Source organism: Galeopterus variegatus, unplaced genomic scaffold, assembly GCF_000696425.1.
Source record: "Galeopterus variegatus unplaced genomic scaffold, G_variegatus-3.0.2 Scaffold5037, whole genome shotgun sequence".
Lineage (NCBI taxonomy): Eukaryota > Metazoa > Chordata > Mammalia > Dermoptera > Cynocephalidae > Galeopterus > Galeopterus variegatus.
In genome coordinates this window covers 78,766-134,907 of record NW_007731148.1, presented here as the reverse complement: position 1 = coordinate 134,907, position 56,142 = coordinate 78,766, and the positions used below count along the sequence as shown (strand labels likewise).

Below are 56,142 nucleotides of genomic sequence, written 5' to 3'. Positions count from 1 at the left end.
CACACACACACACACACACACACACACACACACACACACACACACACACGTCTCAGAGCTAGGCAGTCCAAAAAGAAACTCAGAAACTCAACAAAGTCGAAAGAAAAACTGAGTGGCTGCCAGCAAAATAAACATGCTCTCTTTTTAGACTTGAGCCCTCTGCAGACCAGCAGTTCAGGGTCACTGCTCCACATACCCTCTAACGCACACTAGCAACAAAACTAAAAAGATACATTGGCATGCATGTGCACTAACTCCACCCCCACATGCAATTTGTTTACAAAGAATGTGCTGAACCACCCCTAACCAGCCCTGAGGTGAGGGGGCCTGAGCAAACTATTCTATTTTCCCAACACCTAAACAAGGCAATTTATTGGTAGACTGTATATTAAATCATTTAAAATTTAGATACTAAAGTAAAATCACCCATCCACTGGTAAACAACACTAAACTATGCATTATATAGCTTTCAAATTCCATTTGTGACTACTCATTTTTATCTGGAACCACATATCACAAAAACATTTTACAGAGAAATGTGCTTTAGAGGGGCGTATTTTTAAAAAATTACACTGAAGGGTGCTCTTTTCTTTATGAGAGTGAAGCAAGTTTCCATTTTACTGATTTACTCTGGTTTAATTGCTTTCTATACGTTGGTGCCCCAGGCAGCTGCTTACATCTGACTCAGCCTTTTTCAAGGGGTACAGATTCAAAGCCTGTGGAAGTCAGACAGGCAATGTAGTGTGAAGAAAGTGAGGTGTAAGAAAAATGAAATACCAGAATGCAATAAAATTTAGTTATTTTCACTGAACTATTAGATATGTGCATAACGTAACACAAACACTTATTGGAGATTGTATTTCAAATCCAAATTTGAAAAATATAAACAAATGCAGAAATAATTAATAATTTTTCTTCATTGTTCATTATTTCTTAATTGGGAACTAGAAACTTGGCATTTCTTCTGCATAAAGAAATCAGGGTCAGAATTTACATTTCACATTGTCTGTGCAACATAGGATTCAAATTTGCATTCTTTAAATGGTTGCAATATTTAGTAGTATTCTTTTATAAAGGCAAACAGCTATTTGCAAATGTAGGCAATTCTGACCACGGGTAGAAACTTTGCACAATAGTTTTTATATTCAGGATAACTTCTGAGATATTTGTAGAATTCTGGCACTTCTACATTGCTTTTCAGTGTTTTTACATTGTTTTTCAGTGTTGTCTTGCCTTACTCTTCAATTATTTCTATTTGTAACTCTTCAGCCTCACTATTGATATTAATTGAAAGAAGCCAATTCAACTATGCTGGTTTATTTTCAGATTTTTATTTTTCTAATTCACTTTTCAAATTCACAATTTAGAATATGTAGTTCAATCCATTTCTTTTATTTCTGGAAACTGGTTTCAGTGAATAGGATCATAATTTAGGATAATTACTCATGAATGCTTATCTGAGAAATGGAGTGTTTAAATGGGTTGTATTATCTACTAAAAAGGCCAAGTATTTGACACAATCTTTGGTGAGGAGCCAAAGCCAAGATTGTTCAGTAGATGATGTGAGCAAGTTACTGTCTTTCAATTTACCATGCCACAAGTAAGCCACCTAAAATTCACGTGCAGTTTATCACCATACTCGGCATCTCATTCATCAAGGAGAGTGTTAATCTCTCTGTGCTTCTAACCTCAGGAACATATCTAGCTCATGGTTTTAATTACTGAGTTTGAAATATGTTCTATCTCTAACTTTTTAGCACAGAGCAATTGTTGGTGAATGATGTAATGATGGATTCCAGTCTCATGTCATTGTAAAACATTGCCATCTTAAATTTAAATTTTATAAATTCAGTGTAAGCACAGATCACAGTACGGGCACATCCATATTCTCTTTACTAATTTGTCCAGGCAATATTCAACTTTTCAAGACTTGTGGTAGATTGCAAAAATGGCCACAAATTCTTTTTCTCCCTTCATCCATATTCTTACAATGTGACTTTGCAGCTCCTCCCATAAAGAGGTAAAATTTATTTTTCTAGTTTTTGAATATGATTTGACCTTGTGTCTTTGTGATGAGGTAAGAAATATATCTTTGGTCTGCCCGTAGTTTCTGACACAGAGTTTCTAAAACTGTTGTAATTTCCTGAATGATAGGAATGCTAAGGGCATCTTGTGCCCTAATATTTGGTCTTTGACCCTAGTTCCTGACAAAGAGCTCCTAAATCCCTTGGAATTTCCTGGGTGATAGCAGTGTCTTTTATTCTAATGATGCAGTTCTTGGTGGGCTCCCCAATAGCTTCAGGATGGGGCTGGTTAGAAGCCATGAAAGACTAAGCTATGAGTAGGAGCTTGGAACTTTCAACCTTACTCCTCATTCTCTAGGGAGGGGAAAGGGAGTGGAGATTAAGTCAATAATGAATCATGTCTCTGTGATGAAGCCTCCATTAAAATCCCTCATACAGAGAGTTTCAAGGTTCCTGAACATATCCATGTGCTGGAAGAGTAGTGGACTCCAACTCCATAAGGACAGAAGCTCTTGTGCTCTGGACCTTTACAGACCTTGCCCTAAGTACTGTTTCATCTGGCTGTTCAACTGTATCCTTTATCATTTCCTTTATATAAACTGGTAAAGGTAAGTAAAATGTTTCTCTCCATTTTGTGAGCTGTTATAACAAATGACCAAACCTGAGGAGGGGGTTGTGAAAACCCCCAGTTTGTAGCCATGTTGGGCAGAAATGTGGGTATGCTGAATACCCAATACTTATGACTGGCATCTGAGATGGAGAGCAGTCTTCTGGGGACTGAACCCTTAACTCATGGGGTCTGCCCTAACTGAGTAGTTAGTGTCGGAAGTGAATTAAATTGCAGGACACCCAGATGGTGTCTGTAGAGAACTGGAAACTTGTTTGCTGTGGAAAACCCACGCATTTGCTGTCATAAGTGTTGTGGGTCGATGAACTGTTTCTCTTTAATCTTGCTTTGGCCAGTAGATGTGGCGAAGCAATGCTATGCAAGTTTTGAATGAGGGTCTCAAGACGCTGTGCATAACTGCCTTCGCTGCTTGGAAGATTATAACTGCCATGTGGACAAACCTGGAATAGGTTGCTGAAGGATGAAAGACCATGAACAGAGGACTCAGTCATCCCAGCCAATCTAAATGAGGCAACCCAGACCAAGTTGCCAAGCTTCAGAATCGTGAGATAAATAAATGGCTGTTGTTTTAAGTCACTAAGTTTTGAGATGGTTTGTTATACGCAATTATCTTAATACCCTGTTGTCAACATGACCAAGGTTTTTAGTCCCATCTTAATTCTTAATGATATTGAAATTAATATTGTTAACTCAAATGGTATTATTTATATTTATATTCTTATAAATGGCTATAGAAAAATGTCATGCATTAGTTAAATTTTTCACACACTTAGCCTTTCAGTTCTAAAGCCATATTTTCACTTCCTGAACATCAGCCAATGCTAATTTCTCTTAAGGAAACATAATTTCATTGCCCTCAGTAGACACTCTTCAGTATAGCCATTATGGAAAAAAGTATGGAGGCTCCTCAAAAAATTAAAAATAGAACTACCATATAATCCAGCAATCCCACTTCTGGGTGTATATCCAGAGGATATAAAGTCAGTCGATATCTGCACTCCCATGTTCATTGCAGCATTATATTCACAACAGCCAAGATATGGAACAAACTTACGTGTCTGTCAGTGGATAAATGGATAAAGAAAATGCAGTATAAATACACAATGGAATACTATTCAGCCTTTTAAAAAAACTGAAATCTCGTTATTAGTGACAATGTGGATGAATCTGAAGGACCTTATGTTAGGTGAACAGAAAGGCACAGAAAGACAAAAACTGCATGATCTCACTCATATGAGGAATCTAAAAAAGTCAAAAACTCATGGAAGCAGAGACTGAAATGCTGATTACCAGAGGCTGTGGGGTGAGAGGGTTGAGGAGATGTTGGTCAAAAGATACAAACTTTCAGTTAGGAGGAATAAGTGCAAGAGATCATGGTGACTACAGTTAATATATTATATACTTGAAAATTGCTAAGAGAGTAGATTCTTAAGTGTTCTTATTACAAAAAAATGATAAGTATATGAGGTAATGCATATGTTAATTAGCTTGATTTATTTAACTAGTCCACAATGTATACATACATCAAAACATCATATTGTATACATAAATTAATGCAATTTTTATTTGCCACTGAAAATTTTTTTTAAAAATAGACATTCTTTTAAAGATTTGACCTCTGTGGAAGCTTTTGTGCATGGAAAACTTCTTCTAATACATACTACATTTTAAAGTGGTACTATTTAATTTATGAACTCTAAAAGGAAACCCAGTTTAAAGTTCAGTTCTTTATTTTTCAGTTTATTATGTTCTTCAACATGCATCTTTCTCTAGCCTGTTGTAATTCTTATTATAACTTATTTATAAGGATACCTTTATTTGTATTTAATCAACAAAGACCCATTTTATTTGCATATATATTTAGAAACATTTTCTACTTTCACAAAGAAACCATCTCTTCCTTTTTTCTTAAAACCGCAAGTTCTTTTACTCTATTTTGTTTTTCCCATTTTTAGTAGAGACAGGGGTAAAAAGTCACTCTCTTCTTAAATCCACGGTAAGTAAGACAATTGGAAATTTGAGAGACTGAACGGTAGCTGTCACTTGGCTTCAGTGTCAGGAAGACGACAGGGAGTGGTAGAGACTGTAGTCGACTGGAGAACACACACTCCATTTGAAGGTAGCAGCAGCTATTCAACTTCTGAGTATTGTAACCAGGTCTAAAGATCTGGTATTACCTGATTTTCCAACTTTTTAAGAGAAGTCCAAAATACATATTTTTATGTGAAATCTCCTGATTTCTAATTGCAACTAACTTATTTAACAACATTATATGAAACAACAATGTGTTCATTTGTAAATATGTGTGTATTAGGATTTTTATATTTCCTACAGAGTCAATACATAGTATTAAGCAAAGTGGCCTAAATGCAGTCTAGTTGAATTAATGCTTGAATGAACAGTATACTTAATAGGGACACAGAATAGGGAGGGGAAAAACCTATTCACTATCCTGTCTTTGCTTCTGGTTCAGGATTTGGTAGAGTAAGTCAGGGGCAAAAAAAGAGACGATAAAAATGTCAGGAGGCCAGTGAGAGAGGCGTTCTCAAGGAGACTTTGCCTCAAGAAAGAAGCTTTCCCACAGCTCTCTCAACTCAGCAGGATGATCCACTCCTCTTTAACAGAGAAGTTCTTCTGTATGGGACCCTAAAGTTTTGAACCCGTTTTGGAGTAACCCCTCTTGCATCATCTCCACATCATGGAATAACTTATGGCTGAAAAAAAAAGTTGGGTGTAGCAAAGGGATGAAGAACACTGAACCATCAACTATCCAGAAAAGAATTCTGCCTGAAAGAGGAGGACTGGACCTAAGGTCTCTTCCTTTTCTCCCTTCCTCACCCAGTGGTTACTTCTGAATATAGTGCTCTCTCAAGTTCAGGAAGACATTTCTTAGGTTCAGATATTTGGAGGATTTTCTAAACTTGTCTCCTGGTCCATTTCTTGGCAATTGGGTGGAGTTCCTATCTCAGCACAAGTTTTGTTGGTTACCAGAGCCAGATTGGAGTTATTGGTTTGTAGGAAGTAAGAATGGCATAAATTAAGGAAGTAAACAGAAATTGATTAGGTATTGGGGGTAAGTCACACCAGCAAGTGTAGTTTTTAAATAAGGATCACAAAACACATCAAATCAAAAATTCTCCTATTTCAGAGTAAAAAGTAGGGAGTAAAGAAAATGTTTTAAAATACCCTTGCAATTTTTTTTTTGGTTTGTTTTATTTTTTTCATTTCATTGATTTCCTTTTAGGTCAACTCCCCCGATGTATGGTATTGGTGGAGAATAATGCAGCCTCTCATCGTAAAAGTGCAAGTAACAAGATTCTTCCATTCCTTTCCCCTATGCTGTCCAAAGATAGACCTAGGCCAGACAGTCAGATTTCTATCCCAGGACTTTGCAGCTTGAGCTGGTGGCACTAGGGTGTGAAGACACTGCTGTGGATGGATCAATATGTGGATCACAACATTTCTGTAGCATGACATTTGCAGTGGTTCCTGCTGCTTGAGCCACCAGCTCTCTCTTTTTTCCACTCATTTTCTAAGCTTACTTAGCCCTCCAATTTTCTGAGTCGCTGACATCCTTCCAGTAAAGTATCCTCTTTTTTGAAAAGAAAGCTGGAATTGGTTTCTGTTGCTTGAACCAAGAACTCTGACTAAAATATTCTCTGAAGATTGGAAGAAGAAACTTGTGCTTTCTGCAGAGTCACTTCCATGCTTAGGATGTACAAATGTGTCAAGGAGTCTACATATGGGCCTGTATTTGGAGATCCAGTACGGAAAAAGATGGTGGCAGCAACATGGTAAAAGTCACTAGAGATCTCCTAATAAGTTGCTTTTGGAATGTCCATAAGGGACAATATTTTCCAGAATAACAACAATGATCTGAATTACCATTTACCATTTAGAGTTACCATTTATTATATACCTTTTTTGCAATTGGCATTTCTTAGAAGCTCTCGTTCAATCTTTCAACAACCCTATGATATAGGAGCACTTGCTTCCATTTTATAGATAAGATAACTGAGGTTTAGAAAGGGTAATAAGATCCAAAGGTTGGACAACTGGCAAGCTGCAGTCAGCATTTCCCATTGGTCCAAATCTTATTCTCTTTTTGCCCTGCTGTGTCTCCTTTCTTCATAAAACAGAAAGAATCAATCCCTAAATATACCTCACACAGTACTCACATTGTTATTAAGTCTCTGCAGAATCTTTCCTAACCACTATGCCAACTGGATATTCTCAGATCCTCATCTTCTTTTTATATCTTACTGGTTTATAACTTACTGTTGGGTGTAGGTCAGATTGCTAGGCCCAAAGCACAGAGGCAAACTCTGCTGGGTGGAGGGCAGATGCTCTTATTCCAAATATGTCCTCTTTTTTGTGTACCTTGTCCTTTGTGCCTCTATTTCACCATATGTCAGTTTCTTTTCTTCTTTAATTTTTTTTCCATCATGCCTTTGTCTATAACATTTTTATTATTTCTGCAGCAATCAGAGGCTATTTTGACCCATCATTGCTTTTTTCTTAGGATTTTCCCCCCCTTTTACAGAAACATACCTCTTGCCTACTTTGCCTAAACAAGTTTTTGGAAGCAATTCAAGAATTTAAATTTTTCCTGCCATCAAGAGTAAAGAGGCTGATGAATGGTATATGGTGGGGAGTGAAGGGGGGGACAAAGTAGACAGGAGAGACAGTCTGTGGTATTTGAGGGACCAGAGACTGTAAAATTTGTCATAAAGAAAGGAGAGAGATAGGTCTGTGCTTCCAGAGACTGTTGCATTAAACTTCCTATAAAGGCAGATTCATATTTGCCTCAATTATTTCATATTTCTTGTTATGAAAGCTTTATTTCATAATTATCTGAAATTTCTAGGACTAAGGATTGAATGGATATGAAATTAAGGCTGTTAGTATATCTAAAAAACTATAGAAAGAATGTTCATGCTCAAATTGCCTAAGAAAGTCAATTTTTTTTCTTTCAAATTGATGTCAAGTTGAAAGTTGATCTAGAAACTGTACTGAGAATTAATTGTTTTAAAGATAGGAAGTAGAGTGAGGGAGGGAACCTGTTAGCTAGGAACTTAATGGTTTGGAGGTAGTTTTTCATATAATTAAGCTACATAAATGTAGCATAAGGTAGTATGACTTTATCACTGTAGTATAAGCAGATGGATATATAAGTATATGGCTGATGCAAAGAGTGATCTCAGCAGTTTGTTTCTTATGACTAGTTTTCTTATTTCAATGAGAAACTACTTACACTACATCATACTGAACATATTTATTTACACTGACCTCATGAGGCAGATGATAAAAATATATATGATAATCAAGATTTAAACGTCCATGGAGAAGTAAAGTGTGAAGGAAACAGGGTGAACTAATAAAAATAAAATAAATAAAAAAAACCCAAAATAGAGTTAGAACATAACATGTTTGCCAGAAAGTCCTACCCAGTTGTTAAATGGGTTTAAAATTTGGGTTTTGGTCTTCTTGTGATGAAAGCAAAGAGGGCAAGACAGGCAAGTGACGGGATCGTTATTCAGGTTTTTAGGGAGAACTTTCAGGTTTTTCGCTGTTTTTAAGGAGAACCGAATCTTGTTGTGGCAGGAAGATTCTCTGGGTGGCTGAATCGTAACGTCTGACAGGGACACATATTTTGTGGTGTGGTGATGGGATTTACATCTCTGCACATTGCTTAACAAATTAAGAGCCTTCTGTCACAGCTGAACCCAAGGATCATGGCAGAGTTTCCCCCGAGGGCCCTGAAGATGTGCTGCTGTGGCCTGACCCAAGGTTCCTGCTTGTGTGCACTGGTCTGGCTCCACACAGCTCGGGTAGCTCCTGCTCACACGGGCCCCTTTGCTTGTGTCCACTCTGTGGCCCTGGCTCTCCTGGCTCACCACTGAGGGGAATGGTGGAGTTTGGGGGAATTGGGGTGCGGGGAGGGATGCGCACTGGTAAAGAGAACTGGAAAGATGGCTCCAAGGGGCAACCTCTGGTCTCTGAAGAAAAGGCAGAGTCTGGGTCATGAGCAGGTCATGAGAACTGTATGTTCTCACAACCTTCTACAGCATCCTCAGGGACGCTGTCTTAGCCACTGATCTTTCCTGTTGAGTTGCTGGCAGATCATTCTCATTTTCCTTGAAACTGATGGCTGAGGCCTTCTGGGAGAGAAGCCCAGGTGCCCTGGTTGGCCCTTCCAGGCCCTGAGAATCTGAGTCAAGGTCAAGACATGCCCACAGGACATCTTACTGGGGCCCCCTCATGCCTTGGCCTGCTCAGCTGAGGCTCCTGGGAGCTGCTGCTGCTTCACCTTGGAATAGACAATGGAGGAATCCTGAGGAGGAAAAAGCTCAAGAGGAGACAGGAAGCTAATGTTCTCTGAGGGCCCACTTGTCCAATGCACTGAATTAGCAACTTTGTTTAGGGAGAGCGAGTCCCGGAGAAAGAAAAGCTGGGAACTCAGACCTACCTTGCCTTCTGGAGGTGTTCCCGGGTGCTCTGCCGGGGAGAAAATAGAAAATAATGAGCCGTGAAAAAGAATGGGTTTCATACAACCCAGTCCTTAAACTTCATCCCACAGGACATCAGCCTGTCTTCTGAGACCAGGAAACAGGTGCCAATTGCAGCAGGCTCTGAAAGAGACAATTGTCAGCAGAGACCCACGTTCTCTTCTGGTGTGTAATGCCAATGGGGCAGCAGCCACTGCTCTGAAGGGCTCTGCCAAGCCAGCAGCAGGCCTCCCCCCCAGCTCTGGCAAAGACATCATCAGAATCAGATGCACTACCCCAAAGCTCACCTGCACTCTCCTGTCCCTGATGGACAATCCAGACCTGGGAATAAATCACATCCAAACACACTGGATTCACTGAAAGAGGGATGAGGTTAGAGGGGACAAGTTTAAACAGGGGTTGTGGGCAAAGAGCTCACACAGGCACTTTTCACAACCACCTGCTCCACACCTACTTTGGCACCCCCTAAATGAGTCTCAGCAGTACCTGGGGTGTCAAACATATCCCTACAAGCTTCACCTCTTGGACCCTAACTCTATACCTTTCTTCTCCTGGAGCTCTTACCTGACAGGAGTACTCACCATTACTGTACACAGGGTCCAGTCCCTGCACCAGGGAAGGTGAGTTGGAGTTGATCTTCTCCTGGACCTCTGGGCTGGAAAGCACAAAAATATGTGTCAGTCTCTGGGACAGTGAATCAGAAAGAAGGGGAGAAGGGCTGGCAAAGGGGCTATGGGGTAGACAGGGTTTGGGGAATCCAGTACTTAGGAAGACACAGTCTTGCAAGGTTGGTAGCCTGATGCCTGGTCCACTTGTGCCTGGCAGCATGGATGAAGCCTATCGGGGGCCATACCTGTGGCTTGGTAAGGCCAAGAGGAATCTATGCTGGGAATGTCTGAGTCAAGTTCAGAGGAAAGGAATCTCCTGGTTGGAAATTTTAGCATTACTCATTATCATTTTCTTCAAAGGTGTAGATTGTGTTGAGTATCTTTTTATCACATTGGGGGTCAATGTCCCAGAAAAGATGCTTAACTTTCAGTAATATGAGATTTACTCAAGGAAAAAAAATGAAACTGAGTCTTTAAACAAACAAGAAAGCTTTGTACTCTTTGACATGCCTCAAATTTTTACATATCATCAAATCTAAAGGTGTCAATCTGCTGTTAGACAAGTGGTTCAGAAGAAGATTCAAACTCTGATTGAGAAAGTCTTAGGCACAAAGGTTCAATGTGATATTCAGGAAGAAAATGGAATGTAATTATGTAAATACATATCAATTATCTTCAATGTGAGGTTTTAGTATACATTTAAAGTAGTACTTTCTTTTTTGTATTCCAAAATATGTCATAAGATATTTTCTTAAATCTATGGCATTTTTGTACAGATTCTGGAACAAGGCTGCTTCCTTTACAACTAGGCTTTGTCATTTAACTAGTTGTGTGACCTCTCAGTGCATAGTTCCTCAGTACAATACTTAAGATATGTAAGGCACTTAGAGAACAGTTGACATATGTAAGGCACTTAGAAGAGTGCCTGGCATACCATAGGTGTTATGCTAAGGATTAGCTATTATTATTATTATTAGGAATTGTGATAGTTCTGAAAGTGGAGTTTGGGGGAGCCGTCAGTGGAGACTTCTCAGAGACAAGGACATTTGAATTGAAATTTGAAGAAGTAGGAGTTAGACAAGGATAGAGGATAGAGTGACAGAAGGGTTTTTTACAGGAGAAAATAGCATGTGCTCAGTTCCAGAAAATGGGAGGGGCATGAACATGGCACATTCAAGTTTCTATTCTGAGCCATTTCCCAAGTTCTCTATTCTAAGTGCTAAATAAATCTGAAGGAGAACCCCAGTGTTCTTAGCACATAGTACATGCAAAAAAATGTTAAATAAATGAACCAACAAATAAATGCGGACTCTCCACAGATGCCTCACCTGTGAGGGTTGGTACCAGCACCCACCCTCTCAAAGCAGAGAAGAATTAGTGTCAGCCAAGAAGGAAGCTCTCTTTTTAGGCTGGATTGGGCATGAAAGGGGTCCACTCATTCTGGTGTCAGTGGATGATGTGTGCTGCACCTTGCTGAGAGGCTTACAGCCAGGATAAGCATTCCACATTTCACATGACCACCTGTATGAGTATTCCTGGGTGTTAATTCTCATGGTGTCTCTTGCCCCTAGCACAGTGCCTGACACGTTTAGTGCTCAATCTATGTTCATGGAACAAATAAAAAATGTGGAATGCCTGTCTTCCCAAGGGCAGATGGTGAGTGCTTTACACTTGGAAAATTTAGTGATCTGGATATTGACTGTATAACTTAAGCAAGCCACTTAGCTTCTCTAGAACCTGGTTTATTCTTTATGACTACAGAGTGACACATTAGAGTGTAAGTTCAGGGCCAGCTACTAGCTGGGCAACTTTAGGTAACAACCTCCCTGTGTCTATTTCTATATCTGTAAAATAGGGATAACGGTAATAATAATACCTCTCAAACAAAAATTAAATTAGTTAATGCATGCTAAGTGATATTCATAGTATTTGGTACATGATAACCACCCAATATTTCCTTTTATTATTTTACCATTATTATTATTATTATTAATCATAGTTTTACTAATTAGCTCAAACTAGCCCAAACCTGGCTGTGCATTTGGTTTACCAAGGGAACTTAAATCAGTACAGATTCTTGGGCCTCATTTCCAGAAATTCAGATTCCGTAAGTCCAGGGTGAGATTTTTTTCCTAGTTCTGTTGTGCTGCCAGATTTATTAAGTGGTGACATAATCCTGGGCCATGTTGCATAACTTTGTAGGGTGCTATCTATATAGACTCTAATGTGACTGTGTCCCCTGGATAGTGTGGTGACCCTGACATGATTTCTATGGTTTCTTCCAGTTTTAAGAGTCTGAGACTTTGTCCTGTATCCCAAACAGGCACAACTCAGTGCAATTCTATGACATAAATTTAGAACATACTAGCTGTTTTGAAATTAAGGGACCAACACTTTTGAATTCTTGAGGATTGTAATTATTTGATCATCGCTGATTTTCTTTGCACAGGTAATGTATAGTCCCACCTGGAAGGTTTAAAAGGTGAATATTTAAATGGAATTGTTATGAACTATAACAGGTACTCTCCCTGCTGAGAGTACCCGCTACCCTGCTGGAGTCTGTATTCTTTCCTTTGTCCTCCAATGAGGGCACTTTATAGCTCTCTAAAACCCCTTGTTACTTCAGGGCTATGGAGCTCTAAAATGTGTCTCACTTGTTTGGTGTGCTTGGGGCTCTCTTTTGTCCCTGTGGTTAGTATCTGGTGGATGACACTTGGCTCTGGAGGCCTTGTGCAATCTCTTTTGGTATGGGGCATTTTAACAGCCTCCTTTGTGACTGGGGGGAAAATTAGTAAAGGCTGAGGTCCTTTTCCTTTTCCCTATGTGTTATGTAGGATTTAACCTAATTTTTGGCACTTGTTCCAATGTGAGCTTGCTGGATATCCAGAAGGCACCTAAAAGATGTAAGTGCTGTCACTGGCACCAATATGTTGGAGGCTCCCTAATTCATCTACTAAGCACGGTATGTCATGATATTACAAGAGCCTTTAAGAAGGTGAAAGAATCAGACAGAGTCCCCAAAGAAAAACATCGAAAGCCTCTCTTAGGATTAACAACTTTTCTTTTATGTAAGTACTGAAAAAGTGATGGGGGGAGGCTGAGTTTGGAGAGGAATAGTCATTATTTCATCGTGGTTAAAGGACCTAGCCTATATAAATTTGGGGACGAGTGAACTTCGTAAAGTTCCAGTAGTGATATCTGATTGCCTATTCCCAAGCTACTAACGGGCCTTACTTGCCCAATAAAATGTTCTTTCCTTGGGGAAGGACCCCCGACCTATTAGCTGATGATTGTGCTTATTCATGAGGTTTGGGTGGAGTTGACTCCTCCAACCACATTCCTGCAAAGGATGGGACATGTGCCATTCCTACCCCAGGCTGGCTCAGCTGAGGCCCTCTTCAAGACTTCTGTGGAAGCCTCTGATCCTAACCTAAGCATTGAGGAAGAGGCAGACTTGAGGCAGCCTGCACTATTCTTCTACCCAGAGAGAGAGCCTGTGACCTGTGTATGAGTACAAAATGAAGCAAGCAAGCTTGTGGCTGACTTTGTTTTTCAATGGCCTGATTCTCTATTTGTACTTCATTGTTCTCTAATTCTTAGTGTTTTTGTCAAAACATTCTCAGCAAGTGACCGAACTGCAGCTAGAACTCATCTCCTTAATTCCAGTCCAAAGCTCTATTAATATTATATATTATTACATGTAATTATGCATGTTTGTTTTTATATTATGTTTATTATGCATTATATTATAATATATTATACTTAATATGCTTACATTATGCTTAATATACACATTGTATTATGTTATGTAATACTTAGAATCCTCAGAATATTTCTTTTTAAAATTTAGCTGCATGTTGTAGTTCTCTTTCTTATGCATCTTTTATGGGGATTACATTTCTAATTGATAGCTATTTTGTTAAAGAGTTCTATTGAAGAAAAACATTTAAATATGTAAGTGTAGGTTAAACACTTTCAGCCTCACTTGACCCCATGTACGTTGAATGCTTTATTAGAGGGTTGACTTACTTTAACTGACAGCCCCATCCACAGGGCAACAGCTTCCCCAACACATGTATGCTCTCTGCCGCACAGAAGCAGCACTTTTGGTGGTGATAAATGATGGAGCAATAGATAGTAAAAGCAGAAGTTACAGACCTGACTTCCTCTGGAGCCTTAAGTAAAAGAACAAAGCAGCAGTCAGCAGGACACAGAGCAGCACCACCGTCAACACAGCTGGAAGGAAGCACTTGTCCTTTGTTGGCTCTGGGAAGAGAGGCCTGTGTATGAGCCTCAGCGGGAAGGGATTTAGGCTGGAATCTTACAGACACTGTAGAGGGAGGGGATGCCAGTGACTTTTAACCTAGTTAGAAATGGCTAAGTGGATGTTCAGTTATTTGCTCAGTGACCTGGAGTGCAGTCCACTCCTTTCAGGCTAATGTGAGGAGGAGAAAAGCATCCAACCACTAATGTTATTTCACAATCTCCAATCTCCATTTCCATTATAAGTCACTGAGAAAATTCCATCTTAAACTGTCCATAGACAAATACTCCTTTTCACAGACTGGCACTCTTGGAGTCTGTCCTCTGGAGGGAGACATAAGTCTGCCTATGGCCCATAGCCCAGTCTCAACCGACCCACCTGTGACACTGAGTGTCTCCACCTCACTGCGCTTGGCCCCCAGGCCATTGGCAGCCTCACAGGAGTAGCTTCCAGAATGTTCTGTGGTCAGGGAGAGGTTGAAGGACACCCCTCCTCCAGAGGGGGCCGAGCTGTTCCCCAGGGTAACAGGCGTGTGATAAAACCAGTACAGGATTGGGGGAGAGCCTCTCAGGGACTCACAGTGAAGCTCCACCACATCCCCTACCACAGCCTGGGGCCCTGGGGGCCCTGAAGGTGAGGACAGAGTAAGACACTGGAACTCAGGAAGACAAAAGGGCTGTCAGAAAGGGTCTCTTCTGCTTAACAATTCACAACCTCCTCCTGTATCCACTCAGCATAATAACACATCCCCCATCACTCTCAAATTTCACTGTCCCACATCCAAATTTAATCCTTACTTAGATCAGTACTGTCCAACAGAACTTTCTCAGATGGTGAAAATGTTCTACATCTGTGCTGTTTGTTGAGGTAGCGACAAGTCATTGTGGCTCTTGTGACCTTGAAAAGTGGCTCGTGTGAAGGAAGAAGAGGATTTTTAATTTTAATTCATTTAAATTTAAATAGCTACATGTGGCTAGAGGTTACTATATTGGACCGTACAGCTTCAGAAGCTTTTATATAAGGACTGTGAGGATGAATTCTAAGATTTTCTCTGACCTGCTGGATGCAATCACGTTCTTTTGTCTTTTTCATCTTATTATTTTTTATTTTCTCTATCTCAACCAAACTTGTAGTTTTTTTTAAAGCAGCTATTTATTTTTGGAAGCTTGCCTTTGCCAGAAAGGAAATAGCTCTTCATAGCTCTGCTCCCTGTGATCAACTTAAAATGTCCTCGTGACCCTATAATAATCTCTGAGCCCAGTGTGAGAACCTCTGGCTAAGCTGTGGGAGGGTGGGACTCACCTCTCACAGTGATATTCACCACCTCGCTCTGCACGGGGTCGTGGCTGTTGTCAGCTGTACAGTAGTATCCCCCAGCATGGCTCTCCCTAATGACAGGGACCTTCAGTTCTGCTCTCTGGGAATGCTGAGTTTTCCTCCCCAGACTCTCCTTTTTGTTTTCTCTGCACCAGGAGAATGTGGTGTTTCCTGTTCCTTCAGCCACAGAACAGACAAGGAACAGAGTCTCCCCTTCAACCACCTGGGTCCCTGGGGGCTGGGTCTCCATGAGCACTCTAGACACAGGGATCCCTGCATGAACAGGAGACAGCAAATGGGGACTGACTGTGGGGAACACTAGGGGTGAAGTGGTTGTTGTCACTGTAAGTGATGGCAGATGGAGCTGAAAAAGTTTGGAGCAAAACCAAAACACAGAGATCTTTGCAGAGTAAGAATTGAGGCTGGTGGGTGTCAGCTCTGAATTTAGTTCAGCGAGGAGGCGAGATCTCCACCTCTCAGCCTTCAGTTACACGAACTTCTTCATCTCGTCTGTGTGCTTAGGGGATCTGTTTCCCCCACGGGGCCAGGTGGGCAACTCCAGGGAAAGGTATTTGGGCATGAGTCTGGTGACTCAGTGGGTGGAGGTCTTGCATTGAGGGCTAGGAAGGATACTGGGAAATATTAGCCATCCTCTGATGTGACATCACACAAGATGGTAAATTGCCCACTCCCCCATCTTTTCAGCACTAGCTCAAGGCCTCCTGCTTCAACACTGTCTTCTCTGATTCCTCCAATCCATATAGGTCTCCTTGTTCTCTTAATCTCATGTGTTAGATTTGTTAATAGGCTGTTACCTAGCCGACTTTCAGCTTCCTGTCTATAGAAGTTAGGCCTCATATGACATTGTGTCCTCCACAGCTTCTGTAGTGTAACTATGGACACCTGCTAAATATGTGATTATTTTGCAATAGGAAATATCGAGTTTAGAAGGATGTGGCAAACATCCTGAAGGGTTGGGATTTGGGGAGTCTCTTGATAACCTCTTAAGGCACTAGCAGAAAGCAGAGGAAATCAAGACAACATCAGAATCTCTCTGGAACAGATCCCTGTTACCTACATATAGGAAAAAAGGAACTAAGGTCTGAACAATGCCCCTGCTCTACCCTCTTTTGCCTGGCCCCAATCTCCCTTTTTTACCAAAACTCACTCTGCACAAACATCTGGAATCTTTGACTCTGTTTCTGAACATGAGAAGTCATGGACTCTGCCTCACACCAGTAGGACCCTGAGTCTTCACTCCACATGGTGGGGATCTGGAGCTCCGAGGAGCTGCTCCAGCCTGACCCCAGTGCCTGGACTTCCCTGAAGAAGCGGAACTGGAGCTGGACATCTGATCTCTGTGGAGAGAGCCGGGTCTCACAGGTCAGGGTCGCGAGGCTCCCCTCCGTGGGCCTAGCGGTGCTGACTGACAGTACAGGAAGTAAAAACAGCTCTAGAAAGAAGAAAAAACACAGTCCCTAGGGCATTGAGGCTCGGGGCTCCTGGAGAGATGCATCTGTGTTCTCAGCACCAGCAAACAGGTGTTATAGAACCAAGTCCACAGAATTGCCACCCACTCCCTGACACAACTGAATTGTCAGTTTCCACCCTTGGCTTCCCACAGGCCTTTGATGAACACACTGTCTGTAGTCCCAGCCCTTGACAGGCCTTGTTTGCATCCGACTCTATTACTCCTGGAGTGTAGCCATCACCTTTGATCCTTACAAGATTTGAAGTTTTTTTCCATACATAACCTTTCTGAGAAGCAGTGCACTTATACAAGCCATTGTCGCTAGAGATGGCTCTTGGTATGGAGAAAGTTGAGTTTCTTGTAAAAACACCAACTTTTCTTTCATTTTTGTGGTAAATCGTTTCTGATTTCTTTTCCTGCCTTCCCCGGCATCTCGAAATTACTTTATCGCCTTCAAAGATAGAGTGTGGGGCCTGGAGAATCAGCCAGTCTGCAACAGAGAGAGGACACTCAATTCATTCCTTAATTTTTCTCCACATGTAACAATATCTTGCATCCACTTTTCCCTCAAACTCCACCTGCTCATAGCTTCCCCAGTGACAGTTATACCTGTTCCTGCCTGTGTTCACCCTTCACTGAGGAGCAGGTGATTTCTGAAGACTGACCAAATGAATCACATTTGAATGGAGATTTCTAGTCCAACTTCCCTCTTAGAACCACCATGCTTTCTCTGTTTGGGGATAGGAGGATCCTTTGCACATCATTGTCACCACCTCACCTTGGAAGATTGTGGTCCATGGAGGATGGAGGAGCAGTACAGCTTGTGGTTGGACCACTGGTGGAAAAAATCTGACACGAAATAAGCCTCCACTTATCTCACCAGACACAAAGCTCTTTATTCAATGAGGTCATTGAATCCTCGGGAATACCCAGGGGATCATTATCATCATGCTTTCTTTTTAAATAATCAATTGAGGTGCAGGTCATTTTGCCCATGGCCACAGAGCTAGAAAGTAATAGAACAAGATAAAACTCATTGAATCTGAATTTTAAGACCACACTCTTTCTATTAAACTGTGTTCTTTGATTGAGCAAGACAGGGAAAAAAACCCCTATGTTTGAATAGTCTAGCAAAAATCTTATCCCTTGCTTGGGTGTGGCCAGGAAACCAGGGAGTGCATATACTCTGAGATAGTTATGGGATTTTCTTAACATGATTTTTTTGTGAGATTGAGGGCCTGAAATGGATCAGAACAAGTGAGCAAATATCTGGGACAGAATGTTACTCCTTCTGTATCCAAAGTAGCTTCTGATTCGTTCAGACTAAGGGTTAAGATGTTGAAACAGAGTCAGTATCAAATGTGAGTTTGTAGGTAAAAAAGTAGCTAATGACAGGATTTTGTTCTGAGCCTGGACCAAAGATTTGGATGTTAGTTTCTGTGAGTATTTTTTTTCAGAGCTACCTCTCTGTTTCTAGTATGGAATTCCAGCTGTGGATCCCACAGGATCCTTAATGCACCATGCCTGGGTGAACAGACTGTCTTGGTGCCTGCCTTTCCTTTGTCAGGCATGCCCTCCTTCCTTTGCAGAAGGGGTCAGAAATTGCAGTCTGGATCAGGGCAGAGGAGGAAGGTGTCACAGGGATGTAGACAGGACTGCAGTGACTGGGTTTGGTGGAAGGGAGTACAATTCCCTGTAGCTGTTGGGGACGAGGACTGCCACATGCTTCCCAGGCTCCTGTGCTGGGCACCATTACTCCAAAGCCACATAGAAAAAAAAGATAGGAACTTACTGGACTCTCCTCTGTCAGGAACTGCAAGAGAGAGAGAGGCATAAGAAATTAGCACAGCACAGAGACTCCTCTCTTATCTCCACTCTCACACTTTCCCTTTTCTTCTGTGCTTTCTCCATGTCACTCTGCCCCAACACAAACAGCTGATGGACATTTCTCCAATTCATCAGAACCTTTGGATTCTAGCAGTTCTCTTTTTTGGTCCCGGCCACTCATGTGGAATAGCACAGAAGCAGGAAGGACAGTGGAGAGTGATGTCTAGCCCTTCCCTTTCTCAGCAGCTCATCTTCCCCAGTTGCTCTCTGGTATGGCTTTAGTGTCCAAAGATAGGTTTAGCAGATACCTGATCTCACCAGGATCTTACTTGGGGGACAGTGTCTTTGCAAGAGCACTCAGTAAAGGCAACTTCCTTGTTTATTCCTTTTTTCATTCATTCAGCAAATGTTTAGTGAGTACTTACTGTACAGATGTGGGCCTAAATACTGTAGTTACCATGAAGAATGAAACACTTGCCCCTATCCTCAGGAAACTTACAGTCTAAAGGAGAAGATATTAGGTAAATAAGCTGTTATAATACAGTGTGGTAGGCCTATAATAGTAAAAAACAGAGAGGACAGTAAGCGTCAAAGAGTACACTCAACTTCTCCCTTTTACTGAATAAGAAAAGACCATTTATGTAGTTTGTGATATGACAGGAATAAGTCAGAGACAAAATGTTGAGCCTATTTAATGAAGTTTGAGACTGTTTTTCCTTTAACATTTTTCACGTACTTTAAATATTAATTATATTTTTAAAAGTAAAACAGTTTATGCATACTCTCATTTCTGTAGCTTTTCTGGTTTCACTATTCATTTACTTCCAGATATTTTTCCTGTTGCATAAGATCTTAACCTAGTTTTAACGCGTGTTATGTTACAGTTTAGTAGTCGTCTTTTGTTTCCTCAGTATTATAAAAAATACATTGAGTGTCATTGTGTGTATTATCTTCACCACTCTTACCCCTTTACTTTAGACTGCTGGACTCAAATTACTGAGTCCAAATGCACGTCATTTTCTCATAACTGGCTTTCCAAATGAGCTTTACCATTTCCACATCCAGCAGCGATGTGTGACTGTGCCAGTCTCTTCCTATCTCCCCACACTGGTTAATTACCATTTAGCCTTTTCAGGCTGTTGTGTTACAAATTTAATGACTGTAAATTTTACCTCTACCTGCACTTCTTGAATGCATTTACTCATTCATATAAGAAATACTTATTGTCAGTTATGTGCCAGGCACTCTGCTGGGTTTGGCGGATAAACAATGGTTTTTGTGAAGCTTGTGGTAGAGTAAGCAGCTGCTAGAGGGAGTGTTTGTGTGTTACATAATCATGATTTGCATCCGTTTACCCAAAAATGTTTTCAAATTTTTCTTGCCAGTTTTTATGAATCCTTTACATCATATCTCAACTTTTTGCCTTACTTGCTTCAAATGTTTTCCAAATTCAACATTGGTTTTTGTTATAGTTGTGTTACTATTATAATATATACATTTTTAATTTTTAGATTATAAAACTCTAATTTTTCTACTATTTCAATATTCAACATGACATAATCTATATAAAAAATAGACTTAATTTCATTTTCCATCATGTTTTAGAGAATTAAAAAATACACCTATCTCTTAATTATCTGAAATTTATTATTCAATTTATAGTGTAATCTGTGAGTATCTATTGTTTGATGATTTCTACTTGTCATGTATCAAGTAATATGTAGTCAGATATATTCCTAGGCTGCTATTATTTTCCATTGATTTGTGTTTATATCTTAAACGTTTAATACTATCTTTTCTATATTTCTGTGGAATCTATTTTTTAAATATATGAATAAACATATGAGTTACATTTCCAATATTGTTCTTTAAAATAAAAAAAAACCTATCCTTTGATATTCTCACCACTACATTTTTCCAGATACTCTTTTAAACATGTTGTTGCCTTCTAAGGACAATTCCACAGTTGGAATTCATAGTTTGATTGAAATTGTAGAGAATCTATAAATCAACTGGAGAAGAAATGAGATTTTTATAACATTTCTACTCTAGTGTTCCTATCCAGACTAATGATATATCCTCATTCAGTGAAGTTTTCTTAGTACAGTTTTGCATATTTCTTTTAATAGAATAAAAAACCCTCTTATTCTTATTTTTTCACTGCCTTTGCAGTTTTGGATAGAATTTCTTCATTATAATTTCAAACTGGTAAATGATAATATTCAAGGATTTCGCTACGTTGGACATTTGTCTTGAATCTCCCTAATTAATTCATATTCATGCATTTATAATTATAGCATATAGATGATAGGATCAAGAGCAGAGGCCGTTTAGTTCATAGCGACCATAGCAAACAAGCAAGTGCTAATCAAATGTGGTGAGGGTAAAGAATAATTTTTAAAATCTTTCCTTCCAATGTGTATGCCTTTTAATTTTGCTAGTAATTTAGTGTGTTGCCAGGATTTTAAACTATTGCAAATGATGATGATTGTAAGCATCTTGGTTCTAGCTCCAATTTGAATGGCAATTTTAGACCCGATCTATTATGTATAATACTGGCTGTTAATCTAGAACACATATTCTTTATCATGTTATGGAAGTATTCTTCTGATTTAAATTATACTTATTATAGAAATAGATGTTGATTTTTTAATACCCATTCTAATACTTTTGGTAACTGTTGTGTTTATATTATTTCTCTTATTCAAAATTTTGACGTTTGGGTTTTTAAAATATAATGAGTTAATTTCCTTATAGTCTTCAATTCTGACACAAATCCTGCACAATAGGAGTCAGTGTAAAGATTAAAATGATTAACATATGTAGATTACCAGTGAGTACTCAATGAATATTAGCAATTCTACTACTATCATTTTTATTTTGATGTGCTGCTAAATTCTTATTTAAGAGGCTAGTGGCCTATATTCCAAGGAAAGCTTGCCCAGTTCCCTCTAAGCCTAGAGACTCCCTGAAGGTAGTCTGAAGAAAGCTTTTATGAGCATCTGTGACTACTGTTCTGGGAAAGGCTGAGGATCCATCCTTTCCAGGTCTTGCTCCATGGTGTCCACTTACCTAGAACCAGCAGCAAAGGCCACAGCGGCATGGAGTCCTGCTCCAGGAGACTCAGAGGAAGGCCCTCTTGACCTACAGCTCAGGTCTGAAAAGAGAGGCTGTCCACAGTGGCTCCAATGAGCACTGCCTAGAAGATTTTGAAAAGGGGAAGCCAAAGACACTGCTATTTGCTAATTGCTGTTTCCTCTGCTGTGGGTCCTAAGGAAACAAAATTGTTCCCTCGTTTATAGATCTGCACACAGGATGACATTATGGCTAAACCAGAGGAGGCTTTAAGACTTGCCATCCATATTATAATAGTTTAGATCTCCTTAGCTTCTGTGTTTGGGGGACTTCATTCACTCATTCATTCAACAATTATATATTGAGTATTTACTGTGTCTCATGTTCTGAGCTCTATCTCACTGGTATATAGTGTTGAACAAAGCCAACATGATCCCCGCCTATGTAATTTCCAGTCTAGTGAGGGGAGAAAGACTTTTTAGAGAATGGCATGCCCTCTATAGTCCTGCTATGATCCCAAACTTACTTGATATCTTCTTATCTACCACTTGTCTGTACTCCATGTGGTCTCCTAACAAAAAGCATCCCAGGACCAGAAGTCTTCACTGCTGAATTCTACCAAACCTTTAAAGAGAATTAATACCAATTGAGTTAGTTTTTTTTTTTTTTACTGTTAAGTTGTTATGAGTTCCTTGTATATTCTAGGTATTAATCCTTTGTTGTATGCATAGTTCACAAATATTTTCTCCCATGCTGTAGGTTGTCTTTCACTCTGTTGTTTCTTTTGCTGTGCAGAAGCTTTTTAGTTTCATACAATCCCATTTGTTTATTTTTTCTTTTGTTACCTGTGCTTTTGAGCTTGTATTCATAAAGTCTTTGCCCAGTCCCACTTCTTGAAATGTTTTCCTTATGTTTTCTTTTAAAAGTTTTTACAATGTCAGGATGTATATTTAATTCTTTAATCCATTTTGAGTTGATTCTGATATGTGGTGAGAGATATGGGTCTAGTTTCATTCTTCTACATATGCATGTCCAGTTTTCCCAGCATCATTTATCAAAGAGACAGTTTTTTCTCCAATGTGTGTTCTTGGTGCCTTTGTTGAAGATCAGTTTGCTGTAAGTATGTGGGTTGATTTCTGGGTTCTCTATTCTGTTCTACTGGTCTGTGTGTCTTTTTTTATGCCAGTAACTTGCTGCTTTGGTTACTATAATTTTGGAGTATAATTTGAAGTCAGACAGCATTATGCCTCCAGCTTTATTTTTTTTCTTTTGCTCAGGATTGCTTTGGCTTTTTGGGATCTTTTGTTGTTCTTATATGAATGTTAGGATTGTTTTCTCTATTTCTGTTGAGAATGGCATTGGTGTTTTGATGGAGATTGCATTGAATCTGTAGATTGCTTTGGGTAGTGTGGGCAAATAACCCAATTAAAAAATGGGCAAACAAGCTGAATAGGCATTTCTCAAAGGAAGATGCACTAATGGCCAACAGACACATGAAAAAATGCTCAACATCACTAAGCATCAGGGAAATGAAAATCAAAGCCTCTTTGAGATATCTTTTCACCCCAGTTAGACTGGCTATTATCAAAAAGACAAAGAATAACAAATACTAGCAAGGAAGGAGAGAAAGGAGAACCCTTCTACACTGTTAGTGGGACTGTAAATTGGTGCAGCCATTATAGAGAACGGTATGGAGGTTCCTCGAACAACTATAGGTAGAACTACCATACAATCTAGCAATCCCACTGCTGGGAATATACCCAAAGGAATGGAAATCATCATGTTAAAGGAATAACTATTCACCCATTTTTATCACAGCTCTATTTACAATAGCTGAGGTATGGTATCAACCTAAATGTCCATCAACAGATGACTAGATAAGGAAAACGTGGTATATATACCCAATGTAATGCTACTCTGCTGTAAAAAAGAATGAAAGTCTGCCATTTGCAACAACATGGATGAACTTGGAGAAAATTATGGTAAGTGAAACAAGCCAGGCACAGAAAGAGAAACACTGCATGTTCTCACATATAAGTGGTAGCAAAAGAAAGAATAATCACAATATTGTTTTTAACTTTCAGATGGAGATATCAGAACTGTGGTTACTAGAGGTGGAAATGGGGGAGGGGAGGGGATTAGTGAGAAATTGGTTAATGAATACAAGGAATGATTACATTTAGTAGTGATGAACATGCTAATTATCCTGGTTTGATCATCCCACATTGTACACAGGTACTGCTATTCAACTCCATACCCCACAAATGTGTATAACCAATTATTTTCCAATACAAAAGAACAAAACAACAACAAAAATATATAAACTTAATTTAATTTAAAAAATAAAATATATCAATAAAAATTATTCAATTTGAAAAGTAGAAAGTTTGGCAAAAATGAACAGAAATGTAGAGACATGTGGGACAACATCAAGTGCTATAACGTACAGTATTTGAAATCTCAGCAGGAAATAGAGAGACAATTGAGCATAAAATGGTATCTGAAGAAATTGCAGCTGAAATATTTTTAACCTTAGTGAAAAACACGTATTTACAGATTCAAGAAATTCAGTGAACCCTAAATGGGATAAATTTAAAGACAATCATGTCAAGAACATAATGATCAGACTGCTGAAAACCAAAGATTCAAAATTTTGAAAGTATACAGAGAGAAATGCCACATTATTTATAGAACAATGATGTTAAAGACTACAGACTTCTCTTAGAAACTATGGACTAAATAAGACAATGGAAAAAAAATCTCTAAAATATTGGGGAAAAAATATCATCAAAGCAATTTTCTGTATCCAGCAAAAATATCCTTCAAAAATAAATGCAGAAGCAAGGGAACATGCCAGGGGTCCTGAAGCAGGGGATGTGGGCTGCCTCTCCCATCTGGGAGAACATCTTAGAATGTTTTTATGAGCCACATGTGTTTCTTTGGGGTGTGTGACCTTTCTGCTTGTGTCCTTCACCAAATTTCTGTTAAGATTTTCTAATTCATTTTTAAGAGTTCTTGATGTATTAAGGATGTCAGTCTTTGTGTGTTAAATTTGTTCCTTATCAATTGACTTCAAACTCAATTTATGACGTTTTCCTTTGTTTGTATGTTCAGAAAATAATTTTCTATCTAAACATTATATAAATAAATAAAAATGAATGCAAAAAAGAAAAATGGAAAAAAAAAAAAAAAAACACCTTTGGTAAAGAAAACTTAGAGACTTGTTGCCAGAAGACACATACTACAAAAACCTCCACAAGAAGTTCTTTAGCTGAAAGGAAATGAAACCAGAGATAACGTGCATCATTGGAAAAAAGTTAAGAACACTGTAGATAATAAATATCTGGTGAAAATTAAAAATTGCATTTTTCACTTTAGTTATTAAAATGTGTAGAACTATTTAAAGCACAAATTATAACAATTTCTTGTGTAATTATTTAATTGGCTAGTGGGCTGAGACAGATGATGCACATGGGACATTCTCGTAGTTTTCTGTGTCATCTTCGTGGACACTGCCGCTACTGCTGGTCTGCCCTGCAGAGTCACCTGGCTGCACCTTCTTCAACTCTGAATAAAAGACTGCTGGTTCCTGGTGAAAAAACCACAAACAGTAAGTACCTAAACACAAGTGAGGAAGAGCAGAGAGAAAAGAAAGCCAGGAAATGTGACTCACCTCATCCTCCCGATGTACCCTTGGTGAATTTGCTGTTGGATGGGAGAAAAGTATTAAACTGCGGGCAATATATTCCAATTTACAATCTACCTGCAATGCATTTCAAGCCAATCTTACCTCTGCTACTTGTCTCCTGACTGTTTCCTCTGCTGAATTCTTCTAAGCCCTCACAGAAAAAGTCCTCCTCCCCTCAACATATACACACACTATTAAAGCCTTTCCTCTGCCTACCGAATGCCTAGAACGACTTTCATGATGATTTCCTTCTTGCTCCTCTGCTTGTTACAACCCTAGCAGAGAACCTCCCCTCACCCGTCATGGGTCTCTATGACTGTATTGATCATCTGGGATAAGGAGGAAAATATGATTTACTTCACTTTACACAAGAAATTTGGAAGAGGCCAGAGAAGGTGTTGGCATTCTGAGACCACACAGCAGTTTCTCAATAAGCCAAAGATTTGCAGTGGAGCATTAGGAAAATTCAGTGTGTGCATTTCTTTTATCCTTCCAAAGGATTCTTTGTATCTTTTAAATTTATTTATTCATATTCAGCCCAGAAGCATTTATTGAACAATGACCTTCTAGTAGGCATTAGGTAAGTTATAAAGAGACAGAAATGGCAGAAACTCAGTCCATATGATCAAGGAGCCTACAATTTTGAAGGGGAGAAATAGACATAGGAACAAATGCAATATTTATGGGCACCAAGGAGGAAACACATATTGAACAATGCTGTTGCCACAAAGAGTAATCAGTTCCTCTGAGGTTAGGATTTGGGGAGGAGAGGAGAGAATCACTGTAAGTTTCACAGTGATACCTGAGCTGTGTCCTCAAATGTGAGCAGGGGTCACCAGGTAAATGAGGAGCAAGGACATCTCAAGACAAATAAGAAGCATTAGTGCCAAAGCATGAAAATGCCAAGAGTTCAGTACTGGTAGAATAAGGACATAAGGCAAAGATGGAGGAGGTGTCAAAGTGCAGAGAGGAAAGGGTCATGCTTTGAAATGGAGAGTCACTGATGATAGTTAATCTAGGCACTGATATGATCAATGGTGCATCTCAGAAGGATCATGCTGGAAACAGACTGTTGGAAGAATGGAAGAGAACAAGATTAGAAATAAAAAGACCAGTTAAGAGAATTACAATTGTCTACACATTAGATTTTGAGAGGCTTAATTTAGTGTTTATTAATTCATTCAAAAAAATAATTCATTAATTCATTCAAAAATATTTCAGAGGACCTCCAGTTTTGCAAGCATGAGCTAGATGCTATGGATACACTAGTTAAAAAGTCGCAGAGTCTGTCCTCAGAGAGTTTATGGCGTAATAGTGGCAGTGTGGACAGGTAAGAGGGAGTTGATAGATTATATGATTGACAATACAGGAGAAACGGGTAAAGCCTTCCATGTTGGACTTGTGTTTAAGATGACTCTTTTTTTTTTTTTTTTAAAAGATGACCGGTAAGGGGATCTCAACCCTTGGCTTGGTGTTGTCAGCACCACGCTCAGCCAGTGAGCAAACCGGCCATCCCTATATGGGATCCGAACCCGCGGCCTTGGTGTTATCAGCATCGCACTCTACCGAGTGAGCCACGGGCCGGCCCTAAGATGACTCTTTGATCAAAGACCTCTTACTGGATCTGATTACCCCTTGCTGGTTGTCACATTTTGGGGAGGTGCTACAGGCATCTAGTACAAAGAAACCAGGAGTGCTGCTAAGCATTCTAAAACGTACAGAACAGCTCCTGCAAACAGAGAACTATCCAGGTCCAAATGTCAATAAGTGCTGAAGCTGAGAAACCCTGATATAAAGGGTTTCCCCAAAGACAGCATCTCTTTTCCCAAGGGTAGCATCTCTTTTCCATCCTGAGATCCCTCTTGGAATGTGCTAGGGGCAAGCTCATCATGATAGATTGCCACCTCACCTCTACTTGTCTGAAAGGTATCTCACCTGAATTTTCTTTTGTATGCTGGAAGCTCCATATCTGGGAATAAACCAGGTTGCTATCTCCAGGATTTACTGTGAAAAAAGATACAATATCATAGTTGGCTATAGTCAAGAGCCCAAATTCTAGACTCTCCTTCCCAGCCATCAAGTTTATAGCCACCTACTGTCCCCAATATAATGTTAGGAATGTCATTTTTAAATTGGATATGACGAGGCCATGGGCTGTTGCTCCTCCACCCTCCCAGGTTCAAATCTGGAGCCCCCCATCAATAAAGAAAGTCCTCACCATTGCTGTACACTGGTTGCAGTGCCATCTGGGTTGGTGGCTCAGAGTAGAGGGGATTTGGGGGGTCTGTGCTGAAAGGCCTGGACGAGGAAGGCTCGGGACACTCTTTGGGACTGTAATGTGACAGAGAGGAAAGAGACAATGGATAAAAAGTACTTGTGGACTACTCAAAATCTCAGAGAAATCAACATCCAAAAAGGCACAGAGCTCAGCATGATTCATGTAAAAATATTGTGGCTGCTTCCGCGTGGCTTTTTCAAGAAAATACCAAAAGGAGTGTGGCACAAGATGCAGGGCAGGCCAGGCCAGGCCAGGACAGAGAGCAAAAGCCTCACAGTCTCAAGGCCTCTTTCATATGGTAATATTTGGCTAATTTTAAAAATTATTTTTAAAGACATAACAGCTTAAACATTTATATAAAAAGACTTCTACACTCTCACAATACATAATCTCTGTCTTTTCTAAAAGGCCTCTTTTGCCGGCCCGGTGGCGCACTGCTACAGTGTGCTGCTTGGGAGCACGGCGGCGCTCCCGCCGAGGGTTCGGATCCCACATACAGACCGGTTCCCGCTCACTGGCTGAGCGAGGTGCGGGAGCAACACCGAGGGTTGCAATTCCACTGCCGGTCCCGGTCCGGTACGGGCGCGACACTGAGGGTTGTGATCCGTTGCCGGTCCCAAAAAAAGACAAAAAGGAAAAAAAAAAAAGGCCTCTTTTAATTTCCTACCTCATATTGTAATAATCTACTTTTCCTGTAAGATATTATGAGGGCTCTTCAAGAAAAGCATTGTGGTTTTTTTGTTTTTTGTTTTTTTAAGTTAATTTTCTTCTGCAGTTAGTGTTGTGAATTGAATTTTGTTAGCATTCAATAATCGTTTCCTAAAATGGATGTATGAGTGGAGGAATGAGGAATGAGGGAATTAATTAATTGGAGCCTATAAAAGATGATGTCATTAGTGGTCAGTTCTCTCCTGGAGCACTTTTAAGGAAGCAGATAAATTAACATGGATCACAAACTAAATGCATCCTGTGACGAAGTAGACGTTAAGTGAGTATTATTCACAAATATGACTGAAAAAAAAAAAAAGTGGCCTTCTGATCACATTTTTGGATTTCATAAGAAGGTTAAAATGTTAATATAAAGTCCATTAAAATCTTCTTAAAATGTACATAATTCCATGTTCCTGTCTTGTAGGTATAAATAAATCATGACAATGTTGGCCGCACAAGTGGAGACCTCACCTAGATGTTCCAGTGGCAGAAAGTTCTCCTGCAAAACAAAGGCACATTGATGGTAAGTGAGCTGTGTGGATAATGTGCTCTACGTTAGAGTGCTCTGTCCTAGTGTCAGATTGATTGTAGATCTCAGTATTGGCAATCTTAGGGAACATCCAGCTCCACCTCCCCCATGTCACATTATAGGTGAGGAAGGTGGGGTCTTGGAAGACAATTGCCCCGAATTGTACTTATTCTGAATCATTTCAATCAGTAACAGCCACGCGAATAGCAACTCCAAGTAGCTATGAATGAGCAGCAGAAGTGAGACATGTTAATATGTAACTCGGGACTAAGTTCTTCCTCCACACCCCTTCTTCTATTCTGACTGCAGCCCTATGACTTAGAAAACAAGGAGCCTGAGGCCTAGAGAGGCCAGCAGGGCTTAAAATTGACACAGAATCCGCACACAAGTATGAATCAATGGGACTATCACAGTAAGCTCAATCCTCTCTTTCTCTCATTGTGATCCCTACAAATCCATTTCAGCAGCACTGAACTGAATGTCATTGGGGGTAAATATGGTTTCTCCATACCTCATCTTTCCATCTTTTCCATAATTCCAACTTATCTTTCCTCCTCCAGAGCTTTCTCTGATGCCAAAAGGCTGAATTAAGTGACCTGCCTCCATGCACATATAACCATTTAATACTAAAACAACTACATTGTATCATAACTATCTATTTTCATGTTTGTCTCTCACTCTATCCTTTCTGAAAGGATCTGGTACTTGAGGTTGAAGATCTTGTCTTAATTTTTTTGTATTCCCAGTTCCATGACTAGCAGTTGAAAATAGTCAAATACAGATTTGTTAAACAAAGTATGTACTTTGAGAACTAAAAAAATGACAAGTTGGGCCAGCCTCGTGGCTCACTTGGGAGAGATCGGCGCTGCTAGCGCCGAGGCCGTGGGTTCAGATCCTATATAGGGATGGCTGGTGCGCTCGCTGGCTGAGTCTGGTGCAGATGACACCAAGCCAAGGGTTGCGATCTCCTTACCAGTTTAAAAAAAATAAAAAAAGACAAGTTGACAATTTTACAAAAAGCAAGTTTAATCTTGAAGTCTACTCTATCAGCCTTAAAAATATAGAAGGTTTCCATCATCACTGATATATTGAAGTCCTTCTGGCCTACCCCTCTAACAAGCTGCCTCCCAGGTTCCCATCCCTGTCAGCTGCCTTTTTCATCTGTCTTTATATCTGTCTTATTGGGCTCAGAGAACACAAAGTAAACAAACCAGCACTGACTCCCATGAAAAATAACTGAACGACGCCCGCAAGCCGTGTCCTTGGGGACCAGGCCTCCTGAGTTAAGCTGGAGGTGTGTAGTCCTGATCTGGGCCTATATCTCTCTCCTCAGAGCAATGGCAATCCACCTCAATCAACAACCAGTATCTTCCCTGTGGGAGGGTTACCTCAGTCCCAGGATGCATCTGGATATGAGTTTATCTCCTCATCTATAAAAGAAAAAAACTGAGACCCAGAGAGCTGGCTATTTATAACACCAGCTAATAATTCCTGAGGACATATAGGCCAGGCACTATGCTAAGAAGTTTATTTAGATTGTCTCTTAGCTCCTAAAAGGTAGATATTATTATAAAGAAAAAAGAAAAAAAAATCCTGGAGTTTTGACAGTTTAATTTACTTGCCTAATATCAGGTTGTTGGCAAGTTATATTACTGGAATTTCAACCCAAGCAGTTCAAATGTAGAGTCAATAAATTTATCTTTCTTTTTGATAACTTTTAGGGTGAACTCAGGCAAGGAGCAGAAATCTTCACTTTTAGAAAAATTTGGAAGGTCTGAGCTCCTCCCTGAGAAGTCTACTTAGTGATGAGAAAGGAGAATCTGCTATGAGGGGTACAGTAGGCAAGATTTTGAGAAGAGAAAGACAGAGATCCACTTGCTGGTTGGTGAACTATCATAATGAATTTGTTACTTAAAACAGCATTTTCAAAAAAATTCTGAAAAAAAAGTAAATAAATAAAACATGTCCTCCGGATCTGGCAGAGAGAACCACCTGGGCTTCTGTTTACATGGATCACATAAAATGACAGACAATATTCTTTTCTTCCCTGGTGTTGTACTAACTGAGCAATCTGTTTTTTAAACATTAACTTCAGCACTGAGATTCTAATGTCTTCTTCTAGTATGTTACAGATTAATAAATTAAATCACAGGCAGACAATGAGAGAGAAAAAGGAAAAGTAATTTGAAAGTTGGAGGTGTAATTAGCCTTTCACAAGTCATCAAGGTATACTGGAGAGAGCATGAACTCAAGGGTTAGGAAGACCCTAATTAAGGTCTAACTCTGACTCTTAATAGCTATGTGAATTTGGAAAAAAAAAGACTGGGAAGGAAGGAGTAAAACTGTCTTTATTAGCAGGCAACATGATCATCCATGCAGAAAATCTGAAAAAATCTATAAAACAGATACTAGAACTAATAAGTGAGTTTATCAAGGTTTCAGGATATGTAATTAACGTACAAAAACCATTTGTATTTTACATACTATCAACAATCAGAAATTGAATTTTTAATCTCATTCTCAGCATTCTCTATTAATTGTATCCAAGTTTCACTATATTTGGCTGGTATCCAAATATATCTCAGAGTTTATGGTTTGTACTATGATGATTATTCATTCTTTGTTAGAAATGAAGGGGTTTCTCTACTTTTTTTGTCCTTTTTGTTTTCAGTAAGCTTTGGGATAGAGATGAAACAGTAAATACTCAACTTCTTAATTTTTAATTGGAAGCAAAACTCTGCTATCTCACTTAAATCTCAAATTAAATACATGAGGTAAGAACTTCATTGAGAAGTTTATCCTATCTTTTCTGTTACTATCACATACAGAATGACAGTGAGCAGTACTGTAGAACTGAGTGTCTAGTACTTGGAAGGGAATAACTGGCACTTATAGGATGCATTATACAACTCCGAATTTTTATAGCAATGGAAAACATCACAACATCAAAAGGTAAGACATAGACACCCACCCAATCTCCTCTGGGTCCTGAGGTGACCCAGCAGAGCGGCAGTAGTGGCGAGACCAAGGATGCTGAGCAGCCCCCCGATGACTCCAGCAGTGGTAAGGCCAGTTCTGATCCTGGAAGTCCCTGAGTGGGGAGATCTATACTTGAGTTTCAGTAGCAAAGATTTTTGGATCTAGACAAAAGCCATGCAGGGTAGGAGCTAGAGATCTATCAGGGCAGGTATTTGCCAAATTCTTCTTTCTCCATTTGAATTACCTCCAGTATAATTTGTAATTATTCAAAACAGTGGCCTCTAAAGGGTGGTTGGCAGAATATAAGATTAAATTTTATTTCCTTTCCCTCTCTTCCATGAAATCAATATCAATCTCCAGAAGCTCTAGGCCTTGGTGTGAATGTTCAAAAACTCCTTGACACTGGTAGAATATGTACAATGTATTGGAAAAATATTTTATTGACCATAACTGTAACCTTTAGTCCAGGTACCATTAACCCACCTGTGACTTTGAGTGTCACTGCCTCACTGCGCTGGGCCCCCAGGCCATTGGCGGCTTCACAGGAGAAATTTCCAGAATGTTTTGCAGTCAGAGAGAGGTTGAAGTATGCTCCTCCTCCAGAGGGGGCTGAGCTGTTCCCCAGGGTGACATTCTCATGATAAAACCAATACAGGATCGGAGGAGAGCCTCTCAGGGCTTCACAGTGAAGCTCCACCATGTTGCCAACTACAGCCTGGACCCCTGGGGCCCTGAGGGTGAGGACAGGGCGAGACACTGGAACTGAGGGAGGAAAAATAGTTCTTTGGCAGTTTTGCTTAAGTATGTATTTAAGAGAACTTAATAAAGGAACACATAGCATAGTTTAGTAGTAGTCGCATGGACCTGGATTCAGAAAAGCCTGGGCTTTAATTCTTTCTCTGCCTCTGTAATATTGATTTTTAATTTCTCTAAGTTTCAGTTTATTACTCTGTAAAATGGAGCTAATAATAGATTATGTCTCAAGCTATTTAGTAAGAATAATGTGTGTAAAGTGTTCAATAAATGACAGGTGTTATTATCAACAGAAATAATAACTAAGATCAAGGTTTTTTTCTGATCATTCCTGAATCTTAGCTCTAAGACCAAGACTTTCACACCTGTCTAAAGTAGGACCTCATTACTCTCCACCCAATTACCTTGCTTTATTTTTCTACAGAGCATTTAGCACTACCTACCATCTACCTATCTACCCATTCATCTATCTAGCACTGTTGTGTATCTGATTCCCTCAATAGAACATAAGTTCCATAAGAAGGGAGACTTATCTGTTCATTCCTATATTTCCAGCTGCTGGAATTTAGCCTGCCATGTAAAAGTGCTTAATAATTCACCAATTATTGATTGAATAGATGACTGAATTGATACAAATTGGCACAAAAATGTCCAGATACAGCACTAGCAACAATGATTTCCATTTTAATTCACGTGTATAGAAATAGGACACCGAGAAGAATAGAAAACCATTAGTGTGGAATGTGAACTGTCAGATTGCTGTTTCTGCTACGTTGTGAGTAAACCTGGATGAACCAATCTGTGTGCAGTGCTTTAGGTATAAGCTGTGTGCGTCATTGGCAAGAGAAGGTGGGTAAGATCTTCAGCCTGATTTTCTTCAGAGATTGGTAAAGGGGAGTGAGTGTGAATGTGGGGACCTTACCCTGAACAGCAATGATTAGACTTGAAAATGAGCCATCTGCTGGCAGCAAGAAAGATAGCACCTGCTATCTCCTCATGGTAGAGATGCCAAATCCTAGTACCGGAAATGTAAATTCCTGCTAAATTGAAACAGATGGTTTGTTTGGCCCTTCTGTGTGTCCTCTGCAATGTAAAGTGACCTGGGCGGGATGCAGAGGGTCTGAGGGCTTTATATGGTGCTTTGTGCATCTTGGTGTGCCTTTCCACCCACATCTCTGGGCTTCTTATTCTGGGAGCAGTTTCCCAGTTTTTTCCATTGCATGCCTTCCTCCAGGGGTCACTGAACTTCTGGCATCATATGCACATTCCGCTAAAATTGGAGAATTCTAGGGCTGAAAGAGACCAAGACCATGGTTATCATCAAGTTCAGTGGTCTCCAACGTGGGGTGCAAGATGTCTCATTGGGGTGTGAAAAGAAAATATAAGAATATATTAAGAACATTTAGTTTCCAGCTTGAAAGTAAGAAACACATTTAGGTTTACTAATATTCATGTTGGTGCTCCTGCTCAGGCCACATGTCACATGTGACCTTTTAACGGTACTCATGTTGTTAATACTTTTCTAAATTCATGCCATGGAGATAATATTTCATAAAATATTGTTGAAAATATTTACATTTCTGTGTAGTCTTATTACCAGGAAATGTAAATAAGTAAACTTTAAAAATTCCTATCTGCACCCTTAAAAAAGCCATGGAAACAGAATGTTGCAACAAGTTTATCATTCTTCCAAATCCATTTGAACCCATTTGTTATAAATTCAAACATGCAGCACTTCCCACTTACTTTAAAAGAATGGCTGATTGACATCAAGGAAAATGTAAACTTACTAGCCAAATTTCAATGAAAGTCTTTACACAGTGTATGGGATTGAAAAATGAGTACCAAGGATTTGAAAGAGCCACAGTGATGCTCGGCTTCCACTTGGATCTACATATATTGGTAAGATTGCTTTTAAGCAACAACATCCACTGATACCAGCTGGAATAATCCAACCTGAGAAACAGACCTCAGATAACTGTACCACAAGAAGTAAACTAAGATTTTCAAAGTAAATGAAGTATATTCAATTATAATTTTAGTCCAAGATTCTAAGTCAAAGTTTTCAAAATGCTTATTTCATCCTTATTTAATTAATATTTATCTGTTTTGCAATATGCACATTAAGTTAGTACACTCATACATATAATTAGTAAATAAATATTCGGGGTGCATATTCAATACTTTTGACTGAAAGTAATGTGGGATAAAAAATTTTTGTACTTCCATGACTTATGAGACTCAATTATTTTATAGGTGAGGATACTGAGGACAAGACTAGAAAAGAGGCTCATTCAAGGTCGTATAAAAAATATTTTCTTGCTTGAGACTGGAATCCCAGTTTCAGCATATTCTCTGGCACTCCCAGGTTCTAATACCTCCCTAAGTCATAACCCACGTTTGACCCATAGGAAGGGTCATTATTAATCAAAATGTCATTAAGTGTTCTAACAGTTTGGAATCTTTGGAGAACAAGAATCTATGGCAAAATCCAGAGAATGTAAAGGTTTGAGTCACTGGGAATCACTATATCTTTTATCCTGCTATCTTCTCCTATGTCCCGGTGCCCTATTCCACCCTCCAAATTCTGGGCACTTTGAAATAATGATGGTTTGGGCCAGGGGGTGGGGAGGATCTCTCCTAAGTTGCTGGGTTCATGGCTCATTGCCAATATGGGCTGGAAGTGAGAAATACAAGATGACTTGGTGCCCCTGGTGAAGAAAAATTTTGTTAGGAGATACTGAGGACATCAGATTAAATCAGACCTCTGACCTCAAAGAGTCAGAAGGCATTTGGAGAAAGTGAAAAGGCCAGATAGATCACTGGAATCTGGAGGCCACGAGAGAGCCCTGCTGCTCTGATGGATGGGGTTATCCACAAGAAGAGACACTTTGCTTAACAGTCCAGGGAACCAAGTAGGGATTTAGATTGGATCAGGGTAGGGGCAGAAAACAATGCCAAGAAATGGCATGGTCATTTTTTCCTGGACAAAGGAATTCAGAAATAGAATTTTTAAACCATGTTCCTTTGTCAGTGTGAAGGTTAATTTTAGATGTCAACTTGATTAGATAAAGGAATGCCGAGAAACGTGGTAAAGCTATCTTTTTTAGGTGTGTCTGTGAGGGTGTTTCCAGGAGAGATTGGCATGAGAACCTGAGTGGACTAGGTGGGAAAGATCTGCCCTCAATATGGGCCAGAACCATCCAATCCAATGGGGGCCCAGAATAAACAAAAAAAGGAAAAAAAAAAAAAAAAAAAAGGCGAATTGCTCCCTCTATCTGCTGGATCTAGGATATGCTCTTCTCTCATGTCTGGATGTCACAGCTTGAGACTCTTTGACTTTTGTGTTCTGGGACTTACACCAAGGACACCATTGTCTTCCCTGGTTTTGAGGCCTTTGGACTTGGACTGAGCCACATACAGGCATCCAGTTTGCAGACGGCCTATTGTGAGGCTTCTCTTCACAATCATGTGAGCTAATTCTTCTAGTACAGCCCTTCTCTTATATTTATAACATATCCTATTGATTTTCTTTCTCTGGAGAACTCTGACTAATACAGTCAGTAATTGTTGAACTATCACCATATATCTGGTATTTTGGAAAGTCTCTGTGCCTCTACTAGAAAAAAAACTGTGTGGTTTATATGGCTATTGATGACAATGACAGAAGAAATAAAGGAATGGTCTGTTACTGAGTGTGTAATCACAAGAAAGAATCCCAGAACTCCTAGGTGGAGGCAGAAAAAGTGGGGTATCTGCTGGGATATCATGCCAGCAAATACCCCAGTGGAGCTGTGTTCGTGAGAAGACATAGCCTGTTGTTGGCTGTTAACTGCTGTGGCCATATCCTGCTTACCTGTGACTTTGAGACTCACTCTGTGACTGTGCTGCACTCCCAGGCCATTGTCAGCCTCACAGGAGTAGTTTCCAGAGTATTCTGTGGTCAGGGAGAGCTTGAAGGACACTCCTCCTCCAGAAGGGGCTGAACTCCTCTCCAGGTTGACATTCTCATGATAAAACTCGTACAGGATTGGGGGGGAGCCTCTCAGGGCCTCACAATGAAACTCCACCATGTCCCCCACCACAGCCTGGGTCCTGGGCATCCTGAGGGTGAGGACAGGGCGAGACACTGGAACTGAGGGAGACAAAAGGGCTGTCAGAAAGGGACTCCAATGCTGTGACAGATTCATAGCCCCGCTCAAGGAGCCTAGAAATAGACACATCCCTTGATTGTTTCTGTTTCCCACTGGCCACACTTTCCTTATCTAATAATCAGAAGCATTGTCCCAAAACTGTGAGAAGTAATCCTGAGTACTTTTGTTTTCATCGCTACTCAGTCCTCTCCACAAGGAGTAGGGTGTCTTCAAGTTATTTTTCCATCTTTGCCATTCCTTGAGTACCTTTTAAATCTTCACATTTCTGTTCCTGAGCCCCCTTCAGAAGATCCTTGCAGTTGACAGAGAACTTAAACCCTGGCTTGCAAACTAAGGCTGAGTAAAAGGAATCAGAAACTTACTTCTCACAGTGACTGTAATCCGCTTGCTGATGATGGGGCCGTAAGTGTTGTCAGCTGCACAGTAGTATCGCCCTGCATTGTGCTCCTTCATGTTGGGAATCTGCAGCTCTGCCATCAGGGAGCTCTGGGTCTTCCTGCCCACACTTCGTACTATTCCCTCTCTGTGCCAGGAGAATGTGATAGTACCTGTGCCCTTGGCTACTGAGCAGATCAGGATCAGGTTTTCTCCTTCAACCAGCTGCCCCCCAGGAGGCTGGATCTCTAGATTCACATCAGATACAGGGACTCCTGGGAGGACACAGGATGACATGTGATGGTCCCAATGGCAGGGACCTCAAGGTCAAGGAGAAGACTGGTGCTGCCATCAATAGGCAAATAGCAGCAGATACAATAGGCAGGGGTCCAAAGTAGGAAATAAGAAATTGATTCTGCATATTATTATAAAGAGAGCAATATCCCTCCCCACTCTCACAAAGATTCCCATCCCTGGGGAATGTGGTTACAGGGTCCAGATCTTCCTAAACCTAATGTTGCCTGCAGTCACATTTTATGGACATTTATCTGTAAGGAATCCTTGATGCACCAATAGACTATAGAATAATAGAAAAGACTGGAGATGTTACTTCTATCCTGATGTGACTTTACTCAGAATCCAAACCTCTCTCGTATCCTTCAAGACTCTTTCAGTCCCACCTCCATGTCCCCACATTCTTCTCTGACTATTGCATATCATATTCATTTTTCTCTTTTCTGATTATTTCGGTGTGAGTTTTGGTCAACAAATGGAAGCATCATAAGGACTTCTCGAAACTGCATGCGGTCAGCTGTGTTTCTAGTTGTCTATTGATTCATGAGAGAATATATCCTGTATATCTCTGCCATCTTTTGAGTTCCATAGGGTTGGGCACCTAGTAACCGATCAATAGCTACTATTACCTTACCTATATGGAAGAGAATGTTCTAGGAAATTTAGGCCAATGCTGAGCCTACAGAAGGAAGGATACCAGGATAGCTGGGTGCTCCTCTCTATTAAGTCTACCATTGCAGGGGGCAAGAGATGGCACTGTTCTGCTCTCCTCTCCTCAGCTCTCACTCTGGAAGAGCAGCCCCTTAGACACTCACTCTGCACGTGTATCTGGAATCTTTGGCTCCTCTTTACAATGCTGGGAGTCATTGTCTCTGCTTCGCACCAGTAGGACCCTGAGTCTTCACTCCACGTGGCTGGGATCTGGAGCTCTGCAGAGCTGCTCCAGCCTGACCCCAGGACATGGACATCTCTGAAGAAGCGGAACTGGAGCTGGACATCTGGCCTCTGTGGAGAGAGCTGGGTCTCACAGGTCAGAGTCATGGGGCTCCCCTCCGTGGGCAAGGAGGGGCTAGCTGTCAGCACAGGACTTGGAAAGAGCTCTAGAAAGAAGAAAAAACACAATTGCAGGGCAGCAAAGCTCAGGACTCCCAGAGAAATGCACCTGAGTTCTTAGCACCAGCCATCACTAGATAGAGAACGATGCAGATGGAAACATCTCCCTGCTATGGCTGGGCTGTAGGAGGAGACTTTTCATAAAGTCCTCACGGATGAACACCTTCCCTCAATCCCACCCATTCTGTTTCCTGCCAAGCCCTATTACCCGCAGGAGTATAAACATTACCTTGAACTTGGATCCTTAGATGTTTTGAAGTTTTTTTCCATTGTCTCAAAAGATATTTCCCTGAAGCACTGCATTGATATACACTATCGTCCCTGGAGACTGAAGTTAGTAAGATGGAGTTTGAGTTCTTAGAAATATCAAGTCGTTCTCCATTCTTGTAGTAATTCCTTTCACTAATTTTATTTTCATCTTTGCCTTGGCATTTCAAAACTACATTGTCTCCTTCAAAGACAGGGTGTGGAGCCTGGAGGATCAGCCAGTCTGCAAAGAGTGGAGGAACACACTCAATGTAGCCCCTGCTGCTTCTTTCTTCATTCTCATCTCTGCCTATCAGGCAAGAGCTACAGCCCACACATGCCTCCCAATGTCCCCTAGCAACATTTCCACATGGCCTTAACACCCCATTCTCCCTTGCCCTGGGAGAGTGAACTAATTCCCAGAAGATGTCCTGGAGAAATGTGCACACGTGTCCTTAAGCAAAGAAGAACTTTATCCCATACCTTTCTTCAGACCTGGGTCTGTTTCTTCCTGGTGGCCTCTGGGTTGCCAACATTTCTCCGAATAGAGGAGATGACTAGTGCTACTGCCCTGTCTCCTTATCTTCATCCTGTGGTCAGCACATTGAACATCCCCGAGCCTGTTTGCAACTCTGCCTGGGATCCCTGCATTAACCCCACCCTCAGACACTGTCTGGTGGCTTGACTTCAGAGACTCCCCTCTCCCTCCTCACCAGATGAAAATTCCACATGCACAGCGTCACTGAGGGAAGATCTTTGGGTCTTGCATTGGTAATGTCCAGACTTTCGAATTTGAATCACTTTGGATTTTTTAAATGAGTTTCCATTATAATACCAATATACATCTTCCCTGGCTGGAAAATGGGATTCCCTGCATGTGAGAGTCACGCTCTCTCCTTCAAAGGTCGGGGACCATGGAGGACTGAAGAAAAGTACAGCTTTTGGAGGCACTCCTGAAAAGGAAGTGGAAACATGGAGACAGGTGCAGTTGAATGAGAGGGTACAGAACAGAGGAGGCCCAGCCTGCAGCTAGGAGCTTCCATGGGCTAATTCCCAGTCAGAACCAGTGTTGGAAATGGAGCAGAAACAACCTGGGGAAATGACTGGACAGAATCTGTTCTTCCTCTTCCTCTGCCTAGCCTAGAGGTGGGCAAGTGGGTGTCCTAGGGGACAGTTCTCAGGTCCCTGGTATGGGCTGAGAAAAGCTTGGGAGATGTCATTTGTAGTTGCACAAACACTGTGAAGGCCTCAGAGGGTGGGCTGATTCTGAAGTGTTCTATGCATTCCTGTCAGGGAAAAAGTGAACCTGGGATGTACATACTGCGGAAACATTTTCTAGACTCTAGAATACCACTTCATACTTGGTTGTTAACATTGAACAAACAAGATATTTTTCACTTTCATTACTTTTAAGCTTTGCTTAGTTTGAGATTCTATGGGGAAGGCAACTTTTCTCCACTTTCTAAGTTGAACACAATCAATAATTGAGGGATATAAACTATCTGAACAAAGGAGGATGCGCTGCTTGAGAAGCGAGACTTGTGCATAGATTTGCAACAGGCTGATGGACCCAGACACCGAGGCCCAGTGACATGAGCTCCTTTTGAAGATGTATAAGGATTTTACTGTAGCATTTTCCTCTGTGAATGGGTGCTATTTCTATGTCCTTTCATAGCGGCACTAGCTTGGACATACACAGGGAGAGGTCTTAGGGAATAGAGGAGGTCAGATCTGATTGTCTCTCGGTGTCAGCCTGCTGCCTCTGCCCTTCCCTCTGTGAATGCTTCCTTCCTATCTACACCGAGGCATCTCCGTAATGGGGAAAGAGCTGGAGACTGGAGAAGTCAGAAGAGGGTCTATTCCCCCAGCATAGTGACAGGTTGGACGCCAGAGCGGCAAGGCCACTGACGTTGGCACAACTCTGCAGCCCTCATTTACAGGTGCTGGGACAGGCTGAACTGGCCGAGGGGACCAAGGCTTAGAGGCCGGGAGGAACAAAGAGAAGAGGAAACTCACCTGATTGTTCTCTTTCCGGAGCTGTGAGGGAGCCAAGATTCAAAGATTAGCACAGAGCAATGTTTCCTGAATCTTTTCAATTAGACACTCAGAAATTTTCCAACCAACCCAGCCATGACTGCTTCTTTAGCTTTTCTTTCCCAATTCTTCACTCCCATTCTATATCACCCATCACCCCTAAACAACAACAAAAAGTAGCCTGTAAATTATTTATTTATTTATTCATTTAAAAAATGGTTAGTTTAATAGCTTTTTAAGGAAGGAAAAAATCTGCTATAAACATGGCATGACTCGTGGCCACAGCCCTGGCTCCTCTCTTTGCTACTGCATCACACTTCTTTCCTTCCGTCTCTTCTCTAGCCTGAACTGAGCAGTGCAGAGGCAGGCAAGGACTTGGAGAAATGGCTTATCCTATGCTCATGTCGTGAACTTTCTTCCTACTGTTCCTCCTATATTTTAAGTCTCTGGTTACATTTTGGCTTAAAACCTCAGGAAGGGAGTTATGGTTCTCAGTAGACCTCTCACTCGCCACAGTTTTGAAGGTAAATGTTTATCTGAAAAATTATTTTGTTTGAGGATAAGAAAAAGGAATGTAGAGTTGTGGTCTGGCAGAAAGAAAAGTTCAAGGTTCCTATGAGAGAAAAAAAAGCAATGGGTGAGAAACCAAGGGCAACATACTTGGCTTGCTCTGATGGTAGCATTCAGGGCCTTTTGGTTTTCCTGGGAACCCAGCTCTGCTCATTTCCCATTTCTTGCTATCTGTCTCTGAACCCCAAGTGGAAGCAGAAATAGAAGCTCCTTAACTTTTCTCCTGGCCAGCTTTAGGAACTGAGGTCACTGTCCCCGCCCAGCCCATCTACTCACCCAGGATCAGCAGTAGCAGCAGCCTCAGATGCATGGGGACCTGGCACTGCTAAGGGCAGGGAATGTCTGTCTTACCAAAAGTCAGGCTTATCTTGTATTCAAGAAAGAGGATGGAGGGTGACTATTCAGGTGAGACCTGTAAGAATTAAAAGCAGAAGTAGAAGAAATTAGCATTGCACCCTGCCTTGGGTTCTCAACTTATGAACGTGGCTGCCTTCCTAAATGCTGTTTGTACTTCAATACTAGCAGTTGTGCATTTCTAGATGTTGGTCATCTTCTAACAGTTCAGGTCTCTCAGAAAAAAACATTTACAAGGCTATGTGTGTGTTCTCTGAAAACGCCAAGCTGTGAATTTGCTAGTATTCAAATAACTTTTTCTTCATTTCTCAATTGGAAAACCCCTTTATTCTCTTAAATTCACACAGCTTTTGGTTCTACACGAGGATCCTAACATAGACATGCCTGATGACTTTGTGGTATGAGTTACACAAAGTCAAGGTATCAAAGCAGATGCAAAAGCCTTTTTGACTTTTATTTCTTTTCTTTTTTTTTTTTTTTTAAAAAAAAAAGATGACCGGTAAGGGGATCTTAACCCTTGACTTGGTGTTGTCAACACCACGCTCACCCAGCGAGCCAACCGGCCATCCCTATATAGGATCCGAACCCGTGGCCTTGGTGTTATGAGCACCGCACTCTCCCGAGTGAGCCACAGGCCGGCCCCTTTTTGACTTTTATAGAAGTTGACATGAAGCTTCTAAACAGGAAAATAATAGAAATTTGCATATGAGCAAAAGGGACTGCCCCTACATTCCACCCAGATCTGTGCAAATTAAGAGATAAATGAACGAGCATACAAATAGAAACCCCTGTTTTTAAAGCCAGAGCCCTCCTCAGAAAGACTTTCCTTTGCCTTGCAATCACAGAGGTCCCACCCCATTATTTTCTGTTTCAGGCCCTGTATGCATTTATCACAATTTGTAATTATTTTCTCTATTTTGTTGCTTGTTTTTTTGTCTTCTCACTCACTAATATTTAAGAGCCCATATTTGTCTTATCCATCTGCTGTGGGTTGAATGTCCCCCAAAAATTCATGAGTTGGAAACTTTTGATCCCCTTGATAACAGTGTTAAGAAGGTGGGAAATCCTATTATGATATTTGAAAGGTTGGGCCTTGAACTGTGCCCTTGTGAATGGATTAATCCATTCATAGAGTAATGGGTTAATGGTTTACTAGATTGGCATGGGAGTGACACTCATGGATTTATAAGAAAAGCAAGTGACCATGTTCAAGAGCTCTTGCCATTCTCACTATGTGACTGCCTGAGTCACCATGGGACCCGGTAGAGAGTTCCCACCCAGAAGGTGGCCCTCACCAGATGTGTTCCCTGGACCTTGAACTTCCCAGGCTCCCAAACCATAATAATTAAATTTCATTTCTTTATAAATTACCCAGTTTCAAGTATTCTGTTATAAGCGACAGAAAACAGTCTAATAGACCACCATTACATCCTCTGTGCCTCTAACAATTTTCCTTAAATGTAGGCATTTAATAAATATTTTTTAAGGGACTATTGAATGGACATGAGAAACTCTAGGCCAGTGTTTCTCAGACTTTTTTTTTCATTATCACGCCTCTAAAGAGCTTTTTAGAACTCTTTATTCTGGCCTCCCTCTCCTCCATGACATTTTAATACCACAGATGTTCTATATATCTGTTTCTGTGCTGTATATGTAGTAGTTATGCTTTATACATAAAAAGGGTAAGATATTTTTTCACCTTCCTGAGAACCGATCTTTTTTCTCTTGAGAGTGATATCACCCTGTTGGGAAGGCATGTTCTAGACCTAGAGACAGACCATTCTCAGCAGTCAAACTACTGGGATAGACAGTTATGACTATTCCAAGTGACCAATACATTAGAAATGGAAGATGATTTCAGATCAAATGCTAACCCTGAGCATGTAATGAAAAGACATCCTCTTTTATAAACAAATAGCATTCCATTTTTTTCCCCTATGGAAGTTACCAAATTTTGTCTTTCTATATGTATTTATGTGTCCATTTCTCTCATTAGACTGTAGAATCACAAGGGCTGAAAACAAGTCAGGTTTGTTCTCCATTATGTTTTCAATTCCTAGCAACGCACTTGTCACATACTAATTTGTCAATAAGTACTTGCTAAATTAGTGAAAGACCAACAAACAGTAAAGAGCAGGATGACAACAGAAGAGGATCAGATGTGTTTCCGATATATCCTTAGTCACTTTTGGTTGAAGTTTTCTCCAATATTCTGGAGAAGAGGTGTTGGTTATATGTATTTATTTAAATTAAATTAAACTATTTATTAAATTGTACTCAGTTCATTCATAGGACAGGGTCATTGTAAACTAATTATTGTAAAGTGTGGATGCTACTTCTTCTGACCTCCTAAGTTTGAGCTAAGTGTTCCCCTCATGTGTGTTAGCAACACTTCATTTCCTTCACCACAGAGCTCATCACAGCAAAGTATAGTTTCCTACCCTTTGACAGTATTTCTCAGTATTGTAAATAGCTTTAGGGAAAAACATGCCTGGGACTGACCTTTGATTTCTCTGTGGCCAGCACAGCCATCAACAAAAGGAAGGTTCAGTTGAATATGGATAGCTTCTAGGCCGGCCCATGGCTCACTCAGTAGAGTGCGGTGCTGATAATGCCAAGGCCATGGGTTCGGATCCTATATAGGGATGGCCGGTTTGCTCACTGGCCGAGCGTGGTGCTGACAACACCAAGCCAAGGGTTGAGATCCCCTTACCGGTCATCTTTAAAAAAAAAAAAAAAAGAATATGGATAGCTTTGAGTTGTAGAGTGTCATAGACTAATTCTACACACAAACAAATGCAAATTCATTTCATAGTCAAAGGTGAGGATGTGGATGATTACTACTAACAGTTGTTTCCTGTGGTTAGAAAGAGATGCGTGGAAAACAGCCTTTTGAATTTTACTGCCCATCTGGGGCCATAAGTATTACGTTTTCTACTCCCCTTCTGTAAAGCAGGGACTACTATGTCATGCACACATTATAGTCTCAGCACCTACCACAGTACCTGACATTTAGTATAGGGTTGCCAGATAAAATATAGAGTGCCCAGTTAAATTTGAATTTTAGATTAAAAAAGCAAGTAACTATATCCCATATAATATTTGAGATATAATTACACTAAAAATGTAGTCATTGCTTATCTGAAATTCAAATGTGACTAGAAGTCCTGTATTTGTATTTGCTAAATCTGGCTACCCTAACTGAACAGAATCACTTTTAATTTGTATAAATAAATTAATAAATGATTGTGTTGGAGGGACACTTGTTTTCTTCCATATGCAGGCCACTCCAGCTTTGCTCCTTAACTCACTCCATTCTGGGAGACATGAAGTGCCTTGTCTGACTTGTAAATTTGGGGGGAATAAATGAGGCACACTTAACTCAGTTCCATGTACTTCCCTTGGGTGCAAGCCTGCTGTTAGAGGGGTCTGTGAACAGGCACTGGGGGAGTCTAGAGTTTCAGAGCAAATTCTCAGAGACACAAACAATTGGGGCTGGGCTTATGCATAAGAAAACTAAAAACAAAGAAACAAACGTATGGGAGTCATGTATTCACAGGAGAGACTTTTGGTGAGACCAGTCCCTGTGGCTTTCAACCTTGGGTGAAGCGAGCAGAGTGTTTTCTAGATCAAAGAGACTCATAGTGGGCCACTTCCTAAACGTAACTACTGAGCCTGGGAAAGTGGTTTGCAGTCTCAGGGCCGATGGTTCTGAGACCTTGGAGAGTGACATGAGCTTATTGTGGGTTTGTTCATAGACCAGTGGCTGTTTCTACAGTGGTAGGGCTGCACCCATGAATGGCAATAGCAAAAGGCACAAGAATCTCATGAGGTGACTCAGGAGAGCAGTGAAGACTTTGTAAGCAGGGACAGACCAGGCAAAGGTTTACCTGTAGGTAGTAGCCCCATGGATGGCTACAGGGGCTGCCTAGCAGCAGCACCTTGGGGGCTGCAAGGTGGCTCAACAAAGGTCTCTGGTATCCTGAGTGGCTTTTCTTAGGTAGTCATAGCTGAAGCAGACAGTCTTTGTTAGCAAAAGCAGAAATCTTTATAGGTTTTTAAGGCACTTCACAGCCAGCACCAGCTGTAAGATTCCTTGAGTGCTACAAAGCAACAATAGAGATTTAGTTTAAAATTGCTAGTGCCAGCCCTAGAAAGTCTCCCTGTATCAGTCACCCCAGATTCCAGGCTGCATTCAGGCCCAAGGAGTAAACTGGAGGGAGTACTATTGAATTCATGTGGTGTTCTCTAGGCTCAAATGTTACCGAATTAGGCTCTTGGGTCCCAAAGTCATAGAAATTGTTGCTTTGTGTTGCTTCGCCCCCCACGGATTTGTCACCCCACTTCCCATGGGTGACGGAGATGCAAAGGATTACTCAAAGCCCATCTCTTCCGAGCAGTGAGAAGCCCTGAAGTGGTTAATCTCCCAGTGGAACCCTCAAGAGAGAGGCATCCCTTCCTTGGGAAATTAACACAAAATTGGGGTTCTCTTCCTGCATTTATTTTCCAGACCAGGAAGTTACAGGAAGAGACATAGGTGGGGTTATAGTTTAACAGTATAGGCTGGTAACTTTCAGTGAAACAAGCCAGATGACATTCCAGTAGACAATTAAGTGGTCCTCTCAACAACAGTTTGATCTTAGCAAACATTCCTTCTTAACAGCAGTATTTACATAACAATCAGTAACTAGTCTGTCTTTTGAGCCAGCAACCTGCTGTGCCACAATCCTTATCTTGCAACAGAGACTCATAGCCTGAGGGAAATTTCCTGTCGTTGCAAGGTCAATATTTGAAACTGCAAGGCTTTGGAAAACCAGGCCCTGTGAAGTACATATGCTTTTTAGTATATTCCACAAGAAATGAACAATGTACCCAGCAGTAAAGCAAGCAATACTTTATTAAAAGAGGAGATAGAGGGCCGGCCCTGTGGCTCACTCGGGAGAGTGCGGTGCTAATAACACCAAGGCCAAGGGTTCGGATCCCACATAGGGATGGCTGGTTAGCTCACTGGGTGAGCGTGGTGCTAACAACACCAAGTCAAGGGTTAAGATCCCCTTACCGGTCATCTTTAAAAAATATAAAAAGTAAAAAAAATAAAAGAGGAGATAGACTTATGCATAAGGGGGGAAGCTACAGTAAAGCTAGTCCCCTGAGGGAAGCTGTTCATTGTCTTTTATAGGGAAAGTAGTTAAAGGATACAGGCCAGCGTAATTGGAGGTGGTCTGTTGTGTTCTTCCTGTTTGTGTCATGGCTGCATGCTCAGTCAGGGCTTTGGTCCTTGTGCCTGCTCAGTAGGTCCAAGATGGTGGCAGTGATCATCATTGTCATCCCAGGAGGGTCATTGTAGTGCTTACCTTGAAACTTTGTGCTCATGTGGGAATTCCTACAGGGGTCTTAAGGTTAATCTGTAACTTAACCTTTACAATTAAAGTAAATAAGCCTTGGCCGGGGCCGGCCCGTGGCTCACTCGGTAGAGTGCGGTGCTAATAACACCAAGGCCACGGGTTCGGATCCCACATAGGGATGGCTGGTTAGCTCACTGGGTGAGCGTGGTGCTAACAACACCAAGTCAAGGGTTAAGACCCCCTTACCGGTCATCTTTAAAAAATATAAAAAGTAAAAAAAATAAAAGAGGAGATAGACTTATGCATAAGGGGGGAAGCTACAGTAAAGCTAGTCCCCTGAGGGAAGCTGTTCATTGTCTTTTATAGGGAAAGTAGTTAAAGGATACAGGCCAGCGTAATTGGAGGTGGTCTGTTGTGTTCTTCCTGTTTGTGTCATGGCTGCATGCTTTTAAAAAAAAAAAAAAAAAAAAAAAAATAAAGTAAATAAGCCTTGGGGAACGGTTTTGCAATGCAGTAAATATCTGTTTCCCTCATATCTTAGTTTATTTTATCAGGGTGGGCCATGGGGTAATCATGTGCCCTGTGGAGGGAGGAGGGGTTCTCATGACTAAGGAGAGGAAAAGTAACAAGTGTCCTCTGCAGGGTAAATGGAGTTGGTTTGGTTCACAGGCCTAACCTTACTCTGTTTCACAAGAGTGGAAAAAATTTAAATTACTGAGAGAGCTTCAAGACTGTAGAGCTATTGTAGATGGGCGTGCATGTGTTGCCTGTATTCTATGTAGATGATAAATTTAAAATAAATTTAAAAGAGGTGAATGTCAGGTTCTTGGGGTGTACATTTGGGAAGGATTGGCTGTCACGGGACCCTTTAGGGCACAGGCTTCAGAAACACATATAGCAGTTTCATCTCAGGAAGGTGCTGAGATATATTTTCTAACTGAAATAAATGTGAGAGCAAGGTGAAAATACAATTCCATTCTCAGCATAGCTGTCTGTTTATGAGACAGCAGATGCTATGTCACTTAAGAGAACCCTTGCCAAGCTCAGAACCGAGGTGTCAGATACACTTCACTCAGTGAGGAAGTGAAAACTAAGAGGTTTTGAATAGATTAGATGGGAAAGAAAGGCACAAAATAAGTGGTTCCCACCCACCCCCAAAATAGTGAATGCCAGTGTTAATATTAACCTTGTACTGGGAGGTTTCTCACAATTGAGTTTAAGTAAAAGGTTCTGAGTCAACTGGCATCAACTGGCCCCAACCACCTGGCATTCTGCTAAAGCTAAACAAAGAATTCCTTATCTACTGCCTTTTCTTCACATGGGAATGGATGTCTGTTGTGGTCTGTGGAGACATTAAATATAAATTCTAGGAATGTAAGGCTGCTTGGTATTACCGCTGTAGGTTTGGGCATTGGCTTTTTAAGATTCAGTGGATATAGGGCCTGTGATAAAAGATTATCAATATTCTTTCATGCCCTATTAATCCTTTGAACTCATTAAAACCATGGTTCACAAAAGTCTTGGCATTGAACCCATACAACCTCTGAGGTTCTGAAGAAAATGATTCAACTCAACTGTGAGGCAGTCTAGTCAGTAATTGCTAAAACAACCTTAGCTCTATCCAGACATTGAGAACTCCCTCCTAGCTGAGATTAAGCAAAATAAGAAATCGGGGGTCAGGAGTTACATTAATTTCTTTTGACTTGTAACTCTTAAATATTTAAGGCATTAACTTATTTGAATTTCAATGTGTCTGAAATTTTCCTTATAAGGGGATTAAATTGTTAAACTTTAATTTCTTCCTAGGGATATTAAAAAGGGAAGGGGTTTGTAGTAAAATTTGTGGCATCTCTATGTTGTTGTAATTTTACTACTGGAGGGTCTTATGTTACTGTTTAATCTTATTATGGAACCTCTGAACTGCTTATTGGAATTAATTTGGAATAGGAAATATGATTTTAGCAAATTTTCAGCCTTGTATTCCAAGTGACATTGGTTTTATGTAATTAAAATATTTATTTTTTCTGAATCTTCTCAGAAAATTCTATATGACTGCCCACCAGTGGTCCCATGAGGTTACCCACAGGAGCAGGGTTAGTCCTGGGGCAACAGCTTCATGAACGTGGGTGATAACTTCTGGGAACTCTGATAGCTACTAAAACCAAATGAAATAGGAACTGTAAAAATCTGCAAGGAAGTATGCAAGTTTTTATAACGAAGGGTATACACAAATTAGATAAAAAGAGTATACACAAATTGCTATGTGAAAACCAAATTTGAAATAAATACGTTGTAGAACAAGGTATTTACATGACATAAATGTTTCTCAAAGGAAAGTTTCTACATAAATGGCGAGACAGAAGGAAGTCATACTATTTCATGGCCAGAGAGGATAGGGATCTAACCTCACTTGCACTTCATCCTAGAATGAGACAGAGTGTTTTAATCCCATCTTTCTTTTTTTTTTTTAAAAAAAAAGATGACCGGTAAGGGGATCTTAACCCTTGACTTGGTGTTGTCAGCACCACGCTCAGCCAGTGAGCTAACCGGCCATCCCTATATGGGATCCGAACCCGGGGCCTTGGTGCTATCAGCACCGCACTCTCCCAAGTGAGCCATGGGCCGGCCCTAATCCCATCTTTCTGATCCTAACAACATTTGAAAGTGTAACAATCAATACAATAAAATACAAACAGAATATTATTCTCTCTCTCTCTTCCTTTCTCCCTCTCCACCCCCCTCTTTTTCCTTTCCCTTTGAATCTCATTCTTTGATTCTCAGAGCTGATAATAATGTTCTTCTACTGGATGAACTAAAATACAAGAGCGACATATGTACATGGGGCAAGAAAGCAGGATGCACACCCACAGACCAAATGCAAAAAGACTGCAGCTTTGTGGTTTACTGACTGCTAAGCTTGAAAAGACTTCTAAGAAGCTACATTCCATTTTAGGGTCAAATGTTCCATGAGAGTCAAAATGGTAGACAAAATGCATCTCATTCCAAGCCCACGTATAATGGCCATGGAATGGTTAAAATGCAAAATCTTGAACTGGTCCAGGTATGTGAGATTTATTACACATAGTATGAAGGCATTTGACCCCTTTGTGCAGTGGTGGAGTTATTTTCAGATCAGACTCTACCTGGAAACTGCTGAAAACATGGGAGTAGATGAGGTCCAGGAAGTCGTCTAGACTAGGAGAGAGGTTGTCCTGGGACCGAGCCCTGATGACAAGGATCAATGTTTAAGGGAATGCTAATGGTGGAAGAGGAGCAGAGGAGATGGAGGAGCAGGTGGAAAGGGCAGAGGAGCTCTAGGGGAGGCGCCATGGAAGCTTCCTGCAACCTCCAACCCTGCTCCCTTGCTCAATTTACAACCCCACCCCCAACTTTCAGATTAAACTCTGACTTAACCCCTTGCTTTTTAGGAAAAAAAGAGGACATCTGATGAGAACTCACTCAATTTCTCACACCATTAAACCAACTAATTCTCGATACTGGATCCATCCATTTCTCTCAACCAGCAATGTTAGTGGAAAATAGTACTAGAATCTGGCACAGAGCAAATACTTTATGACTGTCAGCCTTTATTTTTATCATCTTATTTTTTCTTTTCCTTTACATCCAAATTTCTTGAAACCATGCATTCAGGTTTTCCATATCTCCCCTGCTTACTCAAGTTTTCAATCTGTTTGCAAATTTCCCCCCATAATTCTACAGAATCAACTCTGGCCAAAGTCACCAATGATCTTGACTTTTTCATTTCTTATTTTATTTGACTTATGGGCAGTAATTTTTAAGGTTGACCTCTTCATTTCTGAAATATTCTTTATTTTCTGTCTTCATGACACAATACTCTTCACTTTCTTCCTACATTGCTTTCTCTTTCTGTTCCTTCTCAGACATCTCTGCAGTTCCTTATTTCTGCCCAGCCCTTAATGCTAGTATTTCTCTGGTTTCAGTCCTAGGCATTTTTGTTCCTTTTTCTACATGCCCTTTTTGATTCTTCCTCATATACAGCATTTGATTATCACTTCTTTTTTTTTTTTAAAAGATGACCGGTAAGGGGATCTTAACCCTTGACTTGGTATTGTCAGCACCATGCTCACCCAGTGAGCTAACCGGCCATCCCTATATGGGATCCGAACCCGGGGCCTTGGTGTTATCAGCACCACACTCTTCCGAGTGAGCCACGGGCCGGCCCTGATTATCACTTCTTAAACAGACTTCTCTCCGTATTCTAGAACCTGGACCAAAATACTCAACATTCACTGGACATTATCCTTCATATGTTTTAGTGGCACCTCCAAGTTAACGTATCCAAAATTGAAATAATCTTTTTTTTTTTTTTTTTTAACCACAAGTACTCTTCCTTAGATGTACCCATCACTATCCACTCAGATGCTCAAGCTGGAAAACTAAAAATCATCTTTGATTCTTCTCTTTTCTCCTTCCCAGCTCTATCATTGTTCTTTGATAAAATTGCTCTTGACTCCTTCCACATACAACATAGTGCATAAAGCAAAAGTATTTAGGTCAACAAATTATTATTGTAAAGCAATCACCCATGTAATCACCACTGATACCAAGAAATAGGATACTACCAGGACCCTAGAAGTCCTTGCATGCCCCTTCCCCATCACAACATCCCCCACTTCCTACATTTTAATTTTTATGCTATTTTACTTCTTCACTTTGCTCTACCTGTCCTGAGTAGTATAGTATTAGGATTGTTTAGCTTTGCCTGTTTCTGAGCTTTATGTTCATTAAATCAAATTATTTGTATTCTATTGCGTTTCGCTTCTTTCATTCATCATTACGTTTATGAGATTTATCCATGCATTCTAGGTTGTTCATTTTTATTGCTATATAATGTTCTATTGGATCTAATGGGTCACAATTTTATTTATCCATTCTACTGTTTATGACAGTTTGAATAATTTTGAGGGTTTTTCCTGTTATTATAATGATATGGATATTATGAGCATTTTAGTATATACAAGCACACATTTATACAGGAATTGGATTGTTGAGTCACAGGGTAATATTTATATATGTCAATTTTCGACAGTGCCTAAAAGTTTTCCAAAGTGGTTGAACCAACTTACATTGAGTCTAGTTCTCGTTGCTCCACTTAAATATAGCCATTCCCATTGGTCTGTGATGGTATCTCATTGTGATTTTATTTTGTATTTTTCTTGTTATTGAGGAGGTTGAACACATTTTTATACGTTTATAGCCTTTAGGTTTTCTCTTTTGTGAGGTACTTAAGTCTTTTTTCTTCTGGGTCATTTTTTTTCCTTGTAGATCTGTAGTTCTTTATGATTCGTAGTTCAGATTCAAACCCTTTTTTGGGTTTATGTAATGTAAATATCTTCTCCCTCTCTGTGGCCCTGCTTTGCACTTTCTCCCTTGTGTCTTTTGATAAACAGAAATTCTTAATTTTAATGTAGCCGAACTTATCAATCTTTTCCTTTATCTTCGCTATCTTACTTAAGAAATTTTCTCTACTCTGAATTATGAAGATATTATACTAAATTATCGTCTACAAATCTATTCTGTTTCTCACATTTAGTTTAATAGTTCACTTGGAATTGTTTTTGTTGTTGTTGTTATTGTTTCCAAGTGGAATGAGAAAAGAATTAAAATTTATTGTTTCCCTATCTTGATATCTATTTGTCCCAGAATCAATTACAGAAAATTGTCCTGTTCCCTGCTCCTGTGCTATGTTTATTATAAATTAAGGGTACACATATGCATGGGTCGGTTTCTGAATTCTCTGCACTAGTTTATTTGTCTATTCTTGTGCCAATATCACACTTTTCTAACTATTATAACCTCAAAATACCTTTTAATCTTATGAAGTCTTCACACCTGTTCTCTTTTTGTTAAAAATGTCTTGCTATTCTTTGCCCCGTGCATTTATAATTGTATATGAATATCAATTTTAAAATCAACTTGTTAATTTTATTAAAAATAAACAAAAATAAAAACTGATTAGGATTAAGATTGAGATTTTATTAAATCAATAGATCAATTTGAGAACAATTGAGACCATTATTAGATTGAAACCTCTAACCAGTAAATATGACATATTTATTTTTTAGGTCTTTCTTAATTTCTTCTAATGCTTTTATAGTTATCTCTGTAGAGGTCTTAAATGTCTCTTGTTTTCCTTATTTTTATGGTACATTTTTCCTTATGGTACATGTTTCCTTATTTTTAGGTACATTTTTATGCTATCAAAAATGATTTTTTTTTTGTATTTCATTTTACTTTTGTTGATGAAGTAAAGACATCCATTGGTTTTTGTATATCGATTTTTTGTTCAGTAATCTTTCTAAATTTTTTGTTAATTCCAATAATTTACGTACATATTCTTTTGGATTTGGTACATATGTAATCATATACTAGTTCTTTTTCTCCCTGTTTAATCCTTTTTTTTTTTTACTTTCTGCAATGAAAAAGACCTCCACGTAATGTTGATTAAAATGCTGGTCCACTGTGGTTCTGTGGATTTGTTTTTAATTCACACATATTTTCCCTTTCTAGATTTTCATTGAGAACTTCCTATTCATTTTTTAAGACCCAGATTATAGTTTCCATGTCTATATGCCAATATATGATACTGTTTCTCCCACAGTCAGAATGCTTGGGTTTGAGAAATGACGAGTGGAAGTGGGATATAATTTATGATACGTCCCACTGATATGACCTATGACCCTTCTTCCCATTCCTATGACTCTGGGTTCTACCTAGAGGCCTTAGAAGAGAGAATGCTTCCACTGGGGACACAACAATGATTCTCTTGATCTGGAAACAGACTGTGGTCTGGCAGTATGGGGCTCTTCATGTTAATGGACAAACAGGCGAAAAAAAGAGGTTTACTAAGTTGGCAGGGACTACTTATTATTATCAAGGTAAACAGGGTTGCTAATACACAATGGAGATGAACAAGAATATGTGTGGAATTTAGAACCTCTCGAAGGGCACACCCTAGTATATTCAGTAGCAAAAGTTTCAATTTTTTTTTTTTTTTTTTCCTTTTTGTCTTTTTTCGTGACCGGCAACTGATCGCAACCCTCGGTGTTGCTCCCGCCCCTCGCTCAGCCAGTGAGTGGCCGGTCTGTATGTGGGATCCGAACCCTCGGCGGGAGCGCCACCGCGCTTCCCAAGCGGCGCACTATAGCAGTGCGCCACCATCCGGCCCAAAAGTTTCAAATTTATTGACATGTAATTATTCATCATTACTGTTGTTAAATCTCCATATATCTGTACCTAGTTAATAAACATTAATAGCATGTATTTTATCTGCATTTTCTCTTTTCCTTATCTCTTAATCAGTCTTGCTAGGTGTTTATCTCATTAGACGTTTTATAGAAACAGCTACTATTTTGCTGTTCTCTATCAGTTGTTTTTCATTATTTTATTATTTTTGTCTTTTTCTTTACTATTCCTTCCCTTTTAGATAGGAGAATTTTGTTCCTTTTACTACCTTTTTGAGTAGAACAGTAGGCCTCTTGACTTTGATCTTTTTTTATTAATTCAATAAATAATTGTTAATTAAGTCAATAAAATTCCCTCCCGGTATTGCACTAACCGGGTTCTATATTTTTCACATTGTGCTTTCATCATCCTGTTGTCTTTTATAATATGTTTTATGATTTACTCTTTAGTGTTATTTTGAGTAATTTTTTTTTCTTTTGCATACATGAGGCTATTTTCACTATCTTCTTTAATCAATTTTGAATTTTATTGCATTATGGTTTGAAAACGTACGTTAATTTTTTCATTGAACTTATGATTGACTTATTTGAATGTTCCATGAGAACTCACAAAGAATGTAAATTTTTAGTTCCATGTGAATTTATCCATATTTGAATACATTATTAAAAGATATGCTTTTGTTTAGTTTTTATTTTATCTGTTGGTTTCCAGAAGGATTATATTAAAATTGTCAATTACAATTTGATTTTTTTGGTGGCTGGCTGGTATGGGGATCTGAACCTGTGACCATCAGTTACAATTTTTGATTCATCTTTCCCTTTTCTAAAGTTCTGACTTGTACTTTATGTATTTTGAGAGTAGGCAATTAAAATAAGATGAGCTAAGCAAATTTCATATTCCATTTTCACTATAGGCTTTCAGCATGAAATAAACTTATGCTGAGAGAAGAGGGATGATTTGATGCTAACTCAATTTAAAATTTTGATAAATAGCTGGGACTTAACATGTTAATTAGTAAATTGAGAATTAGATACTCAACTTACCTATTACTTAAGAGTGAGAAGAAAAACAATGAGACTTACTTGAGTTTTCTCCTAGGAGAAGGAGAATTTTATCACCACAAAATTCATTTTTATGATAAAATGGGAGGAAAAAATAGTTTCATTTCCAATTAATAATCTAAATAGTATTATTTGAATTGAATCATATTAAATTCAAATGGTATTATTTGTGCTTGTTTAGTTATTATGTTATAAATATATTTTCTAATGTGTTGCTGTATTTTTCAAAAAATTCAGTCCAAGAGTCCATGCGTTTTAATTAAGTTTAACTCATTTGCCAGCTATTATAATTACTGTACTAACCAGACCTAATTTCTGCTGTTTTATTTTGTCATTTCTGTTTACCTATATTTTCTTTTTATGTTTTACCATGTGCTTACCAATTTTCATTATAGAGGTTGAAATTTAAATATTTTATTTAAGTTTTATTTAAGTGATGTTAGTTACAGCATTTGAAAGGGAGGCTGCAATTCTGCACAAAATGGAATTCTCTAAAATGTAACCATTAAACTGATAAAAAATAAATCGAGTGGTGAGAGTGCAACAGAAATCCAATTTAAGATTCTGAGTGTGATTACAGCCACAGAGACTCTTTTCAGTGTGCAGCTATTTTATTCTTTGGTGTAAGGGCAAAAAAAAAAAAAAAAAAAAAAAAAAATAAAACATTAAAGGAAATTAAGTCCTGAATTATTATTATTATTATTATTA

The 56,142-nt window shown here is 39.8% G+C and overlaps 2 protein-coding genes across 2 annotated transcripts; both read right to left on the bottom strand.

Annotated features, from left to right (window-relative positions):
* Positions 1 to 8,911: 8,911 nt before the first annotated feature.
* LOC103604215 (Fc receptor-like protein 2) lies at positions 8,912 to 21,751 on the bottom strand. The gene is given in 11 exon segments (XM_008588793.1): positions 8,912 to 9,150; positions 9,449 to 9,517; positions 9,743 to 9,845; positions 14,404 to 14,655; positions 14,657 to 14,691; positions 15,336 to 15,623; positions 16,519 to 16,803; positions 17,057 to 17,311; positions 17,579 to 17,656; positions 18,614 to 18,634; positions 21,721 to 21,751. Coding segments are annotated over 11 exon segments (1,656 nt in total).
* A 3,417-nt stretch (positions 21,752 to 25,168) lies between these two features.
* On the bottom strand, positions 25,169 to 41,757 carry FCRL3 (Fc receptor-like 3). The gene is made up of 12 exons (XM_008588792.1): positions 41,724 to 41,757; positions 39,557 to 39,796; positions 38,827 to 39,087; positions 38,300 to 38,584; positions 37,178 to 37,465; positions 36,518 to 36,796; positions 32,392 to 32,670; positions 31,897 to 32,020; positions 27,630 to 27,784; positions 27,347 to 27,415; positions 25,397 to 25,428; positions 25,169 to 25,312 (listed from the first exon to the last, which is right to left on the bottom strand). Exons 1-12 carry the CDS (start codon positions 41,755 to 41,757, stop codon positions 25,169 to 25,171), a joined length of 2,190 nt encoding a protein of 729 aa, XP_008587014.1.
* Positions 41,758 to 56,142: the final 14,385 nt, after the last annotated feature.

What these genes read in the sequence shown, in the direction of transcription:
- FCRL3 (XM_008588792.1), bottom strand. Translation starts at nt 41,757, where the DNA reads ATGCATCTGAGGCTGCTGCTACTGCTGATCCTGG. An exon ending in GCATGTGGAATTTTCATCTG is followed by an intron (nt 39,088 to 39,556) that starts GTGAGGAGGGAG and finishes CACTCTTTGCAG; the next exon opens with ACTGGCTGATCCTCCAGGCT. An exon ending in AGTGAGTCTCAAAGTCACAG is followed by an intron (nt 32,671 to 36,517) that starts GTAAGCAGGATA and finishes TTCCTCCCTCAG; the next exon opens with TTCCAGTGTCTCGCCCTGTC.